Source organism: Mustela nivalis (genome assembly GCF_964662115.1).
Source record: "Mustela nivalis genome assembly, chromosome: 18".
Taxonomy (NCBI): Eukaryota; Metazoa; Chordata; class Mammalia; order Carnivora; family Mustelidae; genus Mustela; species Mustela nivalis.
The window spans coordinates 51,983,219-52,055,307 of record NC_139037.1 but is presented as its reverse complement, the minus strand read 5'-3'; the positions used below and the strand labels follow the sequence as shown (position 1 = coordinate 52,055,307).

General features: G+C 42.4%; 1 protein-coding gene and 1 pseudogene across 10 annotated transcripts; one reads left to right on the top strand and one right to left on the bottom strand.

The window, feature by feature from the left end:
• Positions 1–24,067: 24,067 nt before the first annotated feature.
• LOC309852811 (nuclear transcription factor Y subunit beta-like) lies at positions 24,068–25,079 on the top strand (annotated as a pseudogene). Its single transcript has 3 exons — positions 24,068–24,411; positions 24,647–24,733; positions 24,939–25,079. The product of its transcript is annotated as a nuclear transcription factor Y subunit beta-like (transcript).
• Positions 25,080–33,217: 8,138 nt separating this feature from the next.
• LOC309852740 (uncharacterized protein) lies at positions 33,218–65,765 on the bottom strand. Of its 9 annotated transcripts, none has more exons than XM_082709935.1 (8): positions 65,558–65,765; positions 58,555–58,736; positions 57,682–57,740; positions 53,932–54,058; positions 53,614–53,754; positions 53,342–53,437; positions 45,386–45,447; positions 33,218–37,982 (listed from the first exon to the last, which is right to left on the bottom strand). In XM_082709935.1, the coding sequence occupies exons 5-8, from the start codon at positions 53,634–53,636 to the stop codon at positions 35,101–35,103; spliced, it is 3,063 nt and encodes a 1,020-aa protein (XP_082566061.1). In that variant the 5' UTR covers positions 53,637–53,754; positions 53,932–54,058; positions 57,682–57,740; positions 58,555–58,736; positions 65,558–65,765; the 3' UTR covers positions 33,218–35,100. The 9 variants fall into 9 exon arrangements, with proteins under 9 accessions (XP_082566061.1, XP_082566056.1, XP_082566059.1 ...); XM_082709930.1 differs by lacking the exon at positions 53,614–53,754 and adding an exon at positions 50,544–50,625; XM_082709933.1 differs by lacking the exon at positions 53,614–53,754.
• Positions 65,766–72,089: the final 6,324 nt, after the last annotated feature.

Sequence of the window (72,089 nt, the reverse complement as noted above, 5' to 3'; positions counted from 1 at the left end):
CTAGCTAATGAACATGTCCATCACCTCAAAGTGTTAGAAATTTTTCATTTTTGATGCTTTAATTTTTGTAAGAACATCTAAGATATACTCCCTTAGCAAATTTCAAATATTAAAAGACACAGAATTGTCTGTAGTTACCATGCTGTAGCTCAGATCCCAGAACTTACTCAACTGCATAAGTGAAATTTTGTACTATTTGACCAGCACCTCCCACTTCGCCATCAGCTACCTCTTGGCATCACATTTCTACTCTGCTTTTAGGAGTTCAGTTTCATTAGATTTAAGATATAATTGAGATAATACAGTATTTGCCATTTTGTGTGTCTTATTCCACTTAGTGTAATATCCTCCATGCTCACCCCCACTGTCCAAATGGAAGGATGTCCTTCTTCTAAGCTGAGTTTTGTATAGATAGATACAGAGATCAATATTATATTATTTTTATATGTATCTTGAATGTATATATTTGATATGTATATATGTCTACATTTTATATATTTGATATGTATATTTGATATGTATTTTTATATATATCATAAATAATATATTTATATGATATTTATATTTATATACATATACAGTTTTCTTTAGTCACTACTCCTAGAAACCAGGGAGACTACTCTTCCTATTTGTTAGAATAACTAAAATTGAGAAAAAAAAATAGAAATTTGTAGCACCAGGGATGCCGAGGTGGCTCAGGTGGTTAAGTGTCTGCCTTCAGCTCAGGTTATGATCCCAAGTCCCACACTGGGGTTCCCTGCTCAGTAGAGAGCCTGTTTCTCCTTTTGCCCACCATTCCCCCTGCTTGAGCTCTCTTTTTCTGACAAATGAGTAAAAATAAAATCTTTATAAAAAAAAAAAAGAAATTTACACTATTGTGGAGGAATTAAAATAATCATATATTGGGGGCGCCTGGGTGGCTCAGTGGGTTAAAGCCTCTGCCTTCGGCTCAGGTAATGGTCCCAGGGTCCTGGGATCAAGCCCCGCATCGGGCTCTCTGCTCAGCGGGGAGCCTGCTTCCTCCTCTCTCTCTGCCTGCCTCTCTGCCTGCTTGTGATCTCTGTCTGTCAAATAAATAAATAAAATGTTTAAAAAAATAATCATATATTGATGAAGAGAGTATACATGGTACATAAAAACTCATTTATGTGTAAAATATTTTCTTTCATCTTAAAAACATGTAAATGCACAATGAAAACTCCCTGAACTTTTCTTCCTTTCTGTATTTTTACATTCATCCATATTTCACTCATACAGAATACAAACATTTCTTGTAATCGACAGGAAAAAAGATAAGGCAGATAGGTGGGGGCCAGTATCTACATCTTCATGGTTATTACAATACACCTAGTGCCCAGCTTGCAGGATTATATGGGGGTGAAATCGCATCATACATGGGCAGTTGCCAACATGTCCCACCATAACCCTTGTGAACACAAAATCAGTGCTCAGTCAACATTGAAGTAATCAATGTGTACACATTGTTTTCCAAATAGAGACTTGCTCAGACATTAGTGTATTCATTGGTCTTCTTTCTGTAAACTTCAAAGTGCTGTGAAAGCACGTGGTCCTTCAGGGTGGTGATGGTAGTCTTTGCTGGGACCAACAGTAAACTCACAACAGTGAAAAGTAAATAGTAAATTCTTTCCTGGGAACTTACCAGGAAATGTTTGTGTTGACATAAGATGGTGGCGGGGGGCTCAGGTGTGCTGTCCTTGCATTCTCCAGTGTAGCCACTAAACGTGATTCCCCAGGGGCAGCATCAGCACTAAGGAGGAACTTGTGAAAGGTGCCAATTCTGGGATCCCATTCCAAACCTGCAGAATCGCCATCTTTTTCTGTGGAACCTGGAACACCAGGTGATTTTTTTAAAAAGATTTTATGTATTTATTTGACAGATCACGAGTAGGCAGAGAGGCAGGCAGAGTGAGAGAGGAGGAAGCAGGCTCCCCGCTGAGCAGAGAGCCCAATGTGGGGCTCGATCCCAGGACCCTGAGATCATGACCTGAGCGGAAGGCAGAGGCTTTAACCACTGAGCCACCCAGGCGCTCCTACCAGGTGATTTCGATGCCCATCGAAATATGATAGCTCATCATTGCTTATCAGCCTGTGTTTACGGTAAAGATCCCACGGTGCGTTTTAAAGAACCGCCATCACCTGTGCGCTCTGCTAGAGTCTGTCTATGAGTCAAGGGGAGCGCATCAGTGCCGCTTTAACTACTTGTTCCAGGTGATTTTTCAGGGAGACGAGGATTTGAAGGTATATCTGTGAGAGCTGAGCTGGCTTTCTGGTGAAGAGAAGGTAACAGTCTGTTCCCTCTGCAGTTGAAAGGGGCAGGTCAGGGCAGCCCAGGCTCCCTGTGCTGTGGCAGGATTTGTGGCTGCCTGTGGGAAACGAGGACATCTGAAACCGGGAAGGAGAAGCACACTTGTAAGTGTCCACTTAGCAGCTCCTTTTTTCTGAATCCTTCCTCTGACAAAGGAGAGGTGGCCTTTTGTGCAGTTTGAGATCCTTCTGCCTCTGAGCTGATGATAGTGGGTGAAGAGGCTGTACCAAGAACTTAAAAGGCTTAAAGGTGAGATTTCTCTGTATCATCTCACCCCGAGAAAGAAACCTGCAACAGAAGGGAGAGGAAGAAATGGCTGCTTCTCAGGTAAATCTTGTTTTGACTTAGCTCAGGGCACTGTTCTCATTTTTTACTGAAATGTCATGTATTTAGAATTTATACACATTTACTTCTCTAGCTCTGGTGGAACTGTCTGCCAAATGTATTTTCCACTACTGTTTGTTGTTTCAATGATAGTCGAAGTCAGCCCTTTAGGATATTTCTCTCTTTCATCCCTGGGCTGTCTCTCCATTCTCTCCAACAAGGTTTTCTATGCAGCATGAATTCCTACCATGAACTCATGATCTGGAACTATTGAAAATACTCACTTTGTGACAAACTAATATGGGGATGAGTTAAAATCCAAGATTCTTACTGGAGGTGGTTCAGATTTCAGGACCCCAGTGTAAGAGGAGAATACATACCATTGAGGTCCTGTCTGGATGTGACCCGACTCTATGGAACCTAGATGAACATAAACAAGCCCCATGGTTATTAGGCCCAGAACAAGCCAAAGTTCGGGGACAGCCTTGCTGTCTAGCTTGCTTCAAAGAAAGACTTACTGGGGCACCTGGGTGGCTCAGTGGATTAAGCTTCTGCCTTTGGCTCAGGTCATGATCCCAGAGTCCTGGGATCAAGCCCCACATTGGGCTCTCTGCTCAGCGGGGAGCCCGCTTCCCCTTCTCTCTCTCTGCCTGCCTCTCTGCCTACTTGTGATCTCTCTCTGTGTCAAATAAATAAACAAAATCTTAAAAAAAAAACAACTTTGAAATACATTCAAGATTATAGGACGTGAGAGCAATCTGTCTTAATTTCATAAAAATATTTTCACAATTGGAATTATTATATATATATATATATATATATATATATATATATAGTAAACAGTATCACAGCAGTGGTAATTCTTTCTACATGCTTCATGCCATCGATACCAGTTTGTCTTGTTACATCTGATGTTCAATTTGTTGACTTGATTCAGGGTTTCTCTGCTGGATGCCCCCAGACAATGAAAGCTCTAACCTTTGTTTACTGGAGATCCTGGCCTTTGCAAATTAAAGTTCTAAATGAGTCATGGACCTGTAAGTCTCCATTTTATTCTGTACAATGTCACAACTGTTCTCTCCTTTATTGCTTTTCTTTTTAATTTTCAGCAAAAGGAAATAAGTATAATTACTCTATGTTTACATGTTAAAAATCTGTGGTGTAACTTACCACAAATTAAAAATGATTTTTTTTTTATTAACATGTAATGTATTATTTGCTTCAGGGGTACAGGTCTGTGAATCAGTCCTACACAATTCAGAGCACTCACCATAGCACAAACCTCCCAATATCCACCACCCAGCCACCCTATTCCTCCCCCCGCCCTGGTCCCCAGCAACCCTTAGTTTGTTTCCTGAGACTGGGTCTCTAATGGTTTGTCTTCCTCTCCAGTCCCATCTTTCCCTCCCTACCCCTCACAGCACACCCCCCCAATTCCTCATATCTGAGAGATCATATGATAATTGGCTTTCTCTGATTGACTTATTTCACTTAGCATATTGAAATATGCTAGGTCCATCCACAACATTGTAAATGGCAAGATTTCTGGTTTTTTAATGGCTGCATATCATTCCATTATACACCCCCCCACACACACCCCCCACATCTTCTTTATTCATTCATATGTCAATGGACAGCTCAGCTCCTTCCACAGTTTGGCTATTGTGGACATTGCTGCCATAAACATTTGGGTACACATGCTCCTTCGGATCACTACATTTGATTCTTTAGGGTAAATACCTAGTAGTGCGATTGCTGGTGAGCCATTGAGTGTCAAAGAGGAAAGAGAATCCAACCGAGGTTACATTCTGGAATCTGGTTGTAGGGTAGCTCTATTTTCAACTTTTTGAGGAACCTCTGTACTCTTTTCTAGAGTGGCAGCACCAGCTTGCATTCCCACCAACAGTGGAGGAGGGTTCTCCTTTCTCCACATCCTCACTAAATATCCACCTTATTTCAGACAAAATTACCTTTTTTTCCTTCAAAAAAATGTATTCTCATTCCTTTTATCTTTCTTACATATCTCCTACTTTTCTACATACAGAGTATCTTCCCTTATTTCCATCAGTTTTAGTTATACTTAGCAACTTTTGCATTCCTAGAAACCTTAGTCTCCAGTGACAACTAAGTAGTAACCAACTGTCAACTGTCACACCAGAATTCTTTAGATAGCAAATCTGTGAATCGGTTAAGCATGAAGCATGTTTACCCACAGACTCAAATATCCTCCGCTTTTTTCAGTAAGTAAACAAAAGCACAAACCTATGTCCAGTCCTCAAGGCTTTAGCACTTTATCCTATTTGAAAAGACCAAGATGTCCAATGAATTCAATCCCATTTATCATTTAAGCAAAAGTTTGAAGTTTAAGGTTACCAAAAACTTTGATGAAAGCTATCTTCACAATTTTGTATGAAAACTTTGAGACAAGACAAGATTAATCATTACATCTGTTTATTGCTAACAAACTGCAACAGAGATAAAATGGCTTATCTGACCTTCAGCAAACCTCCACAGAATAAAAGTTTCATGTTTACTGCTGATAACTTAGAAGATAGGTCTATCTTAATTAAACCAACAAACTTAGTTTAGTTTTAGGGTTTGGGTTTTTTTTTTTGTTGTTGTTGTTGTTGTTTTAAACTTAAGTACTGAACTGTGTTCCACCTGGATCTATCCCATTTTCAATGTTTATCTGAGACCAGTGGGGAAATCTGGAGTGGGAGGTATTAAGTCTAGGGGTGCTCTTTTGGCTCCTTGACAAGGAGGGTAGAAGCCAATGGTGCAGAAGGCACTGAGGATGGTTATTCAGAAGTTCTTCAGGTCTCACCCCAGCTGGTACAGAAACTGGAAGAAGGGCAGGGGGAGACAGAAGAGGCAAAGTGCTGACAGAAGACAGAGAAAGGGTCCCTGGTTATAGAGGTCATCAAATCCAACAGAGGAGCCGTCACCATGTTTTCGCACAAACCAGGGGGAATAGGCAGTCCATGTCAGGCCAGAGAAGACAGCGAATTTCCCCCAAAACAAAGGGAGAGCCAAGCCAGCACTGTTTCCTTAGTGTTGAGTATAACATCTGACTCTGCTTGACCAAGGAAGCTGAACAGTAAATCTAGGCAGTCTCAGAGGCTAGCTGATGGTACTGCCCACAACAGAGAATGTCCATTAGTCCTGACAAATCTCAATATCACCTCTGGCCCCACCTAAACCACAGAGCTAGCAGCATAGTTTTGGAAAACACATGGGGGACCCCAGTGTCAATGAACATATATGTGGCAGTCTGTAATCTTAGAATATGAAATTACATCCAAGATGATTGTGGGGGACCTGGGCAGCTCAGTGGTTAGTATCTGCCTTTGGGTCAGGTCATGATCCTATGGTCCTGGGATCGAGCCCTGCATTGGGCTCTCTGCTCAGTAGGGAGTCTGTTTCTCCTTCTCCCTTTGTTCCTAGCCCCCACTTTGCTGGTGCTTGCTCTAATAAATGAAACAAAATCTTAAAAAAAAAAAATGACAAATGTTTTAAACCAGAAGTTGCCATGTCTCTGGGAGATCTCTAGAAGAAAGGACAGAATAGTTGGCTACCTTCAGATGACGGAGAATAAAACCTCTTAAACTTGCCTTCATTCCATTTCAGTTAAGAAAGAGGTACACATACAAGAGAAATTCTGCAGACGTCAGATGACATACTGGACCTGACAGATCATTCCACTAATGAAATGCACACAGGTATTTGTTTTCCAAGGTTCAATATTCACATTCAAATAGAGAGGACTCAGCATGAAACATGACTTGTGGACTATCTTTTCCTGAAAAATAAAATCCAAAATAGTCACTAGTATCTGGCACATTCCTCTACATAAAATGTACAATGGATGTCCCACAATTACTAATGCTTTATCTACTATAATGTATTTAATGTTCTTTTGATTCTATGTGTTAATACTAATACTATTGTCCTTTTATGGACAGAAAGGATTTAATGAGGGTTAGTGAGCCTCTCGATATTGGTAGAGTCAGTGTTTAAATATGGAACTTCTAAAAATCAACATGGGGAACCCAGGTCAAATGCTCTTCCAGAATGTGACTTCTCAGAAAGAGAATGGATTCTCTTTCCTCTTTGACACTCAATGGCTCACCCAGAAGTCTTCACACAGAACTTCCATGAACTGAGACTTCAAACTGAAAATTCCAGGCTACATGACACACATGTAGCCCGAGTGGCTTTCTGGCTGACTACTGAGAACCAGAGACAGAAGTCAGGTGTCTGAGGTAAACACACAGGAAATTCCCAGGAATGAGTTCACTTTCACACCTGGAGAAGCAAGACTATACACCTGTGTATCTGACAACATTTTGTATAGCTACTACCTTGCCTGAAGAACAAAACTATAAATATATCCCCAGACATTAGTTCTCAACATCTTCCCTAGACAGGCACTAGAGATTATGTAAGAAAGGCAAGCTGGGGGAGAGGGGTTGTACCCCAGGACTACTGACATGGGAATGTGGGTATAGGCACAACAATCCAAGATTTACAGATCCTCCAGGTGATTCTGACTCAGGCTAAATTCAACAACCTCTGTAGGAACTAAGTCACAGGTCAATCCTGAGTTATCCACAAAGAAGTCCCTCTTAGAAGCCCTCTATGCTTGTGGGCATTTTACCATTGTGACACACAAATACGACATTCACAACACACATTTTCTTTATTCATAAGTACATCTGACTCTAACAAAGTCTGTCTTGGCTTCCTCCTCTTCCATCTCTCTCTTCTCTCTATGCTCCTTGAGCTTGCTGAGATCACCCCAAATAGTTCACATTCCTGAATGAAAGCAATCCAAATTTATGTTAATTAGAACAGGGGTGCATGGGTGGCTCTATTGGTTAAGCAATCACTCGGTTTCAGCTAAGGTCATCATCTCGGGGTTCTGGGGTCAAGCCCCAAATCGGGCTCTCAGCTCAGCCAGTAGTATGCTTCAGGATTCTCTTTGTACCTACTCACTTGCTCTGCTCTAAAATAAATAAACCTTTGGGGTACCTGGGTGGCTCAGTGGGTTAAAGCCTCTGGTCCCGACTCAGATCATGATCCCAGGGTGCTGGGATCGAGCCCCGCATCGGGCTCTCTGCTCAGTGGGGAGGGGAGCCTTCTTCCCCCTTCCTCTCTCCGTCTGCCTTTCTGCCTACTTGTGATCTCTGTCAAATAAATAAATAAAAATAAATAAATAAATCTTTATTTAAAAAAAAAAAAAGTGTGGCTCCTGTGTGCTCTGTTGGTTCACCATCCAACTCTAAGTTTCAACTGAAGTCAGGATCCAAGGGTTGTGAATATAATCACAACGCCTGGGGGTGGACAATACCGGAGAGCAGAAATGGAAAAATCAGGATACCCAAGTGTATCTAACATATTTTATAAGATTTGAGTGTCTACCTACTCACTGTATACATAACTGAAAACATAACATTATCTTTTCTCTATGTACACATCAACCTTTTCATTATATAGCTGACCACAAAACAAAGGTACTAAAAAATGAATTATCGTCAATTGATGCAACGTTAAATATGACTGTAATATGCTAACCAAGTCCTCTTTTCTCCCAGGTCGGGAGGAGTAGAGGGACAGCACAGGCTGTGAAACAACCTAGGGACAGCTAGCCCATAAACTGGGTAGGCTGTTTAAAACAGAAATGGTCCCTATGGTGTCAGGTGACCTGCTTCTCAATCAATGCCTTGCACATAGCTCAGAGCACTGGACTAGACTCATCATGGGGCTGAGTGGAAGTTCCTGCCAACCTCAGGTCAGCTTCCTTGGAAGGTCACCCATCTATACTCGAAGAGATTGGTTTGGGGTTATATTCCTGGGATACCAATGCTTTGTGGAACTACAACACACACCATGTTGGTTCTAACTAGTTGCACCCAGAAGCCTTTCTTCATCTTCTGCATCTACTCAGTTATGTGATATCTTCAAACTATGCACACAATATTTAAATCCTCCAATATCCTCCCCCACACACATCACTCTGTGAATCGGAGCCTGGAAAAGTAGAGTTATCTCTGTCATCCAACAGCAACTGGTCCTCAGGAGCACCAGGGAATTCTCAATCATGAGAAAAACACCTGACTTCCCAGAAAAACACCACAATTCCCAAGAACACATCTCTGTCACATGTGCTCATCATGAGTAGATTCCTAAAGCCCTGCAGTGACCAAAGAACTTCCTCACATTTCAAGAGTTCTCCATATTTGATTTTCATAGGATTTAACTTCCTTCAAGCTGTGTCATCATGTTTTATCGTTCCTCCCAACTCTCAAAGTGCTAGTACCTAAATTAATCCTGTTCCCATTGGTGGCATTTTCCTATGCTTCCAATGAAGTGGTGACAACACTGTATTTAAATCTCAGTTATGGCCTCAAATGATCCTGTTACCAACCTTTTACCATTGAAGTGGAAAATTCCAAGCTATTCCTAAGGACTGCAAGGGCCTGCAAGGTTTAGATGGGAGGGGGAGAGCAGTGACAGTGGGCTTTCCAGAACACAGGAATGAAGATCAGTTTTGATACCTCCATCATTGGAATGGAGAAGAAGAGACAAAAGATGTGAGAGGATTCAGAAGGAAAACAAGTAAAATTTGGCCACCTGGGTGGTTCAGTGGGTTAAGCCTCTGCCTTTGACTCAGGTCATGATCTCAGGTTCCTGGGAGTGAGCCCTGCATTGGGCTCTCTGCTCAGTGGGGAGCCTCTCTCTCTGTGCCTACCTCTCTGCCTACTTGTGATCTCACTCTCTGTCAAATCAATAAATAAAATCTTAAAAAAAAAAAAAAAGGAAACAAGTAAAACTTATCTTTCTAGATTCAGAGTCAATAGTGTAGCATTGGACAGGCCACTCTCCAATGAAGACTTCATGCCAGTGGATTCAGCTTAGACATGTTTCATCTCTTACCTTAAGAGGCATCATCACTACTAATAGAGGACTGATTCTTTCCTGAGGTATAATATCTACTCAGCAACAGAATATACATTCTTCTTGAGTACACATGGGACATTCTCCAGAACAGTTCACATACTGGGTCAAAAATGGGTCTTGAATGGTACAGAAATATGGGATTATTCCCTGCATTTTTCAGGCCACATTGCTTTATTTTTAATTTTTTTTAGATTTTATTTATTTGACAGAGATCACAAGTAGGCAGAGAGGCAGAGAGAGAGAGAGGGGGGAAAGCACTGAGCAGAGAGCCCCATGAGGGTCTCAATCCCAGGACCCTGAGTCATGACCTGAGCCGAAGGCAGTGGCTTTAACCCACTGAGCCACCCAGGTGCTCCAGGCCACACTGCTTTAAAATTGAACTCAATGATGAGAAAATTTGGAAGGAAAACGAATAAATGGAGGTTAAAGAAAATCCTACTAAAAAATGAATGGGTTAACCAGGAAATTAAAGAAGAATTTTAAAAAATACATAGAAAAAAATAAAAATGAAAGCAAGACTGTTTAGGACATGTGGGATGCACCAAGGGCAGCCCTAAGAGGGAAGTATAGAGCAATAGAGGCCTTTCTCAAGAAAAAGACAAATCTCAAATACGTAATCTAACCTTCCATCTAACGGAACTGGAAAAACAACAATGACCAGCAAATAAAGCCTAAATCCAGCAGAAGAAGAGAAATAATAAAGATCTGAGCACAAATCAATGAAATAGAAATAAAAAAAACAGACCCACAGTAGAACAGATCAACAAATCTAAGAACTGTATCTTTGAAGGAATTATTGTCTGATAAACTTGATAAACCCCTAGGAGACTTACGAGAAAGAGCAGAGGACCCAAATAAAATCATGAATGAAAAATGAGAGATCATAACCTACACTGAAGAAATAGCAACAATTATAAAATAATATTGAGAGTAATAATATACCAACAAATTAAGAAATCTAGAAGAAAAATGGATATATTCCTCAAAAACTCTACCTACCAAAACTGAAGCAGGAAGAAATAGAAACCCAGATAGACCCATAACCAGCAAAGAAGTTGAAGCAGTAGTCAACAATCTCCCAACAAAAAAGAGTCCAGGGCTTGTTGGCTTCACAGTGGAATTCTATCAAACAATTCAAGGAGAAGCAATACCCATTCTTCTGAAAATGTTTTAAAAAGTAGATGTGTGCTTCTCCACCTGACTCTGCATTCCACTCTGTCTGCCTGTGCTCGCTCTCGCTCGCTCTCTCTGACAAATAAATAAAATCTTTAAAAAATAAATAAATAAATAAAAATTTAAAAAGGGACGCCTGGGTGGCTCAGTTGGTTAAGCAGCTGCCTTCGGCTCGGGTCATGATCCCAGTGTCCCTTGCTCCGCAGGGAGCCTGCTTCTCCGCCTGACTCTGCCTTCCACTCTGTCTGCCTGTGCTCGCTCTCGCTCGCTCTCTCTGACAAATAAATAAAATCTTAAAAAAATAAATAAATAAATAAAAAGTAGATGTGGAAGGAAAACTTATGAACTCATTCTATGACATTACCCTAATTCCAAAACCAGAAAAAGACCCCACTGAAAAGGAGAATTACAAATCAATATCCCTGATGAACCTGGATGCCAAAACTCTCACCAAGGGCGCCTGGGTGGCTCAGTGGGTTAAGCCTCTGCCTTTGACCCAGGTCATGATCTCAGGGTCCTGGGACTGAGTCCCACATCAGGCTTTCTGCTCGGCAGGGAGTCTGCTTTTTCCTCTCTCTCTCTGCCTGCCTCTCTTCCTACTTGTGATCTCTGTCAAATAAATAAATAATCTTAAAAAAAAAAAAAAAAAAAAAACCTACCATCAAGATGCTAACAATACGATCCAAAATATGTTAAAAGGATTATTCCTGGTGCACCCGGGTGGCTCAGTGGATTAAGACTCTGACTTTGGCTCAGGTCGTGATCTCAGGGTCCTGGGATCGAGCCCCACGTCAGGCTCTCTGCTTAGGGGGTGGCCTGCTTTCCCCCTCCATCTGCCTGCCTCTCTGCCTACTTGTGATCTCTTCCTCTCTGTCAAATAAATAAATAAAATCTTAAAAAAAAAAAAAAGAATTATTCATTAGGACCAAGTAGGATTTATTCTGGGTTGTAAGGGTGGTTCAACATCCACAAATCAATCAATGTGATTCATCACATAAATAAAAGGACAAGAACCATATGATCCTCTCAATTGGTAAAGAAAAAGTATGTGACAAAAACAGCATCTTTTCTTGACAGAATGCTCTCTGCAGTGTAGGGATAAAAGGAACATACCTCGACATCATAAAGGACATATATGAAAAACTCACAGCTAATATCATTCTCAATGTGGGAAAAATTGGGAGTCTTTCCTCTAGGGTCAGGAACATGGCAGGGATGTCCACTCTCCTCACTGATGTTCAGCATAGTCCTAGAAGTCCTAAACTCTGCAATCACACAATAAAAAATAAAACATATCCCAATCAGCAAAGTAATTAAACTCTCACTCTTCACAGACAACATGATATTCTATGTAAAAACCCCAAAAGACTCCACTCATAACTTGCTAGAAGTGGGACACCTGGGTGGCTTAGTTGTTAAACATCTGCCTTTGGCTCAGGTCATGATCCTGGTGTCCTGGGATAGAGCCCCACATCAGGCTCCCTGCTCAGCAGGAAGCCTGCTTCTCCCCTTCGCACTCCCCCACTTGTGTTCCCTGTCTTGCTGTGTCTCTCTGTCAAATAAATAAAATATTTATTAAAAAAAATGCTAGAAATGATATAGTATTCAGCAAAGTTGCTAGATATAAAATCAATGCACATAAATCAGTCGCACTGCTATACACTGACAATAAGGCAAAAGAAAGAGAAATCAAGGAATCCATTTCATTTATAATTGCACCCAAAACTGTAAGATACCTGGGAATAAACCTAAAAGAGGGAAAAACTAAACCTAAAAGAGGGAAAGGATCTGTACTCTTAAAAACTAAAGAAAACTTAGGAAAGAAATTGAGGACACACACACTAAAATATCTATGCTACACAAAGCAGTCTGCACATTCAATGCAATCCCTATCAAAATATCATCAGCATTTCTCACCGAATTGGAACAAACAATCCTAACATTTCTATGGAAGCAAATAGGCCCCAAATATCCTAAGTAATAATGAAAAGGACATACAATTCTGGAAGCATCAAAATTCCTAACTTCAAATTGTATCACAAAGCTGTAACATCAAGACAGTAATGGTACTGGCACAAAAACAGACACATAGATCAAACAGAATAGAGAGCCCAGAAATGGTCCCTGAACTCTATGGTCAATGTATCTTCAACAAAGCAGTAAACAGTATCTAGTGGAAATCGGACAATCCCCTAAAAAAATGGCATTGGGAAAGTTGTACAGACACATGTAGAAGAATGAAACAGGGCCATTTTCTTACAGCATACAGAAAGATAAACTCAAAATGGATCAAATCTCTAAACATGAGACAAAAGCCCATCAAAATCCTAGAGGAGAACACAGACAGCAACCTCTGTGACCTTGGCCGCAACAACTTCTTGCTAGACATGTCTCCAAAAGCAAAGGAAACCAAAGCAAAAATGTTAGGATTTCAGCAAGATAAAAAAACTTTTGCACAATAAAGGAAACAGTCAACAAAACCAAAATACCAGATGACAATCAACAGATAAATGGATAAAGATGTGGTGTTTGTGTGTACACACACACGCGCGCGCACGTCTACATGTATACATATATGTATATATACACATGTATGCATGTATATATTTGTATATGTGAATATTTAATGAACTATATTATATCATATGTACATACACATATATTATATACATATACATATACATATACACACATCAGGGAGACAAAGTTTGTGACGCTTGCCCACGATGGTGACTCACCCTCCCAGACAACACTCCATGGCAACACTGTGAGAACACTCTCACCTTCCTCAGGAGAGAAACAAATGAGTGACCTGTGCGTTCCGTGCTCTCACTACTTTGCTGCTGCCTGTGGACATGTTTCAGTCCTGCCTGACACGGAAGGAGCAGGGAATGACAGCACCTTCTAGATGCACTGTGGTGGCTGCCCGGCCAAAGGGTGAGCATTTGTTCAACCAATGGAGAGACTACGGAGATGAAGCAAGAGAGGAAGATATCACAGACTCTGAAAAGGTAACTACATTTTGAGAACTGAGAAATCACACATTTTCAGACACGGCAAATGCCTAGAACATGTAAGAGCAGTCCCCAAACTGCTATTATTTGTGTTCATCTGTACAAAGCAAGTCCATAATCCTGGGCCCAGAAGCTGTTTTTTAAAATTCCCAAATGTCAACAGAAATAATAAGGCATTCAAAGTACCAGAAAAATGTGTTCTAACCAGATGAATGAAACAAATGTCCAATACTGGCTCTTAATTAATTAATAACTGCTTCTCTTCCTTTCCCTCTGCTTGTGTTCCCTTTCTCACTATCTCTGTCAAATAAATAAAATCTTTAAAAAGAGCGGGGCACCTGGGTGACTCAGTCATTAAGCATCTGCCTTCAGCTCAGGGTCCTGGGATCGAGTCCCACATCAGGCTCCCTACTCAGCGGGAAGCCTGCTTCTCCCTCTCCCACTTCCTGTTTGTGTTCCCTCTCTCTGTGTCTGTCAAATAAAATCTTTAAAAAATAATAAATTAATTAATAACTATTTATTGCCTGAAAAAGAATTCAAATAACCATGGTAAACCTGCTCATGGAGAAAGAAGAAAAATAGATGGGTAAGTAAATCTTATCAGGAAAACAATGCAGGACCAAAATGTAAATCCAAAGACACAGAAACTATAACAACCAACCAACCAGAAACTGGGATTTGAAGAGTACAATTCCTGAAGTGAAAAACACACCAGCGGCTCACCCACAGACTTGAGCAAGCAGAAGAAAGATTCAACTTCAAGATTTATTGTTTTGTTTTTTTTGTTTTGCAAAGACCCCTTGTTTTAAATTACCTGCTGAGAGGACCAAAGAAAAATGTGGAATAGGATAGTCTAGGCACTCACAGGACACCAGAAAGTGGTCCCATGGCTACATTAAGGGGCCCCCAAAAGGAAAGGAGAGGGAAAGGGGGCAGAGGGCTTACATGAAGTTCTAAGGGCTTGTGCTTCTCATGTATGTGGAAAGAACAAATTCAGCAAGCTCAGGAAATTCAAAGTGGGATAAATGTCAACACAGGGACACCTTGTAATTAGCCTATGAAAAAAATCAAAGGTGAAAAGGGAATTTTGAGACAATATGAAAAAAGCAATTCTTCTTATACAAGAGAGCTCCTATAAGTAGTGGGATTCTCAGTAGACCTGGTAGGAAGAACTGTATGGGACAGTGTATTCAAGCACTGAAAGATCAAAATATCCACCAAGAATACTCTATCGGGAAAAATTATTTTCCATGAAGGTAGAAATGAAGACTTTCCCACATAGAAACCCCTGTATGTTTACCAGTAGTCCTGTCCTACAAGAAATACTAAAGGAAGTACTTCTAGTTGTAATAAAAGGATTCTAAACAGAAACTAAAACCACAAGACAACATAAAGCTCTCAACTAAATATAAATATTTCCAAGATTATAGAAACCCACAGTGTTGTAATAAGGTAGCACAGGTTGCTTTCATTTCTACCTCAAAATATTTTTAAAAAGCACAAGACATAATAAATATAGGTAATAAAGCACACAACATAAAAGATAGGATTTGTGATATTAGAAACAAGGTGTGTGCAGGAATGGAGATAAGCAGAATAATTTTGGATGCAGTTGAGACTATCAGTTTAGTTATTTTTTTTTTAAAGATTTTATTTATTTGACAGAGATCACAAGTAGGCAGGGAGGCAGGCAGAGAGAGGAAGGGAAGCAGGCTCCCCGTGGAGCAGAAAGCCCCATGCTGGGCTCAATCCCAGGACCCTGGGATCATGACCTAAGCTGAAGGCAGAGGCTTTAACCCACTGAGGCAGCCAGGTGCCCCAGGAAGTGTTTCAAAATTACTTTTCAAAAGTGTCTCTCATGAAAGGAGGATAAAAATCCACCAGTAAATAGATGATGAAATTATTTCTATTATGACAACTCAGGTAGGCATGATGCAGTATACACGGACCACTAACCAGTGAAAGAAATACACAAGATGAGTCACAGACAGATACATAATATTCTTGGCAAAAGGCATAAAGTGGGTTCATATTTGAGTAAATGCACATTGCCTTCAAATCTAGACTTAGAAATTGTTATCCTATATCAAGATACACAGTTAAGGGTGCCTGGGTGGCTCAGTGGGTTAAGCCGCTGCCTTTGGCTCAGGTCATGATCTCAGGGTCGTGGGATGGAGTCCCGCATCGGGCTCTCTGCTCGGCGGGGAGCCTGCTTCCTCCTCTCTCTCTCTCTCTGCCTGCCTCTCTGCCTGCTTGTGATCTCTCTCTGTCAAATAAATAAATAAAATCTTAAAAAAAAAAAAAAAAAGATACACAGTTAATAAGGAAACAAGAAGTAACTAAAGTTGTGGAGAGTCCCAGACAAAAGGAAGTACATGATTATGGAATTGCAAAGCCAGAGTAAGCCCAAATTAACCCAAATTTCTCCATTAAAAACATGAATTATTTATTAAGAAAACTACTAAATAAATAGAATTTTAAGCTGTGTATGCAAGAAAAACAAGCATTGAATTACTGACAGGCCTTCACTGACAAATTAATTAATTAAAATTCACACACACAAAAAAGTCTAATGATAATTTTACAAATAAGTGCTTAAAAGACTTGAAAAAAAATGTATCATGTTATTAATATATTCTTCCTTTCATCTGAATGTAAGATATAACTCATTCCTTGGAACCAAGCAAATTAAAATCCTTTTATTTCTATTTTTAAAAATACTTTATTTTTCTTGACAGAGCCCATGAGTGGCTGGGGGGGTGGTGCAGAGGCAGTGGGAGAAGTAGACTCCCCACTGAGCAGGAATCTGACCTGGGGCTCAATCTCAGAAATCTTAGATCATGCCAGGAGGTGAAGGCAAATGCTCAATTAGCTGAGTCACACAGACACCTTAATCTGTTCATTTATAAATAAACACCACCAATATGTAAAATATCCTGACAACTTCATAAAACATAAATATTTGGGATGAAATTCAGATACATTCTGAGAAAAGTAGATGAAAAGTACATGTTTAATTTTTAGTGAAGTAAAAAATTTATGAACAAAATTTTTTCCTTAAATATGGGGATTTTACTCATTACCTTGCTTCTTATAACTGACATGGCTACATACTATGAGAACTTTTGATCAAAAAAATAATGAGGATGCTTATATATAACTATTTAAAGATTTTTTTTAAAGATTTTTATTTATTTTTATTTATTTGATAGAGATCACAAGTAGATGGAGAGGCAGGCAGAGAGAGAGAGAGAGGGAAGCAGGCCCCCTGCTGAGCAGAGAGCCCGATGCGGGACTCGATTCCAGGACCCCGAGATCATGACCTGAGCCGAAGGCAGTGGCTTAACCCACTGAGCCACCCAGGCACCCATATATAACTATTTAGAAAATGAAAACGCACAGGAAAAAGTCACAGGAGCTTTATACAAGACAGAATTATGAACTGATGCAATTTTAAATAAGGTAGCAACTGAGACTTTATTAAAAGCTACAAATCCAAATGTTCTGACTCCACTGTGGCATTCATTTAGGTAGGAATTCTATGTTATTTCAACACTGAGGAATGAAACAGAGTGGAAATTTCTATATTAGTTAATATTAAAAAAAATAACTTTTTAAAAAAAGACCTTATTTATTTATTTGACAGAGAGAGAGAGATAGTGAGAGAAGGAACACAAGCAGGGGTAGTGGGAGAGGGAGAAGCAAGTCTCCCATGGAGGAGCAGGGAGCCTGATGCTGGGCTTGATCCCAGGACTCTGGGATCATGACCTGAGCCAAAGGTAGACACCCAATCACTGAGCCACCCAGCGCCCCCCAAAAATACTTGTGAAGGGAAAGGAAGCATTAGATTTTCTCATTTCAGGGAGGTGCTTTGTTATCTGACAAAATTACTGAGTCTCAGTTTTGTAGATTTCAGATTATAGCCTCCATAACATTGGAAAGCAAAAACCATTTCTGGTTTATGCATGTGGTATCTGTCTCCACTGTTCCCGGATTTCTGCACTAAACTCCAATATGTCAACCATGACCCGACACATTTCTTAGAGGAGGAAAAACACAACTTGCAAAGGGCTAAACATAGAGTTCCTCAGAAATAGGGAGATTTCTGCAGGCCCTCAAGGCAATGGAAAAACTCTCAGATTATGGAGGCCCTCCCTGTGAATGTGATGGACCATGACTGAAGGAGAATCCTTAGAGAATGAGAGACCAAGAATGTTGGATGGCATCTGCCCCTCCATAAGAAAGAGAGAAATAACACCACACTACTAAACTAATTTCTATTCAGACAGCTACTCAAACCACAGTTTAAGGTCTATCATCTTCCTTTGCATTTGGACCTCCCCTCTGTCACCCGCCTCATTCATTCCCACCTACCTGGATGGAGGGATACAGTATCCTTTCTCATCACATCCCTAGGCTCCCTCTTTGGTTCCAAAAAGGAGACCAAGTCTGGTTTTGACACAGTGAGACCTATTTATTAGAAAAAAAAAAGGAAAGGTGGGGCACCTGGGTGGCTCAGTGGGTTAAGCCACTGCCTTTGGCTCAGGTCAGGATCCTGGTGTCCCAGATGGAGTCCTGCATCAGGAATCCCTGCTCAGTGGGGAGCCTGCTTCTCCTTCTGACCTTCCCCACCCCCTTGCACTTTCTCTCTTAAAGAAAGAAAGAAATGAAAGGAAAGGAGTACTGCAGGAGATTCTAACTTTCCATTATGACTGTGCTCAGGAGAGAAGAGAGGACACTGCAAAATCAAGAACATGTTTTCCCAAATGCTGCTGAAAAACAGCCCCTTTACAACATGAAGGAGGGATTTCCAAAGTTCACATCCTGACCCTCACTTCCAAGAATGAAATACCATAATAAAGAGTAGAAATTGAAGTAGAAATGTGAGAAGTACCCATTTTATGCCCCTCAGTATTTAGAACTGACACTCATCTACAGAAGTGATGATGTTCCCTTAAGGGAGGGAAGGTAAATCTGAAAAGAACACATCATGAAGTTGCTTCTCTACATGTACAAACCTGTACTTACTTCCCTTTCTGCCCAGATCTGAAATCCAGTGTTCAAAGAGGAATCTCCAAAGAGACAGTCTTCACAGGAAGGAACAAAACCCTGAGTGGGGGGCGCCTGGGTGGCTCGGTGGGTTAAGCCTCTGCCTTTGGCTCAGGTCATAATCTCAGGGTCCTGGGATCAAGTCCTTCATTGGGATCTCTGTTTGGCAGGGGGCCTGCTTTCTTCTCCCTCTCTCTGCCTGCCTATCTGCCTACTTGTGATCTCTCTTTGTCAAATAAATAAAATCTTTAAACAAAAAACAAAAAACCCTGAGTGGGGTGTGGGAAATCTGGAAGGAGTCTTCCTCACCCAAGAATAGGAAGTGTCCATAGTTCTCCAACATCACATCCCTGTACAGTTGCCGCTATGTGTGGGTCAGGAATCCCACTCCTCCTGAGAGAATTCTATAGCCACATCCCTGAATGTGAGCTGTCCCTGAGCTGTCCCTGCAATAAATACCAGTCACCAATTGGCCATTGGAAGAGTTCATAATGTACCCAAGATGATACAGGGAGTTAGTTCCCTTTATCTCATTATAGTTTAAAATCTCCCCCCAAGCAGGAGCACAAACTCATTTAGGTAAAATGCAAAGCATGTAGAGAAGTGCTTTCTTGGGGCACTTGTGCCCCCTTGTGGCCAGCTCTACGGAAGATGACAAGGATCCACTTTCTAAATATTTACCCTAACCCCAAATAAAAAGAAATCATTTTCCCTTGCTCTGTAAATCTCTACTTTGGAAGTTATTTACTGTTACCTCCTTATTGGCTGCAAATTGCAGGGCTTTTTTGGTGTGACAACCCCTACCAAGTACACTTTCTGTGACTCACCAATCAGCGAACTCATGTTAGTTCAATTATACCAGGACAACTAGTTCTGGCTGAGGTGAATTTTCTACTTTACACAGGAAGATAATTTTTAACACAGTAATATGCTCTAATGGATTCTCTAACCTCGAGGTAAGAGGATGGCTAGGATCCACAAGACCATTATTAACACTCTGTTTCTCCAAGATAACTTGTCAAATGAAGGCATCAACACAGACATACACATTTTTTACTACTGTGTTTACATCATATAGAAAGTTGTGTCTGTTTCTTAGGTGGAATCTCTTAGTGGGTTAAACTTCAAAACCGTGCATTAGAGATGTTGTGAAAATGCATATTCTGTTCAAGAGTACTGGGGTGGGATCAGAGTCTGTGTTTCTTTCTTTCTTTCCTTTTTTTTTTTTTTTAAAGATTTTATTTATATATTTGAGAGAGAGAGTGAGAGAGTATGAGAGGGGAGAAGGTCAGTGGGAGAAGATGACTCCCCGTGGAGCCGTGAGCTCAATGTGGACTTGATACTGGGTTTCCAGGATAATGACCTGACCCTAAGGCTGAGCCACCCAGGTGCCTAGAGTCAACCTTTCTAACAAGGCAGTACCTTATGGGCAAAGGGATAAAGTTTTAAAGAAGAAAGGGGTAGAACTCTAAGACAAGAAGTCTTGGAGGATTTGGAACAGGTAAAAAATGCTTTTAATTATTTTTTAAAATCTTTTTTTTTTTTGTTTGAGAGAGAACACAAGAGATGACTTGAGGAAGGCAGGGTTTACAGAGGGAGAGAGATAAGCAGACTCCCCCCTGAGCAGGGAGCCCAATGCAGGGCTCCAGCCCAGGATCCTGGGACCATGACCGAAGCTGGAGGCAGATGCTTAATTGACTGAGCCACAGAAGTGCTCCCTGAATGGGTTTTATACCCATTATAGATGTTACTGGAAGAGCAAGAAAGCCAACAATCCTTTCTCACCATTTCCTAGTTACCCAAGACCATCTAACAGTAATTCATAAATTAAATTAATGAATAATAAATTAATTATAATAAATAACAATTATAATATAATTATATATTATTATAATTATATAATTTATATATAATTATATGATTTGTATAATTATATAAATATAATTATATCTTTATGATCAATAAAATCATAATTAATAATTCATTATAATATAGTCCTATCTTTATAATTAATAAATTAATTATAACAAAAATAATAAATTAATTATAATAAATTAATAAATAACGAATTAATAAATTCTTCTTCTATTTTGGGGGGAATATTTTGTCAGACATCCAGTAACATGGAAGTGATTGGGTTTTCACCCAGGTTGTCTGACCTTTATAGAGTCTATCTAAAATGACATGCAGATCAATATACAGAGAGGACCTTAAAGCACTGTTCACAGCAGGTGTCAAACTGGAGAAGAATGAGGGAAACAAGAAGGGGTCTAAATAAAATTGATCTACTTTTTATTTGTTTGAGAGAGAGAGAATGAGAGAGACAGCACAAAAGGGGGCAGGGTCAGAGGGAGAAGCAGTTGCCCCCAAAAGCAGGGAGCCATATTTAGGACTTGATCCTTGGACTCCAGGATCATGACCTGGGCTGAAGGCATTTATTTAACTGACCCACCCAGGCACCCAATTGATCTACCTATTTACTTTTCATGCACACATCCATACTTTGTAAAAACAGATTTTATTTATTTATTTGACAGAGGAAGACAGAGCAAGAGAGGGAGCACAAGTAGGGGCAGTGGGAGAGGGAGAAGCAAGCTTCCTGCTGAGCAGGGAGCCAGGGGTGGGGCTCAATCCCAGGACCCTGGGATCATGACCTGAGCTGAAGGCAGAGGCTTTAACCCACTAAACCACCCAGGTACCCCTTTCTTAGCTATTTTAATCCATGATTCCTCAACATGGTATTTCATTAAAAAGTTTTGTTTCAATGATCATTTGTGATCTATTATATTTCAGGATTTTAAGACCCTCAAAAAGTTAATTATGGGGATACCTGGGTGGCTCAATGCGTTGAGCCTCTGCTTTTGGCTCAGGTCATGATCTCAAGGTCCTGAGATAGGACCCCACATCCAGCTCTCTGCTCAGCAGGGACCCTGCTTCCCCCCACCTCTCTCTGCCTGCCTCTCTGCCTACTTGGGATCTCTGTCTGTCAAATAAATAAATAAATCTTTTAAAAAATGTTAATTATGTGATTTTTCTCTCTTTCTGAAAACACAAAGAGCTAAACAGAAATGTATGTCCAGGGGTGCCTGGGTGGCTCGTGGGTTAAGCCTCTGCCTTCCACTCAAGTCATGATCTCAGGGTTGTGGGATTGAGCCTCACATCAGGCTCTGCTCAGCAGGGAGCCTGCTTCTCCCTCTCTCTTTGCCTGCCTTTCTGCCTACTTGTGATCTCTCTCTCTCTCTCTCTGTCAAATAAATAAATCTTAAAAAAACAAAAACAAAAACAAACTTGTTATTAAAAAAAAAGAAGAAGAAGAAGTGTATGTCCATGACATTAGTGTGGAGAAAAGAAAAACCAATGGGACAGAGGGCTGGCTGCCTAAGAACCTCCACCCCCAGAAGTCAAATATATCAACTACACAAAGGTGAGAGCTCTCCCTGTTCAGTGCAAACAGGGATGTGGGACAGTAGCCACTGGTCAAGAAAGAATTCTTGAGATTTTTTTGATGTGAAATGTTGGGGTTCAGGAGTGAACGATGAAGAAATAATTGAGATGTCTTTGGTGCAAAAAAGTGGTATTATTAAATATGGCAACAGGACCTGTGGGTAGAAAGAGCTATACTGGGTTTGTGAGCAGTGACTGATGATGAACGTTCAGTGGGGGAGGGGGTTGAGGGAACAACAGAAGTCTCTAATGAATTTGGAAGCAAGGTTTCCAGGACCTTGAAAGTGGTATCATGATGAGGTCACATATGACTATCTTGTAAAACCTTAGTCATGGACCCTTCAGATATCTATCAGTGGGCTCTATGCTTGGGGGATGACTGCCAACATATATTCAGGGGGTAGACATAAAGACAGTTTTCAAAGGGATCATCCTATGTTAAAGAGGACTTACAGGATCCTAGAGGTCTGGCTAATGACAAGCTAAGGTTACTTTTTACCTCCAACAAAACAACATTGCCACCATTGTGAACTCCTTGAGGAATGTCACACTGTGCTTGTCTCAAGAGTTTAGCACTGGGCTGCAAGTAAAAGGAAATTTAATTTTATCTGCACTTCTTTGATTTTTTTCTTTTCCTCAGAGAATACAAGAAAGGTGCATCTGGGTGGCTCAGTTAACTGTCCGCCTTCAAGTCAAATTGTGATCCCAGGGTTCTGGGATTGAGCCCCGGATCTGACTCTGAGGTCACCCTCCACCACTGCTCATTTGCTATCTTTATCAAATAATAAATGTCATCTTTTTAAGTTATGTTATTATTATTGACAGAGGGAGAGACAGCAAGAGAGGGAACACAAGCAGTGGGAGAGGGAGAGGCAGAAGCACAGTCCCCACTGTCCAGAGCCAGATGCAGGGCTCCATCCCAGGACTGTGGGATCCTGACCTGAGCCCATGGCAGATGCTTAACCCAGAGAGCCACCAAGATGCCCCAGCAAATATAATCTTTAGAAAAGAAAGAAAGAAAGAAAGAAAGAAAGAAAGAAATCTATCTCCTGCCTATCCCAACGCTGCCATGGCCAGTGCCATTGGCCTTCCTCCAATGCCTGCCTCCCTCCCACCCCCGCCCTGGGCTGGGGCAAGAATGGGGGCAGGCTGCTCTGGCTGCAGGCAGCTTTGTGCTGCTGGAGGCAGGGTAAGGCTTCCTCTTGCTCAGAGGAGCTCCTGGCCCAAGGCTGAGGAGGGAGCTCCAGAGGGCACCGTCAGACCTCCTCTCAATGGCACCCCAGCCGGCTCCATTTTGTGCGGTGAGCTCGGTGGGAGACACTGGCCTGGACCCCATTCCCGACCCTGGGCCCTTAGCAAGGCTGGTGCACAGAGTCAGGGTGGGGGTGGGGGGCTCCCAACAGCTAGCAGGGGCATGGCAGGGCTGGGTATCTTTGCCCCAGTGCCCTGGGCGGGTAGATGCCCAACAGGTGTTGGGCGCTAGCCTGGCCTGGGTCAAGGAGTAGGGTGATGCGTGCCATGGTTGGCCTGACAGTCAGCCCACGGGGGCGGAGGGGCTAGGGTCAGCCTGCAAACCTGCCTGGGTAGGAACGGAGGTGCCCGGGAGGGAGGAGTGGATTTGGTCTCCCCGCAGTCTGGCTTACATGTAAAAAATGCAGCCTTCTGGCGGCTTGTGGTCCCTGGACTTGCGTCAAAGGCTGAAGTTGGGCAAAGATCAGACCCCTTTTTAGAAAGGTGTTTCTGAACACCACTGACAATACGCTTCTCACAGTATTTCATGACAACCAATGGCGACAGTGCTACGACAGATGCTTCTCTACTAGGCACAGCTGCACACTACATGGGAGGAAGCCACTATGTGATTCAGCCTCATGATGACACTGAGCACAGCGTGAATGATCTGAAGACACAAATGGTTCAAAAGACAGTTTCAGAGAATGCGAGATCTATCTTCCAACTGCAAATGTAGCAAGGATAATGAAAAATGTCATACCTCAAACAGGAAGGATTGTAAAATGCCAAGGACTGTGTTCAAGAATGAGTAAGTGAGCTCATCAGCTTTGTAACATCTGAAGCAAATGAAAGATGCCATCAAGAGAAATGGAGGACAGGGATGCCTGGGTGGCTCAGTTGGTTAAGCAGCTGCCTTCGGCTCAGGTCATGATCCCAGTGTCCTGGGATCGAGTCCCACATCGGGCTCCTTGCTTGGCAGGGAGCCTGCTTCTCCCTCTGCCTCTGCCTGCCACTCTGTCTGCCTGTGCTTGCTCTCGCTTCTCTCTCTATGACAAATAAATAAAATAAAAAATCTTTAAAAAAAAAAAAAAAAAAAAAAAAAAAAAAAAAAAGAGAAATGGAGGACAATCAAGGGAGAAGAAATTCTCTTTGCCATGCTGACCTCAGGCTGTGATGGTTCTGTTGAACTTCTAAAATTATCCTTTTAGGGGCGCCTGGGTGGCTCAGTGGGTTAAAGCCTCTGCCTTCGGCTCAGGTCATGATCCCAGGATCCTGGGATCGAGTCCCATATCGGGCTCTCAGCTCGGCGGGGAGCCTGCTTCCTCTTCTCTCTCTGCCTGACTCTGCCTACTTGTGATCTCTGTCAAATAAATAAATAAAATCTTTAAAAAAAATAAATAAAATTATCCTTTCAGAAATTCAGAGAGGCTATGAAAGGAGAGAAAGGAGTTGGTGGAAGACTCAGAGCTACAGATGGACTAAGTGAAGAACTTACAGAGGATCAACAAAATGTTACGTTTATACAATGTCATATTTCTGGTGTTCAATGAATTCAGTTTTCAGGGTCTGAAGAAATGGTGGCATGCGGTGGAGAGAAGCTTAAGTCTGTAGGATTCTGGAAACAGACATTGGATGAAGTGACTAGGGAAAGAGCGCTCTTTGTACATTAAATAGCTGTAATGTAGCTTCCTAATGCTTGACTGAGGGCTTAATTCTGACTTGGGATGCTTTTTGATGAATGATTTAAGAAATATTTGGATTTTAAAGGTATTAAAACATTTTTGTTTCACATGAGTTTGTTGCTCTGTAGGACTCCTATATACATTATACATTGCAATTTACTACTGTCAGAGATTTGTAGAAAGTTTCTTATTTTCATGTTAAATCATGTTACTTTTATAATTCAAGTCAACAGCTGGGTTAATTCATGGTATTTGCTGTTTTGATAAAATATAAGGGTGGAGTTCAAAGAAGGAAAGACTCCAAGCAAAAGAAACTCAGGAGAAAGAAGTTTTCATCTGAAATGTGATGGTTTCTGCATATCACTCTGTACACCTAAGGTCTGTACAAATGTAAGACAGGAAATATGAACACTATAGGGGAGGAATCTGGCAAAGAGCAACAAGCCAATAAAAGCAGTTAACATTAGGTGTATGCCAACAAATTGATCTCAGTGCCCAAGGCCCACCAAAGGACACGTTATCACTGGTGTTTTCTTGTGGTCTGAGAACAGTAATGTAGACTAGAAATCTAATTATGAAAATAGTGGATATAAATGATGTTAAATCACCTATAGTTTCTATTGAGGCTGCTTTTAGGGAAGCGGACTTGATCAAAGGAATGGAGAAAGGGCCCCTAGCACCCCTATGGTTGAATACAGACACGCCCATCAGGGTACCCACCTCAAAGTAACCATGGGCCCTGAGCAACCACCGGGCTACTGAAAACCGGGTACAGTGACCAGAAAAGGGAAAATTGGATAAGCTCCCATAACCCCCACCTTCCCCATTTAAACCCTGTGTTTAAAGGCTCCTTACAGACAGCCTCTCCTCTGCTGTCCTGCCTGCTGCTCTCTTGCAGTGTATTCAATAAACTTCTAATACCTTTGTTCTGCCTCAGGTGAATTCTTCTCAGTGCCTACTTGACTGGCTTCCACCCAATCATTGACCCACATTCGGGGTCCCCATCTGACTCTCAGAGATACCACATTTAGACACCACGTGCTGTAATACCTACTGTATTTTTTTAATGTCTATTTTTATTAAAAGATTTATATTTTAGAAGGAGGAGGGGAGGGCCAGAATTAGAGGGAGAGAATCTCAAGGAGACTCCCCACTGAGCAGGGAACCAGGATTCTAGGATCTGGAGATCATGACCTGAACTGAAATCAACAGTCCAGTGCAAAACTGACTGAGCCACCCAGGCAAACCTCTAGTGTATTCTACATAGAACATCTTTTTTACATTCTTTGTTAAAAAAATATTTAATTTATTTTTTGGTCAGAGAGAGAGAGAGAGAGAGAGAGCGAGCATGTGCACACAAGCCGGCAGAGTGGCAGGCAGAGGTGGAGAGAGAAGCAGGCTCCTGCTGAGCTAGGAGCCCAATGGGGGACTCAATCCCAAGACCCTGGGATCATGACCTGAGCTGAAGGCAGCTGCTTAATGGATTGATCCACCCAGGCTTCCCAACTTTTTCACATTCTAAAGGGGAAGACTCAACAATCCCCTCCCCCCACTTTTTTTTTTTTTTTAAAGATTTTATTTATTTATTTATTTATTTGACAGAGAGAAATCACAAGTAGATGGAGAGGCAGACAGAGAGAGACAGAGGGAAGCAGGCTCCCCGCTGAGCAGAGAGCCCGATGCGGGACTCCATCCCAGCACCCTGAGATCATGACCTGAGCCGAAGGCAGCAGCTTAAACCACTGAGCCACCCAGGCGCCCCCATCCCCCCACTTCTTTAATCTGAGAACTTCCACGTTATTCTGGACCTTATATCCATCATTTTACTTGTGCATTTTCTTACTCCTGGGCTACACAGACCTGGTAAAACATCCAGACAGGCCCTAAATGAGAAATGTTTTCCCTCCCTGATAAACCAGGACCAGACCTCATCAGCAACGGGAATCTTAGACGCCACACACCTTCCCCTCTGAATATGCCACCAAGGGAATATTTTCAATACTTGCAGGTCTTTAATTCAAAGTGACAACTGCTGATGGCCTACTGCAGCCAGGTTGGAAAGAAGGCAGAGAAGGGAGGTAGGGGAGGTAGGGGTTATCTGGGATATAGGGGAGTAGTGTTCTAAAGACCTAGCCTATGGTGTCACTTCAGAAAATGAATACTACATTCAAGAACACATGCACCAGAAACATCAGGACTAGAGCAACCAACATTTGCAATTTCTAAATGCAAGAAATTTCAGGAGAAAAACATGACTAGACTTCTGACTTGGGATGCTAGGCATACCTGAGAACTGGCCGGCCATTTCTTCTTTCACTTCATCCTGTAGATTTTTTTTTCTCATAAAGTTTTTGTAGAGAAGTCACAGCTCTATCAGGAAAAAAATGCCCCTCAACCCACCAATACAAACTCTTCATCTGTAAACTACTCTCCTGAAGACAAGACCCTGAAATGCAGATAGACCCAACATCCTAGTGCTTTGTGTCAGAGCTATTCAGAAACTTGGAGTTCCTACTTGAACACCAGGCCCTGAATTTTCCTTCTCTAATTCCAGGGGGGCTCCGCTCCCAAAATGCCCAGAGAGACAGAGAGCGCATAGGCACCATATGCTGCATGGACCTGACCCTCCCAGACTCACGTAGCAGAAACTATGTTGCCTCTCCATGAGCCAAAGCCTGCTCTCACTCTCATAAAATAACCTGAAGCCCTCGTGCTTACCCCTGGCCTCACTGAGAATCACCTGGAGCCCTTAATTAATGCAACAGGATTGTTTCCACCCAAACTGACCAACAGAATCTGAGGGGGAGACTAACAGAGAAGATCCTTTTTGAAACTCCACACGTGATCCTATTGGGAAGTAAAGGGGAGGTGACCAGGCCAAGCACATTAACCAAGGCTGTGGTGGTGACAGATGAAGATCCAGGCCTTCACTGGAGTTTCTGGAGACACATTCTCCTCCTTTCTGCTACACAGAGACACCTTACAGGTGGAGCTTCTCCTTACAAATGCAAAAGTCTTCCAAAAGTAAACACAGGATTTCAGAGCCTTTCCTTTATCTGACTTTTATTTAAAATAACCAGCCTAAAATAATGCTTATGCCAGATACATTTTAGGGTGACAAATTGTTCCCCTTCAGTCGGTAAATGTTTCTTTTCATAAGTAACTGCCACACATTCTGAAGTGAATGTCCTTTTGACTCTCCCATCAGCGATATGAGAATTCTAATTCCTCAACATTCTCACTGAAAATTGGTGTTATCCTTTTTCTTTTAGCCATACCAGGAAATACTGAATGGTGTCTCACTGTAAAAGATGAAGTGGTCTTTCTATAGTGGTCCTGGTGACTGAAACGGGAAACCACATAATAGAATCAAGTGGAACAAAAATCATGTGGCTGGGGGAGCCTGGGTGGCTCAGTGGGTTAAGCCTCTGCCTTCGGCTCAGGTCATGATCTCAAGGTCCTGGGATCAAGCCCCGAATTGGGCTCTCTGCTCAGCGGGGAGCCTGCTTCCCCCTCTCTCTGCCTGCCTACTTGTCATCTCTGTCAAATAAATAAATAAAATCTTAAAAAAAAAATCACATGGCTGCATTCATGCTTCAGGGAGACTCCATTTCAAAGATTAAGGGGGACATACACCTGGTGAGTACTGGGGGAGGTACAGAACTGTGGAATCGTTAAATTCAACACCTGAAACCGAAAACATGTTATGTTAACTAATTGGAATCAAAATAAATTATTTAAAAAGAAGGAAAACCGGAGTGGCTAAGTTGGATAGGCAGCTGACTCTTGATGGGGCTGAGGTCAAGATCTCAGGGTTAGATGGAACCCCGGGATTGGCTCTGTCCCCAGGGTGGAGGGTACTTAAAATTCTCTCCTTTGCCCCCAACACCACCCCCACCACCCCCAACACCACCAGTAACAAGTGTAGTCTCTCTCATAAGAATTTTTTTCTAGAGTGCTGTAAAGTGTGTAAACCTGGTGATTCATAGACCTGTACCCCTGGGGATAAAAATATATGTTTATAAAAAATAAAAAATTAGGGGCGCCTGGGTGGCTCAGTGGGTTAAGCCACTACCTTCGGCTCAGGTCATGATCTCAGGGTCCTGGGATCGAGTCCCGCATCGGGCTCTCTGCTCAGCGGGGAGCCTGCTTCCTTCTCTCTCTCTCTGCCTGCCTCTCTGCCTACTTGTGATCTCTGCCTGTCAAATAAATGGATAAATAAATAAATAAAATCTTAAAAAAAAAAAATTAAAAATTAAAAAAAAAGAATTTTTTTCTAAAGATTTATTTATTTGACAGAGAGAGACAAAGCGAGAGATGTAACACAAGTAGAGGGAGTGGGAGAGGAAAAAGCAGTCTTCCCACAGAGCAGGGAGCCCAATGCAGCGCTTGATCCCAGGACCCTGGGATCATGACCTGAGCTGAAGGCAGACAACAACTGAGCCACTCAGGCACCCCATCTCATAAGAATTTTTAAAAAGCAATTGTTCTATGTTAAGAGTACAAAATAAATCCTAGAATTAAGTTGTCATAAACCAAAAAGAAAAAAAATTAAAAAGTTACTGTACAGGGACTGTGTATATCAAAAAGTTAGCATTAACAACACTAGGGGCACCTGGGTGGCTCAGTGGGTTAAGCAGCTGCTTTCGGCTCAGGTTATGATCCCAGCGTCCCAGGATCGAGCCCCACATCAGGCTCCTTACTCAGCAGGGAGCCCTGCTTCTCCCTCTGCCTCTGCCTGCCATTCTGTCTGCCTATGCTTGCTCTCTCTCCCTCTCTCTCTGATAAATAAATAAATAATTTTAAAAAATCACTAGGAATTCAGTTATGAATCTACTAAAAGGAAGGTACTTTTCTTTTGTAATACTGCATGGCCACAACACACTTTAGAGTTAGAAGAAGCACAAATTGCAAGTCTGTGGCACAGATAAAACTCTTTTGAAATTTAAAATTCTTTTTTTAAAGATTTTATTCATTTATTTGACAGAGAGAGAGATCACAAGTAGACAGAGAGGCAGGCAGGGTTGGGGGGGAAAGCGGGCTCCCCGCTGAGCAGAGAGCCTGATGCAGGGCTTAATCCCAGGACCCTGAGTTCACGACCTGAGCTGAAGGCAGAGGCCTAACCCACTGAGCCACCCAGGCACCCCTAAAATTTTAAATCCTTCACAATGTAACCCATTGAAATGATGCATTCTTACAGTAAGATTCTGAATGAATCCAAACACAAAAACGACATTAGTTCCTCTCAGTAGACAGAGTCAGCTTCAGCATCCAACAGCCATCCCACAGGGATTTCCATTCAGGACACCAATAATTTAGGTGTTCCATCAGGGGAAGTGTAGAAGAATCAGCCACTTAACATACTAAGCACTTTGAATTTAGGCAGACTAACTACAGAGAAAACCATAACATGAAATATAGTAAGATCACTCTAATTAGCATATTCATTCAGAGCTAAAACATATAATGGCATAAAAATTAAGAACAGTCACCAAAACTTTCTGAATTTGGGAAGAATGAGGAAGGGAGAACAATAAGTATTTCTATTTGTGGGCAAAGGTGTATTTTGGGCTACAGCTACAAGTCAGACAATATAAAACAAAAAAATCTCTTAAATGTGCAAAACACAAAATATGTTTAAGATTATTCCTTATATTCCACTTTGTTAACATATGAAGTAATATTTGATTAAGGTGTACAACAGTGATTATACAATTCCATATAACATTCTATGCCTATCACAGGGGCAGTCCTTAATCCCCATCATTTACTTAATGCATCCACTAAACCATGTCCACTCTGGCAACCATCAGGTTGTTTTCCAAAGTTAAGAATCTGTTTCTTGGTGTGCCTGGGTGGCTCAGTCATTGAGTATCTGTTTTCAGCTCAGGTCCCGATCCTAAGGTTCCAGCATCAAGCCTCAAATCCTGCTCCATGGTCAAGAGAGAGCCTACTTCTCCCTCTCCCACTCCCACTCATTTCGTTGCCTCTCTCAATGTCTCTCTGTAAAAACAATAAAATCATTTTTTAAAAAGTTTATTTCATGCATTGCCTCTCCCTTTCTCTTTTCTTTCCGATTGCTCACTTGTTTTGTTTTCTGAATTCCAAACATGAGTGAAATGATACAATACTTGTCTTTCTTTGAATTATTTCACTTGGAAGAATACACTCTAGCTCTATCCATCTTGTGGCAAATGTCAAGATTTCATCACTTTTAGGGTTATAAATATGTCTTTTGATTTCTATCTTTCTTTTTTATTCATTGAGGGGTCAATAAACGCTTGGGTTGGACTGTTTCAAGCAGATATACTCACTGCTTCTCACTGCTGAACTGCTTCACCAACAAATCCATGCCATGCAAAGACCCACAATACAGAACTACACTTATTATGGTGTTGAGAAAAGGGAGGAAAGTCCCGCACAGCAGTGAAGCAGCTTCCCTGAAGATCACCCAATCACACTGGATCTGACCTTGACTGGGGTGATCTCCCTGGGAAATGAGGGCTTGGGAGTAACCACAGCACATGTCTTGCAGATCCTGCCTATTCCACTGTCCAGAAGGATTCTTCATCTCAAACATCTATTCTACCATGTGACATCTTAAAGCTGTCCACATGATTGCATCATCCAATACCCTCCTCCATCCCTTGTCACGGATCTAGGCAAGGAAAGTAGTGTAATCACTGACATCCAGCAGCATTAGTCCTCAGGAAGACAGAGGAGATCAATCAAATCATCAGGATAAAGCAGGACTTCTCTACTCCTGAGAAACCCACATTAGCCAATTCTTTCCCCCATTATATGTATTCATCAGATGACACCAGCAAGAGCTCCTTGTGCCTTTGCAGTGACTAAAGGGAGTCACCTCCAGGTCCCTCCCCACATTGGAAAGAGTTCCTCACATTTCATTTTAATAGGTCTTGTCTTTCTCTTGAAGGATGGTACCTTCCTCAAATTTTACTTAGATTCACATCCCACATCCCCGTGCTAAATGTCCTAATAACCATCAGCTTTCCACCTGTCTAATCTCAATGAAGCATTTTCTGAGGACACTCTCTCCATAGCACAGGCAAAAAGGAATGGTTGTGGTGCCTATGTAGCTGGAAAGAAGAATGAGGAAATTCAACTGGAGATCTGGAGATAACTAGGTCGTAAACAAGTAGAAGTTGTTTTTCTACATCTAGGGAGTCCCTTGGGAAACTAGGGACACTTCTCCTCCTCTACATGCTAATTCTTCATCTTGAATATTTTCTGTCTCTTCCCTGGGCTACCACGTCACTCCTATTGGGATAGATTTCTCTTTCTTATGGGGTATCTATGACACACATAACATGGTCATATGCGCATGTACACCTCACAGACACATCAAAATACCACTCAGTTTAGGACATGGGGCACATGACTTCATTTGGGTCCATGGTGCAGTGCTAGAGAGTCCAAAGTCTAAGTCCAGAATATGCCATTCCAACTGAAACAGATTTAGGGAAGCTCTGGGGGAGGGGAAGTCTTCTCTAAGGGACATGGTAAGGAAAGCATTGGGAGAAAGAGAGATGGTGGCTCACAAGAACAGAGTGCAGATGTCTTATGAGACATTCCACTAACTTGACACCCTGCAGTGTGGTGACTGGGGACTGCACTCTTGAGAATGGCTCCTATCAGTGCAAGGACCTTCAAAAATGTTGGCTACACAAATCGATGCCAAGTAGCAGTAACACAAAGTATGTGAGCTAAAACACCAACAATACCTCTATGTTACATACCTTGGTAATACACCCATGGTTAATATCACTGTATTCACAAAGAGGAGAAAATCACAGCATAGACTAGGGGAAAAATAATCACTTATCCCTTAAACCTTCAGACAACTTAAACCTTCAGAGAAAATGGATTCCTAGGTATATTGTTTTACTCCAGTATCATATAGGTGATTGATTCAATTAGATCCCTACAAACTTCAATGAGATAAATGAACACTAGACGTAGGATAACACATCATTCATGACACACCCATATCCAGATGTTAAAACACACTAGGTTTTATTAATGAAAATGTATCAAGTTCACACAAACACTAAGTTATACATTTCAAATCCACTCTATTGTCACCATTCGAAATACAGAACACATGTACAAAAGCATTCGAGTGTTTTCAGAAGGATATGGAGTACCTGTTTCCAAAAACTTCAGGACAGAGGTACATTCCTCAGAAATGTGTATGTTCAATGGTAGGGCATTGTAAAGAAGAGTTAGCTACCCTCCTGCAGTCATCTGTCAGGGTTTCCTCATTTAACCACATCAAGTCATACTATCTAACGATTGCACTTAGGGATTGGTAGTTTATTGACCAGTTACCTCTTTTTCCTTAAAGAACAATCAGGAAAACCTCTTATTTCTAATATTGAGAAAGTTATTTAGTTTCAATGCGTGCAGAAGTGTGTGCTCCGAACACCTCTTCCATGGAATCTTACATCAATGTTATAACCATAAGCACCATCTCCACTGAGATATACTTCATATGTTTTATATCATACAGTCATCTTCCATGGAAAATTAGGTACACATGGGTCCCACTTAATGGGGCAGGACATCTAATTTGATGTAGCAACAATCAACCACGTGGTCTTACACACCTACAAGGAAAGGAAGAATTTTCTGGAGTGATTTCAGAGGAAATACATTCATACATTAGTCACAAATCTCAAATAGGGTTAATGTAAAAAACTAAAAAATACTGAAATCCTTATATATATGAAAAAATCAATCCGCTAAATCTGTTGCAACAGAATACCACATACATTTTCTAAGTGTGTAAGTTTGATTTTTCCTTATAATCACTATTTTCATAGAGAGTAATGTTTGAATAGAGTAAATAATGTTTGATTTATGTAACATTCATTGGCATCAGGTGTTCAATTCAATAGTTTTCTAAACACTGCTAATTTTCTACTGACTTCTCTTAATGCACCCCCTGGTGTGTGCTCCAATGTACTAAAATGAAAATCTTTCCACATTCATGATGTTCCAAGGGTTCGAATATACTATGCATTTTAAGATACTGAGTAAGCACTGAATTCCAGTTACAAGCTTGGCCAGATTCTTTACATTTCACACTTTCACTCCTGTATGAAAACAACCATGTTAAGAAAGTTGGGAGTCCCACTGAGAGGTCAGATACATTCTTAGTATTTTAACACTTACTCTCCTTTTTAAAATCTCTCATATGGAGTGAGGAGGGAGCAGTCCTTAGCACTCTCTCACATTCATTACATCTATAATTTTCTCTGCAGGGTGAGTTCTGTGATGTGCAGTAAGGGTTGTGTGCCTGCTAGGAGTTTGGCCACATCATTCATCCAATATGAATTCTCTGTTTAGAAGGTGTGCATGCTGGACAAGGGCCTTGCCACCCTGGTTATATTTGGGAGGTTATGGTCCAATATGAATTCTCTCATAGGCATGAATGGGTGAGCACTCCTTAACCGATTTTTCTCACGTTCTTTTTTTCTTTTTTCTTAAAGATTTTATTTACTTATTTGACAGAGAGATGGAGAGAGAGCACACATAGTGAGGAGGGTCAGGCAGGGGGAGAGAGAGAAGCACGCTGCCTGCTGAGCAGGGAGCCTGATGCAGAGCTCAATCCCGGGACTCTGGGATCATAACCTGAGCCCAAGGGAGTGCCCTAACTGACTGAGCCACACAGGCATCCCTCTTATTACATTCTGTACACTGGTAAGCTTTCTATCTAATATGGATATTATGATGTTTAACGAGGACAGAGTGCCTGCAAAGGCCTAACACCATTCTTGACGTTGGTAAGATTTCTCTCCAGGATGAACCCTGTGATGCTGAGTCAGGGCTAAGCGGTCCTTAAAGGCCTTGCCACATTCATGACTTGTTGTTAAGTTTTCTCTCCAGTATGAGTTCTGTGATGTCGAATAAGGCCTGAGTTCCGGTTAAAGCTCTTGCCACATTCACGACATCGGTAAGGTTTCTCTCCAGTATGAATTCTGTGATGTCGTATAAGGGTTGAGCTGTGGATAAAGGACTTGCCACATTCTTGACATCGGTAAGGTTTCTCTCCAGTATGAATTCTGTAATGTTGAGTAAGGCTTGAGCTGTGGCTAAAGGCCTTGCCGCATTCTTGACATTGGTAAGGTTTCTCTCCAGTATGAATTCTGTGATGTCGAGTAAGGTCTGAGCTGTGGTTAAAGGTCTTGCCACATTCTTGACATTGGTAAGATTTCTTTCCATTAGGAATTCCCTGATTTTGAGTAAGCCTTGAGCACCAGTTAACGGCCTTGCCACATTCTTGGTATTTATAGTGTTTCATTCTGGTATGGGTTCTGCTATGTTGACTGAGGTGTGAGTGCACGTTAAAGGCTTTGCCACATTCCGGACATTGGTAAGGTTTCTCTCCAGTATGAATTCTATGATGTCGAGTAAGGTGTGAAAGGCAGTTAAAGGCCTTGCCGCATTCTTGACATTGGTAAGGTTTCTCTCCAGAATGAATTCTTTGATGTTGAATAAGTCTTGAGCTCTGGTTAAAGCTCCTGCCACATTTCTGACATTGGTAACATTTCTCTCCAGTATGAACACTGTAATGTTCAACCAGAGTTGAGTTGTCCTTTAAGGTCTTGCCACGTTCTTGACATTGGTAAGGTTTTTCTCCACTATGAATTCTGTAATGTTCAGTAAGACTTGACCTCCAGATAAAGGCCTTGCCACATTCGTGACATTTGTAAGGTTTCTCTCCACTATGAATTCTGTGATGTCGAAAAAGGTCTGAGTTCCGGTTAAAGCTCTTGCCACATTTGTGACATTGGTAAGGTTTCTCTCCTGTATGAGTTCTGTGATGTTGAATAAGGGCTGAGCTCCGGTTAAAGCTCTTGCCACATTTGTGACATTGGTAAGGTTTTTCTCCACTATGAATTCTGTGATGTCGAATAAGGATTGAGCTGTGGTTAAAGGCCTTGCCACATTCTTGACATTGGTATGGTTTCTCTCCAGTATGAATTCTGTGATGTTGAGTAAGGGTTGACCTGTCATAAAAGGCCTTGCCACATTCCTGACATTGGTAAGGTTTCTCTTTAGTATGAATTCTATAATGTTCAGTAAGACTTGACCTCCAAATAAAGGCCTTGCCACATTCTTGACATTGGTAAGGTTTCTCTCGAGTATGAATTCTGTGATGTTGCATAAGTTGTGAAGGGAAGGCATAGGCCTTGCCACATTCTTGACATTGGTAAGGTTTCTCTCCAGTGTGAATTCTGTGATGTTGAGTAAGGGTTGACCTGTCATAAAAGGCCTTGCCACATTCTTGACTTTCATAAGTTTTCTTGGCATTATGAATTCCCTGATGTTCAGTAAGCCCTGAGCTCAAATTAAAGGACTTGCCACATTCTTGGTATTTATAGGGTTTCTCTATACTATGAATTATGCAATGTCGAGTGAGATGAGAGTTCATATTAAAGGCCTTCCCACATTCTTGACATTGGTAAGGTTTCTCTCCAGTATGAATTCTGTGATGCTGAGTAAGGTGTGAAGGGTGTTTAAAGGCCTTGCCACATTCTTGACACTGGTAAGGTTTTTTTACACAATGAATTTTGTGATGGTGAGTAAGTTCTGAGAATGATTTAAAGGCTTTGGCACATTCATTACCATTGTAATTTTTCCCTGCAATATGAATTCGTTTATCTCTATTAAGACTTGAGTGACCATTAAAAGCCTTGCCACATTCTTGACATTTGTAAGGTTTCTCTCCAGAACAGATCTGCAAATGACCATTTAGTGATGAACAATCCTTAAAGGTTTGACCACCTTCTTCACATTTGTATACTTTTCCTCCAGTATGCATTCGCTGATGTTGAGATAGTGTTGAGTGGCAGTCAAAGGATTTACCATATTCCTTAAAGATGTAAGTTTCCTCTCCCTGAGGGATTATCTCATTGATGTTTAGGCTTGGTGGCTGAGTAAACATGGTCCCTGGTTTACTAGATGTGAATGGGCTTTTTCCCTCATGAATTCTCTGATGATCACCAACACTGGAAGACTGGTTACAAGCTTTCCCACATTCATTATCTTTATGAAGACAGTCTCCTGAAGGGAGTATACTGAGGTTAGAGCTTGGATGAAAGCCTTCCCCACATTTATCACATTCATTCTCTGCAAACCTAGCCCTGACACATCGGTGAACACTGGAGCCCTGGTTCAATGTTTTCTGAGATACAGTGCATTGAGCAAATCTGTCTCCAGTGAAAAGCCTCTGGTCATTCTGGAGGGTCGACTCCTCAGTGAAGCCCCTCTCAAATGTATCCCACTGAACACTTTGTTCTTCATTTCTAAATCTCTGATTTAAGGTCAGACCAGTCCTATCTTCCAAATGGCTCAAATCATTATTCTCAGCATGGACTAGGTTACTCTTCAGATGTTCCAAATGGTCTGTCCACAAATAGCTATGTTTGAATATCTGATTGGAGCTTGTGCTGACAGAAACACACTGCTCTGCAGAAACAGCTGACTTAAAAGGGAAGGTTTTCCGCAGTGGTTTATATCCTTCACCATTTGGGGCAACGACATTCTCATTAAGGGCAATTGCCTTGGCTTGGGGATATCGCCCAGAATTTCTTTGATGCCCTTCTCTCTCCCCATCATTGTCCCAGTCTATGTGTAAGTGTAAAATCTCAACAGCACTATGTTTGTATCTGGGAATTGATCCATTCTGGAAAGAACCTTCTATGCTCCGCTGTAGCAGGAAACTCTGGGTGTCATGTGAAGATACAGCTGAAAGATACCAAACAAGAGTAAAACCATTGCACTTACTACATTCAGAAGAATATACTGATGAGGTCTAATACAGAAGCATCAAGTCAATCAGACAAAGTCAGAAAGATGGCTGAGAAGGAGTCATCAGGACCTCATTTCTCCATGGAAACACACCATGGCACACAACATACTCAGCAGAGTCTAATAGAGAATTCTGCGGTATGGTCATGGTGTAGCACAAATCACTTTCTTGTATCTCTAACAATCAGGAAAAGGGTCACATGAGCTCAAAATTAGCATAATAATAGAGTATATAGAAAGAGAAGACTGAACTGAACCAAATAGGATATAGTAAAAATAGGAACATATCAAGCACAGGAAGAGTTGTTTGGCAGAAAAGATCAATGACGCTGACAGCCCATGAACTAAATTAAGAATAACACAAAAAAGACAAACTAAAATGACAGGGGAAGAAGTGAAAGCAGACACAATGTAACTGACTGTAGGAATAAAAGTAATTATAAGAGGCAACAATGGATAATCAGTGCCCATAAATTGTTAATAAAAGACAAGTATACATTTCAAAAAAGGTATAACCAATTTAGACTCCATCACTCTGAAAAGTAGAAAAAAATTCTCAGCTGATCTGCAAACATGAAGCCAAATGAAAGGGGAATAAAATTAAAAAGCTGAACAAACAAAAACTGGTGGAAATTAAGTTCACTGGAAATTGAGTTCACAGGGTATTCAAACAGACACCAAAGGAGAAAGGACTGCAAATATCCTCAAACATTTCCAAGGAGTGATGACCAGAGAAAGTAACAGAACACTCTCTCTGTGGCACCAGCATTCCCAGGTCATGCAATCCAAAGACACTACAAAGAACAAAGTTTGCAAAACTCTACCTGTGATGCATATTCACTCAAAGTCCACAATAAAATAGAGGAAATGGAATCAAAAGCACATTTTCCCTTTTTACAAGATGATCAAGTGGGAAATGGACCTGGAATTAAGGGCACTCCAACATACAGAAAACCATAAATTCAAGACTCCACATTGACAGAATGAAGGGCAAAAATGACATGATCATATTAAGGGAGACAGAATACAAATATCGTCATACCAGACAACATGTCATGATAAACATACTCACAGGAGAGACAGAAAGAAACCCCACAACCTAATGAATGCCACAAATGCATGAAAAGCTGAAACCTATTCAGTAGGGACAGTCTGCAAGCTTCTCCTCTATCATCAGCAGGTAGGTAATGAAGGGAGCCCACCACTGCCTTTGAGCATAGTACTGGATTCTCTATTCAGAACAATTATGCAACCAAAACTAGAGTAAAGGAATCTAAACTGAAAAACAAACAATAAAACTCATTGTTCACATGGGACATGATTTCTGAAATCCCTAAAGATCATCATTTTAATTTTTTTTACTGTTTTTGGTCATTGTTTGTATTGTTTATTTCTGCCAGTTTTTCCCTACTAGACTTCCCATTTCCCAAGTTTTTCATGTTATACAATACAGAATTAAGAAAAATGTTGGAATAAACAACTTAATTTCCACCAGAAGAACTAAAAAAGGAAGAGACTAGGATGAAACTTAGTAGAGGGATGATATAAAGAAAAGTGTGAAATAAATACAGTAGAAGATAAGCATTAATGGAACACAGAAAGTAATGCCCATTTCAATCAATAAAACAAAATTGGCAATGCTTTAACTCCACAAACCATTACATAACAACAAATGGAGAAATTTGTGTTTTTAATATTTATTTATTTGACAGGCAGAGATCACTAATGGCAGAGAGAAAGAGATAAGCAGGCTCCCCACTGAGCAGAGAGCCTGATACAGGGCTTGATCCCAGGAACCTGGCATCATGACCTGAGCTGAAGGCAGTGCTTTAACCCACTGAGCTTCCCAGTGTGCCCAACTAGGGAAATTTATTAAAAACAAAAACAAAAACAAAACAGAGAATTCCTAAAATTGTACAAGTTATTAAGACTGATTTCCTAACCATGAACCAAAGAAATGGGACATCTCCTGAGATCAGTAAGAATGATGAAAATTGAACTTGGAATCAATACTCTAGCAGCACAGACAGAAAAGCCCAAGACCAAGGAATTTTACTACAACTGATGGGGTCAATGAGTTCCCTAAATGCAATCCTGTGTTGCATGATTCTTCTCCCTCTCTTGTTGAGATTCAGTATTACTTCATTTGCCTTTTATATGACAAAGTCATTTTTTTTGCTTCTTCCAGCCTGCCCTCTAGATCAAACCTATTTCTACTCTCACTTACTGCATCATTCATCTATGTTTGATTTTTAAAAAGACTTATATATTTGAGGGGGGCACTCACAAGATTCCAGGTGGGAGCTACAGAGAGAGGGAATCACATGAAGCATCACACTGAATTCACAGTGTGACTTGAGCCTACATCCCAGGAGCCTGAGATCAAGATCTGAGCAGAAATCAAGAGTTGGTACTTACCCAAGTGAGCCACCAAGCACCCAATTATTTTTTAACTCTTATCTCTATGGTAAAGTTCTCACTATTGTTTTCTCAACTCCTTGAGTATCCTTATGATTATGACCTTAAATTCTCCATCAAGCTCCTTACTACTCCATCAGGACTGTGGCCCTGCAGAACTCTCTGCTCAGGAGATGTGAGGTGGGCAGGGGCTGACCTTGCTGAGACCGAGGAAAGCCTCGCTGAGAAGGGCAGTTCCCTCAGTTCACAGTGGGTGGGGACTGGTGCAAGCAAGGCAGACAGCCAGTGTCTTACTGAGTGGGACTCAGTCTTTATGCTACAGGACAGGAGAGGGCTCCCATGTTTTGGAAGCCACATGTCACTGAATGTTTCCTCTCAGGAATGTGCTCCTAGACTACTGAATACTCTCCCTACTGTGTGCCCCAGGTGTTCTTCAGATGACTGTTTCCACGCTCGGTGCCCCCAGGTTGTTTGCCAACCTTCTGTCTGGGAGCACCCCAGTGCCCTCCTGGTTCTCTCCCATCCAAAGCTGCTGACCATTAAACCTCCAGACTTTAAGATGTGCTGGTTCCAAGAACTCATGAAATTCAGCCCTTCTCCCTCTCCAAGCCAATGGTTTTGGGGAACCCAAAAATGTATCCCCGGAGTGCTCCTCTGTCATGATACCTACTGCACAGCTGGGCTCCCTTCCCGCCACAATGCTATACTCCTCTCCTCCCTAAACCATGTCTCCACACAATCTGCCATCTTCCACGTGGCCTCTTCTGCCTCTTACTTGGAGAGTTTGTCCTGTCACTCCTCAGCCCAATGTCTGGGGCATTCAGGAGGACCTGACAGTTACCTAGTGGTGCTCATGACAAGACACATGAGTCTAGGATCCTCCTATTCCACTGCCCTTGCTTCTCCTGGGAATCCTTATTGTTTTAATCCTGTTAAAACTCATATGGATTTTATAAAGCTGGTACGCAAATCAACACATAAAAATTAGTTTTGTTTCTACACAACAAAGAACAACTCCCAAACAGAGATATCATACATTTAGAGCAAACCCCCTCCCCCCCCAACAAAATGCTTCCAATTTAACATAATGGTAGAGGTCAAACCAGAAACGATGAAAAGTGTAATATACTGTGCTGGATTCAAAGAATGAATAACGATGGAACACATCCATGTTCTTTCACTGGAATAACTGAAACACAATAAATCTTGATGTGACCTACAGAAAATGCAATCTCTACAAAACGCCAATGTCATTTTTGCACAAAGATCAAAATTCATCCTAACATTATGTGATGTCATGGGATAACCCATACCCAAAATAATCTGGGAAGTGAAGAGCATATATCCTGACTTATAGCATACAAAGCACAGATATCAAACTAATGTCCTATAGACATGACATCAGGAGTAGAATAATGGAAGAGTCTGGCTGAGCTAGATGTGCACGTCTCCAGTGTTAATGTGTATGACAATGAACTGGAGAGACTATTAAAATTCATATTCTGATTTTTTAAAAAGATTTTATTTATTTATTTGACAGAGATCACAAGTAGGCAGAGAGGCAGGCAGAGAGAGGCAGAAGCAGGCTCCCTGCTGAGCAGACAGCCTGATGCGGAGCTCGATCCCAGGACCCTGGAATCATGACCTGAGCCAAAGGCAGAGGCCTTAACCCACTGAGCCACCCAGGCACCCCCATATTCTGATTTGGATGTTTGGGTGAGGTCTGAGTTTCTACTTTTCACAAATATGCCACTGATGTCTTACATTGACAATGCATGCTTCCCACAGAACTCCACAACTGAATCACAATGAAGAGTTTCAAAGGTTCCTAAAAGGCGGGAAGAGCATAGAGGTGAGCATGGAGACCTTCCCTTCCCTTCCCTCTTCATTCAAGCCAACTCTACCCCTGTAAAATTTTCTCTGGACCTCCTCTTATTTTTGTTTCTTCAATTCACCACACCACTGTATTCACAGAAATAGCTCCCTCTTTCATGAGAAATGCAGGTGCAATCTACTTCTGGCTGCAACCCTGGATTTTGTAGCTTGGACCCCCCTGCGTCCATGGCCTTTATGAATTTCAGATTTCCCCTGCATTTTTTCCTAATACTCATGGCTTCAGGCTACAGGATCACTTCTTTCCACCTAGGCTTCCTCCTGAAAACTGACTTTGGTGGGGGGCCTGAGTGGCTCAGTGGGTTAAGCCTCTCCCTTCGGCTCAGGTAAGCTCTCAGGGTCCTGGGATCAAGTCCCACATCTGGCTCTCTGCTCGGTGGGGGACCTACTTCTCCCTCTCTTTCTACTTGTGATCTCTCTCTCTGTCTAATAAATAAATAAATCTTAAAAAAAAAAAAAAAGAAACTGACTTTGGTGAAAATGAGCACTTTATAAAAGTTGGTTACACTTTCTGGTCTTCTCCAAAGAATACACTTACACAGAAAAGCCATCCTGAAAACTGTGGCCATTACTACACACTCTTAAATGGGGAGAGATGAGAGAGACCACACTCAAGGAAACAGACTTAAGAAGCTCTCACAGAAGTACTGTGAAGTATGTAAGCCTAGTGATTCACAGACCTGTACCTCTGGGGCTAATAACACATGATATGTTAAATTTTATTTTTTTAAAGATAATATGGTTCATATATACAATGGGATATTATGCCTCTATCAGAAAGAATGAAAACCCAACTTTTATCAACATGGACAGGACTGGAGATGATTATACTGAGTGAAGTAAGTCAAGCAGAGAGAGTCAAGTATCATATGGTTTCACTTACTTGTGGGGCATAAGGAATAATACGGAGGACATTGGCAGATGGAGAGAAGTGAGCTGGTGGGAATCGGAGTGGGAGGTGAACCATGAGAGCTGGCAGACTCTAAGAAACAAGCTGAGGGTTTTGGAGGGTAGTGAGGTGGGGGTTTGGGAGAGCCTGGTGGTGGGTATTAAGGAAGACACATATTTTATGGAGCACTGGGTGTGGTGCATAAACAATGCATCTTGGAACACTGAAAAAAACAAAACCAAGTTTAAAAAAAGGAAAAAAAAAAAAAAGCTCTCACAGAAATGACTGTTTTTCCATGTACCCTCGTGGCTGCTCAGCCTATGAGGACCACAGGCTCTTCTTGGTCTTCCGGCTCACTTCTTCACACTGCTGGGTACATGCTTCTCATTCCCTGTCCCCTCCCTTCTATATTAAGGAAATTTTATCTCTACTGTTGTACAGATCAATTTGCTTTCCTAGGACTTTATCCTCATATGAATATATAGGAGTAGCTTCCTTGGAAGAGTAGGGTTAGTTTTCTCTACCTGCAAATCTTTTTTTTTTTTTTAAGATTTTTAAATTTATTTGACACAGAGAGAGAGAGGGAGAGGCAGACAGAGAGGGAGGGGGAAGCAGGCTCCCCGCTGAGCAAAGAGCCCAATGTGGGGCTCAATCTCAGGACCCTGATATCATGACCTGATCTGAAGGCAGAGGCTTAACCCAGTCAACCACCCAGACACCCTACCTGCAACTTCTTAAGACACTAGTTTAATCTACATAGGCATATACCTCTCGGTATCCATCTTGATTTCTTTTCTATTAATGTATAATGGACAATGTTCCATTAGTTCAGGTGTAGAACATGGGGATTCGACAACTCTGTAGGTTCTACTATGCTCACCACAAGTAACTACCATCTGGCACCATAATATGCTATGAAAATACCATTGGAGGAGTTCCCTGTATTCTTTTCACCCATGGAAGCCTCTAGTTCCCATTCCCACTTCCTCATGATGCCCATCATCCTTCTCCATTCCACACTGGTAACATTCAGGCTATACATTGTATTTGTGTGTCTCTTTATGCTTTTTTCATTGTGTCTTGGATTTACGATAATGAGGTTTGACCCAGAAGTAATTATGTGATGTGAACTAAGTCAGAGATTCAAAGACAAATACCATACATATTCACTTATATGTACAATCAAAACAACAATGTAAATGAACAAACAAGAAACAGACCTATGAACATCTATTTTGTTTTGAATAAAGTCCATGGATAATCTCAATAAATATAAAACTTCCAAGATGACACACATTCCATATTGTAACCCATTGGTATGTAACAGTGTTCCAATATGGGCAGAAGACAAGAGGTTCCCAGGTCAAAGTCCAAGTGTCTTATGGCTCATGACATAGCAAACATCATAAACATCTTCATCACACTAATAACACTGGCCAGCTGCTCACCCCCAACTCATACAGGGATGCACTGCACATGTGGTTGGTTTATGTTGGACACTCTGAGCATAGCAAACCCCAGTATCTTCAAGGAACACCTAGCGTGTATGTCCAATCTTCAGCTATGAAAAGAAACATCTGTTTTCCAATACAATAAACTCATCTGTCCACTACCCACAATCAAGATGCCATCACTATACTACCAAATATGAGTGGAATGACAATTATAACTAAAATATCAGTCAAGGAAACACCTGTGCAGATCATGAGGTCACCACATGACTTCAAGGAATAGTGATAATACTATATAAGTCACATCTGTGATTCGATGCAGGTATCCACAACAGTAACCAATACATTTTCCTTCATGATCTTTTGCTGCTCATCTGGGAGTGATATACAGTTACATGCAGGGTAGGTCACAAAGTCAATGTACCTGGAAGGTTTGACTTTAAGATTTTCCAACCATCGGCCATAGGGCCAATTGCAAAGCTCTGGAAGATACCTAAGATGCACATGGTACCACCAAAGACACATCCCTGGCTACTCTGTAAACCTAAAAATGAAGTGTGCATCCAACATCATGGCAGAAATCTTTCATCCAAAAGCTGTCAGTGTGGGTGCGACTCCATTACAGACAATGGACAATGAGTTGCCTATGCTCACCTGTTTGGCAATAAAAGTTGTAGAACTTATCCTACCTCCAGTGAAGTAAAGAGAGACAATGGTGCATCGATCAGGTTGCCAGGATTGCAGGGACAGCCTGCAAGACAAAGATTATGGCATTTGCCCAGCTCCTCGAGGCATGTCTGCTGTGGGAATAGAGGAATAATCATTCATCTGAGCACACAGGCCCATGGAAGATCGATGACACCACAACTGACATTGGGTGTGTGGGCCTGGGAGACTGAAAAACACTGCTAGAGGAGGAAGACAGAAAGATAAGTCAACGGAGAAGTCAGCATCTAAGATCTTGGCCATGTGAATCCATATCAAGACACAACTTGTGTAGGGAAGCCTGGGTGGCTCAGTCAGTTAAGCCTCTGCCTAAAAACTGGATCCTGATGCAGGGTCCTGGGATAGAGCCCTGCCTGGGGCTCCCTGCTCAGTGGGGAGTCTGCTTGTCTCTCTGTCTCTGGACCTCCCCTGACTTTGTGTTCATTCTCTCTCTCTCACACAAATAAGTAAGTAAAGTCTGTAGAAAAACTGATCTGTGTAAGGAAATGAAAAGAAAACATAGTTCAGGGGCGCCTGGGTGGCTCAGTGGGTTAAAGCCTCTGTCTTCAGCTCAGCTCATGATCTCAGGGTCCTGGGATAAAGCCCTGAATTGGGCTCCCTACTCACTTGGGGAGCCTGCTTCCCCTTCTCTCTCTGCCTGCCTCTCTGCCTATATGTGATCTCTGTCAAATAAATAAATAAAATCTTTTTAAAAAAAGGAAAAAGAAAAGAAAACATGGTTCAACTTTTTCAGAGGACATTTCATTTTGTTAGCCATGTAGGGAGAAAAAATTAGGAAACCCCAGACACTAAGGAAACCACAGAGCACATCAGTTTATACTACATTTCTGACTGATAAATATAAGGACTCAATCTCTGGGGTATGGTATAAGAAAAAATTGCTAAGAGGAAGAAAAGAACAACAACAACAACACACCAACCATGAATGGTGAAATGAAGAAAAAGATTGCAAAAAGAATTAAAAACATCTCTGTATCACAAGCTCAAGAGAGAGAAATAGAGGACACATTCTCATGATACATGGAGAACTACAAAGACTGAAGAAAAAGGTATAACAGAAAAAAATGAGGACAAGAACTCACTAGACACTTTGAAAAAGAGATTGGCCAACAGTTAGTGCCCACCTTTGTAGTAATAGAGAGAAGCACCACCAGCAACAAAGCAGATAAAAGTAGGACATGGTATGATCATGTATGAACCAGGAGCCAAACATCAAAATCACATAAGCTGCCAATATGGGGACAACGCAGAAACTGAAATTTTTCTTTTAGCTATAAATAAAAAACTGGATGATCAAATTTAAAGAGACGGAAGAAGAAACAACCCATGTGGTGATAAGCAATCAAATAAGCAGCATGGCAACAGACACATCTCACAGAATAATCGTTAACACGAAAGGCATTTGTCTCGGTTAGGGTTATGTTTCAATATCAAAAAAATCATGATTTAAACATACTACCTCTTGGATATCAAGCATGTATATGTGCAAATTCATACACACATATAAAAAAAAACCCACAAATACATGTATACAGGGAAACAACTGTTTTTACCCCAGGAGAGAGAAGACTGCTCCTCACAGAGTGAGGACCTCATGAAGATAGTGAAAAAGTAGTTCCACCTTCGCTCAACAAACAATTGTTCACATGAGACACCAATGCATGATTCTCAATACAAAAGCATAGGCTGATGCATCCCGGGACCCCAGAGACCAAGAAGGACACCTCTAGAAGGGTAACAGGAGCAATTTCACGTGGATCCCAGTGTGCCTTCCCCGGGCCAGCACAGTGTGCCACTAAGAGGGACCTGAAGGAACTACAATGGCTCCACAAAGAAAATGACAGCACAGAGTGGACATCCAGCATTCCCCAAAGGGCAAACCACTCTCTGGGTGGCCCAGTGAGAGCTCACCTCACGGGGATCCCTGGGGGAATCTGTGGTGCTGGACCACTGGGGATCCTATAGAACGGAGAAGGTGGGCAGCGCTTACAGCAACCAGTGCTCAGATCGTAGAGTTGCCGGACAAGAGAGTGCTCCAACTTGTTGTGGCAATGAATCAGAGATCCATGGGAATCTGCCCACTTGCAGAGAGGAGATGAACCTACCTGGCTAAGGAGATTTGTCAGCAGCTGTGACTGACTTGGGTGTCCAGCCAACGCTTTAAACTAGAACATTCTCTGTTCTCTGTCTGGTAGCTATGCAAGTTCTAAGTTACTTCCCATGGCTGAACCTAGCCTCCAATCCTGCTCCGCTAGAAGCCTGAACAGAGACCCTAGACAACCTCAGAGCCTCTCTAACAGGCCTCTGGGGAGAAAACCAAGCCAGCAGCAGGGACCAAGCATTGAGCATAACCTCTTACTCTGCATGAGCAGGGAGCCTCCTCAGTGAACCTGGGCAGCCTCTTAGCCCAGCCTATGGTCCTGCCCAGCAACAGAGAATGGCCTTCGGTCCCGCCACATGTTCAGCATCACCTCTGGCCCTGGCTGATCACAGAGTTGCCAGCATAGGTTTTGGAGGCACTCAGGAGTCCAAATATGTCGATGGACAGATGTCTAGCCCTCTGTGCTCATAGAGAATAAGTGTATATTCAAAATGATCGCACATGTTTTACAGTAGAAGTTGCTGAGGTCCGTGGGATACCTCTAGAAGGAATGCCAAACAGTTGGCTACATTCAGATGACTGCGAATAAAACCACAATTTCAAAGGATTCCAATGAAAATTGGCATCAGACAGATACTCTCACGTTTCAAATGCACACAGGGTATTTTTTTTTTAAACAGGGTTCAATATTCATTTTCAGAGATGATTCACCATGAAACATGACTTGTGGGCTACTTTTTATCATTAAAAAGAAAATCCAAATATTCACTAGCATCTGACATGTTCCTCTGCATACTGCATACAATGTATGTCCCACAGTTACTGAATCTGCTCTTAATGTATTCAATGCTCTAGATTCTATGGTTTAGAGCTAACACTATTTTCCTTGTACTGAAATAAATTATTTATTTTTTCATTTATTTATTTTGAAAGAAATGATGTAGATAAAGGAAGGTATAGTGAGCCCCTATTGGTAGAGCAGGGTTTGAATCTGGCTGCCCTACATAGGAACATGAGGCATACGGACAAAGGAGAAAGAGGCCCTTCTAGAAGGTGACCCAGGTTTGGATTCTCTTTCCTCCTGGACACTCAATGGTTCACGCAGCTGTCCTCACACAGAACAGCTTCCATGAAAGGACACTTTAAAGTCAACATTCCAGCCCACACCACACATATATAGCCTGAGTGGTTTCCAGGTTGACTACTCAGAAGTAGACACAAAGGTCAGGCATCCAAGGAACAATACAGGAAAGGCCCAACACACAGGAGTCCACATTCACACCTGGAGACCCAAGACTACACACCTGAGTATCTCACTACATTACCCACAGACTACTACCTTCCCTGAAGAACCCAACAATGAATGTGTTGCCAGATACAGGTTCTCAAGGTCTAGTCCCCAGACAGCCACCTGAGACTAGGTAAGAAAGGAAAGGTGGGGGGCTGCACCCCAGAGCTACTGACATGGTAGTGTAAGGTTAGCCATAGGGATCCAAGACTTATAAGTGCTCCCGGTGATTCTGACCCAGGCCAATCTGCACAACCTCTGCAGGAACTAAGTCACAGGTCAATCTGAGTTATCCCCACAGAAGTCCCTCTCAGGGGCGCCTGGGTGGCTCAGTGGGTTAAGCCCCTGCCTTTGGCTCAGGTCATGATCTCAGGGTGCTGGGATCAGGCCCCGCATCAAGTTCTCAGCTCAGCAGGGAGCCTGCTTCCTCCTGTCCCGCGCTCTCTCTCTCTCTCTCTCTCTCTCTCCCCCTGCCACTCTGCCTACTTGTAATCTCTGTCAGTCAAAAAAAAAAAAAAAAAAAAAAAAAAGAAGTCCCTCTCAGAAACCCCCTGTGCTTGTGATCACATTAGTGTTGGGGACACACACACACACACACACACACACACACAGGATTCCTTTTCCTTCTGAAGATACAGGTACCCACACATATGTATGTACACGTGCTTCTTCCTAGTTAGTTCTCTGACCCCAAAATCTGTCTTTAGCTTAATATAACACATTGCATTCTGTGCATATCAAAACCCTAAAACTCTGCTTGTGTTCTCTATGCTCACAGAACAACTGGAGAAACATACAGGATAAAATTTTATTGAGAGTCCCTGAGAATTCTCTGACTAGGCCATATCATTATATTTTTAGTGACTTTGTTCAATTAGCACTTGTTAGGTAGAAACCCTGGGCATTAGTTCAGTACAACAAAAAGAAACTAATATTTACAAAAACCATTCATGACAATTCTTACCAAAATCTTAGCAATAAAAAAGAAATTTTTTATGTACTGAAATAGAAAAATACACTCAAAACCATTCTGTGAGGTCAGCATACCCTGATACCAAAGTAGTATAAACAAAAGATAAAAGGCTGGTTTATCTCATGAATTTTCTGCTACTCTGGCTTTCTTTGGACATCCATCTACATGTACTAATAGAGTCAAAAGAAAAAACGAATCACACTGAAAATAACTGTCCCTCTCTAGAGATCCATCTGCCCCTGAATCCTTTCAGGTCTACTAACAAATACAGTCGACCACTGAATAACATGCTTTTCATAAGTAACAGTCCACTTACAACAGACAAGTTTATCTTAATAAATCTAGTGCACCACAGTAAATGTCTTTGCACTATGACTGCCTTAATATTTTATTTCCTCAAATTAATTCCTTTTTAAAAAATTTTTTTTAAAAGATTTTATTTATTTATTTGACAGAGAGAGCTCACAAGTAGACAGAGAGGCAGGCAGAGAGAGAGAAGAAAGAAGCAGACTCCCTGCTGAGCAGAGAGCCTGATGTGGGGCTTGATCCTAGGACCCTGGGATCATGACCTGAGACAAAAGCAGAGGCTTTAACCCACTGAGCCACCCAGGTGCCCCTCAAATTACTTCCTTATAAAACTATGGTATATACAGCAGACCACATACAAAGAATGGGAAGACTGATGACATGTTGCAATTAAACCATCAAACACCACAGATGAAAAGAGACTTTTGAAACAGCAAGGCAAATGCACTTCACCTTGTGCAAGAGCTCCTAGAAGAGCAGTAGTGGGATCCCAGCAGTCCCAACAAGAATGGGGCCAGCATAATGCACTCCGGTACTGAAAGATCAAAAAATACCACCAACAATACTTTACCCGGCAAAACTCTTTTCCGCAGACATAGAAATGAAGACATTCCCAAGTAAAGACCCCTCTACATTTACCAGTAGATCTATCCTACAAGAACTATTGAAGAAACATTCTCTAGATGAAATAAAAGGATTCTACCCAGAACCTGCAACCACACAAGAACACAAAGCTCTCCACTGAGCAGAAATATGTAGACAATTACACAAACCTGTAGTGTTGTAATGAGATACCAGTCACGTTTATTTCTGCTACAGAGCTTTGTTTTTGTTTTTGTTTGTTTAATACTTTGTTAAAGTATTAATACTTTGTTAAAGTATTAAAATCACAAATGTAGGTCATAAAGTATACAACATAAAAGAATTTGTAGTATCAAAGTGGGGGGGGTGCAGGGGTAGAGACAGGAAGAAGAATTCTTTATGGTATTGGTACTGAGTTTTAAACTGTTTTATAACAATGTTGTTTTAAGGAATCTCTAAGGTAATCACAAGGAAAATGCTCCCAGAAGACACAAAAGGCAATGAGAAAGGTACGAAGGCATATCATGGGTATTCATCTTACAATTACAGATAAAATCTATCTTTCATATTTCGTACCAAAACATGATACAGAAATATAAAATGTTTGAAAATTACTTTGAATTCAAAACAGTCTTTCTCTCATGCAGAGAGAATAAAAATTCACCCACAAAAACATGGTGAAATGAATTCTATGTTAATGACAACTCACCTAGAAACAGTACAACATTCACTGACCACTCACCAAGGAGAGAAAAAGTAGGGGCACACAGTATGTATGTGTGACATACAAACAAAGACAAAGACACACAAAATTCACTGGCAAAAAACATAAACAGCATTTTTTTGAGTTATGCTCACATGGTCTTAAAATATACTGAGCTGAAAATTCCCTTCCTATAACAACACACACAGGTAAGACCGAATCCACACTTAACAAATATGGTGGAATAAGCCAGACAGAAGAAACACTTTATTAGGAAATTACCAAATTAGAGTAAGACAAAACTCAACCCAAGAAATTCTAAATAAAACACTGATGTATGACAGAAAAGGAATACTTCCATATAACCATAATTTAAAACTGTGTCCACGTGCCCATGAATAACAAGCATTTGATTGGCATGTATTCACGAACTATAACATCGTAAAGAATTCTCATTAGGGCGCCTGGGTGGCTCAGTTGGTTAAGCTGCTGCCTTCCGCTCAGGTCATGATCTCAGGGTCCTGGGATCGAGGCCCGCATGGGGCTCTCTGCTCAGCAGGGAGCCTGCTTCCCTCCCTCTCTCTCTGCCTGCCTCTCTGTCTACTTGTGATCTCTCTCTGTCAAGTAAATAAATAAAATCTTTAAAAGAAAAAAAAAGAATTCTCATTAAAATCAATTATAAAAAGCTGTAAATAAAAATTTTATAAACACTTAAAAAAGCTTCAAAGAAATGTACTACGTTATTAATATATTTCCCCTCCTGCACAGAATGTAATCCTATAATCCATTCTGTAAGACAGAGGAAACAACCTCTTCATTTTTCAGTATATAAACACCATGGAAGTTGAAAAATATGCTGAGAGACACCTATATAAAATTAATATTTGGGGTTAAATTCTGATACATTCTGAGGAAAGTAGAAGAAAAAGCTCATGATTAATTTCCCAGAAATAACATTGCATTATTGAAAAAAAGGATTTCCCAAACATGGGGATTCAGGGGTACCTGTGGGGCTCAATTAGTTAAGCAGTTTCCTTCAGTTCAGGTCATGAGCTTAGGGTTCTGGATCCAGGACTCCCTGTTCAGCAGGGACGTTGCTTCTCCCTCTCCTTTTGCCCTTTCCCTACTCATTTTTTCTCTCTGTCTGTCAAACAAATAAAATTTTTAAACAAAATATATGGGAATCTTACTAATTGTCTAACTCACTACTTAAAAAGCACATGTGCATGTTGTATCAGGATATTTGATGTACAAAATATAGAGCTAAATCACATATAGAACTAATCAGAAAGTGAAAACACACATGACAAAGTCACGAGAAGTTCACAGAAGACAGAATCATGATGCAATTATTAACAAATGAGATAATAAATTAAACTTTCTTAAAGGCTACAAGTCCAAGCACTAAATGTGCTAGTTCCCCAGTAGTATTTGTTACGTAGGAATTCTAGGAAACAAAGAGAGACATTGCACTATTTGACTACTGAGGAACAGAACTCAGAGTGGAAATTTCTATAGGTTAAAAAAAAAAAAAGGAAATAAGAAAAAAGAACACTTGAAGGGAAAAAAAGCAGTATATTTTCTCATTTTAGAGCAGTGCTATGTTATCTGATGACGTTACTAAATCTCAGTTTTGTTTAAGACTAGTATTAAAGCCTCTAACATTAGAAAGTCAAGGCAGAGAACATTAGAAATCTGTCTCCAGTGGTCTGGAAATTTCTGCACCAAACCCCACTGTGCATGCATCAACCCTGACCTACTTGTCTCATGATGAACCAGAATTTGCAAAGGCTTTAGCCTAGTGGAAGAGCAGATACCCCTCTGAGAGAGACAGAGACATAAAACTGGGCATGTCTCCAACTGACATTCCTTCAAGGAGAGCTACTCAAACCACAGCTTAAGGTCTACCTCCCTCCTTAAGACTTGGACGTCCACTCTGTCACCTGCCTCACCCATTCCCACCCACCTGGATGGACAGCTACAGTCTCCTTTCTCTTCACATTCCCGAGCTTCTTCTCTTGCTCCAAAAGCATGATCAGGTCTGGCTTTGACAGAAGGAGACCTGTTTATGAGGAAAAAGGAAAATGACTATTGCTGCTGATTCTAACTTCCCATGAGTCTTGTGTTCAGTAGAGTAGAGATGATATTAGACAATTCTAGAAAATGGTTTCCCAAAAGCTGTTGCCCAACAGTCCATTTAGAACACATTGGAGGCATTTCCAATGTTCATATCCTGACCTCCACTTCCAAGTAGCAGACATGATAAGAAGGGTAAATTTCAGTCTCAGATGTGAGCATCACCATTCTATGACCCAATGTTGAGAACTGCCACTCCTCTTCACAAGCCATGATGTTACCTTGAGGAAGGAGAAGCTGACGCTGAAAAGGAAACATCATGAAGATTTCTCTCTCCATCCACAAACCCCTACTTTTTTCCCTTTCTGCCTTGATCTGTTATCCAGTCATCCCAAGAGAAATCTCCCAAGAGGCAGTCTTCACAGGAAGCAACAAAACACGGTGTGGGGCTTTGGAAACCTGAAAGGAAGTCTTCCTCACCCAAGAAATGGAGGTGTCCATAGTTCTCTAACATCACGTCCCTGTACAGTTGCTGCTGAGTGTGGGTCAGGCATCCCCACTCCTCCTCGGAGAATTCTATGGCCACATCCCTGAAGGTCAGCAGTTCCTGTAACAAATACCACAGTCACCAAGTGACCAGTGACAAACTGTGCCCCTAAGATGGTCCATAAGATGAAGAGAAAGTTAGTGTCACCAGCTAGAACCAGACCTGACCTTTTCATCTCTGTGATATGAGTGTGGGAAGAAAGCAAACCTAAGGGTCAGGGAGCTGCCTGGTTGAGACCTTTCACTCCCAGAAGTCAACTCTATCCACTACACAGAGGTGACAGCCCTCCTTGTCCAGTGCAAAGTGTTGGGATGTGGGAGAGGAACCAATGGTCAAGAAATTCTAAGACAAACCATAAGTGACTCATAATCTCACAAAACAAACTGAGGGTTGCTGGGGGGAAGGGGGTTGGGAGAAGGGGGGTGGGGTTATGGACAATGGGGAGGGTATGTGCTTTGGTGAGTGCTGTGAAGTGTGTAAACCTGGCGATTCACAGACCTGTATCCCTGGGGATAAAAATATATGTTTATAAAAAATTAAAAAAAAAAAGAAATTCTAGACATGTTTCTGATGTGAAATATTGGGGTTCTGGAGTGAATGATGAAGGAATTGTTGAGATGTCATGGTACAAACACTGTGGTCCTAACACAAGGGGAGAGGAAAGTTGTGAGCAGTGACTGGTTCTAAGCGTTCAGGTGGAGAGGGGGTGAGGGACAGCAGGAGGCTCTAAGGAATTTGGAAGCAAGTTTTCAGGACCCTCAGGGCCTCCCAGCTGATGTTTTGATGAGGCCACTCACTGTTTAGTAACACTTTAGTCAGGAGACCCTCCAGGTATTTATCAGAGAGCCACAAGCTTGAAGGATCATGGCCAAGCTACATTTAGGGAATAGAGTTCAAGGAAGTTTCCAAAGAAATTTTCATCTGTTAAAACGGAATTACAAGATCCTGGAGGTCTGGCTAGTGTCAAGCTAAGGCTGCTTTTTGCATCCAACAAAACATTAACCTTGAGGCAGTTATGAGTTCCCAAGGAATGTTCTACTCTGCCTTTCTTAGGTATTTATCAAGAGACTGGAAGCTGAAGGAAATTGAATTTTATCCACATCTCTTTTGACTTTGTTCTCCTCCTCAGAAACTATAAGCAAGGGGGAACCAGATAGTTCGTTCAGTTGGTTAAGGGTCTGCCTTCTGCTCAGGTCATGATCCCAGACTCCTGGGAAGGAATCCTCGGTTTGGCTCCCCACTCAGTGGGGATCTGCTTCTTTCTTTCCCTGTCCTCACTCATGTGCTCTGTCTCACAACTGAGAAAATGTGTAAAAGAAAGAAAGAAAGAACAAACCTACAAGCAAGCGAAATGAAAAGAAAGAAGTTGACACCTGAAATGCGATAGTTCCTGCATACTCCTCAGTATCCCATGTTCCTTACAAATGACAGGAGGGAAAATAGGATCATTTCAGGGGAGGATCCGGCAGACAGCACCAAGCCAATAAAAGAAGTTCCCATCAGCTGAATGGAAACAAACGTTATCAGTGCCTAATGCACATCAAAGGACACATCATCACTGGAGTTTCCACTGGACTGAAAACAGGAATTCAGAATATAAATCTGATTTTTGAAATACAGTAGATATACCTAAACAATTGAATCACTGTAAGATTTGTAGAGGCTGCTTTTACGCAAGCAGGCTTGAGCAAAGGAGTGGAGGAAGGGCCCCAGTGTCCCCTTGGCTGAGTCCAGACAGGCCCAGCAGGGGACCCACCGCAAAACTACCAAGACCCTAAGGAACCAATGGGCTTCTGACAACCAGGTACAGTGAGCAGAAAGGAACAAGTTCCTGGTTCCCCAGAACTCCTCACCTTCCTTCCCCCTTTAAGGAACAACACCCCCAAGCCCCTTGCAGACAGGCTCTCCTGTGCCCTCCTCCTTCTCATCTCTTCAGTCTTCAGGAAACTCCCACCACCTTTGTCCTGCCTCAGGGGAATTCTGGCAGCGCTGCGGGACAGGCTTCCATCCGATCATAGACCCATGTCTGGGGCACCAAGCGACTGACAGAGACACTACACTGAGATAGCATAGCGTCCCTGTGCTAGTAATACCTAGCTTACTCCTTTCTTTTAATTTTTAAGATTTATTTTTATTTTTGTCTTCTTTAAAGATTCTATTTATAGGGGCACCTGGGTGGCTCAGTCAGTGGGCATCAGCCTTCTGCTCAGGCCAAGACACAAGGTCCTGAGAATGCCTCCTAAATTGAGGCCCAGGGGTGTGTTTTTACTCAGTGGGGAGCCTTCTACCTCTGACCATAACACAGCCTATTTGTGTTCTCACTCTTTTTCTTACAAATAAATAAAATTTTTTACAAAGATTGTATTTATTTCAAAGAGAGCAAGTGAGAGAGCACAAGCAGGCAGAACAGAAGTAGAGGGAGAAGCAGGATCTCTGTCCACCTGGGAGCCTGATGTGGGGCTGGACCCCAGGACCCTGAGATCATGACCTAAGCTGGAGGCAGAGGCTTAACCCACTGAGGCATCCAGGTGGGCACAATAAATAAAATTTTGAAAAACACCCACAAAACTATAGTTTTTATTTCAAAAGGAGCAAGAGAGAGACCACAAACAGGCGTAAGCAGAGGGAGAGGAAGAAGCAGGATCCCTGCCCACCTGGGAACCTGATGTGGGTCTGGAACTCAAGTCCCCAGGATCAGGACCTGACGTTGAGGTAGAAATCAGACTCTTAACCAACTGAACCACCTTAGGTCCCCAAGACTGATTTATATTTTAGAGGAGATGGAGAAGGGCAGGAGAGGGAGAAAGAGAATGTCAAGGGGACTCATCTCTGGGCACAGAGCCTGAAGTGGAGATACCAGACCAGACCAGGACCCTGAGATCCTGACCTGAGTGGCAATCAACAGTCCAACCTTAGTTGACTGAGCCCCCAGGCACCTTCCTCTAGTGCATTTCTTTAAAAAAGATTTTATTTATTTATTGGACAGAGAGAGAGATCACAAGCAGGCAGAGAGGCAGGCAGAGAGAGGAGGAAGCAGGCTCCCCGCTGAGCAGAGAGCCGATGCAGGGCTCGATCCCAGCACCCTGGGATCATGACCTGAGCTGAAGGCAGAGGCTTAACCCACTGAGCCACCCAGGTGCCCCTCATCTAGTGCATTTTAAGTAGAATATCTCTTTCAAGTGCTAAAGATGGAGATACACACACCCATTTTTAGAATAAAAACTTTCCAAGTTTTTCTGGACTCATAGCCACCGAGCTTATGTCCACATTTCCTTACTCCCAGGCTGCACACAGCTGATCGAGAATCCCGAGAGCCCGAATGAGAAATGATTTCCCCCACTGACATCCCAGGACCAGACCTCATCAGCCACAGGAATCTCGGACTCGACACCTTCCCCTCTGGATCTGCCACCAATGGAATATTGTCACTCCTAGTGGGACTTTAATTCAAAGCGACAATGACTGATGCCCTATCAAAGTCAGGTTGGGGACAAGACAGAAGGCTCTGGGACATAGAGAAGCATTCTAAAGACCTGTGAGTTATCACTTCTGACCAGATCTTAAAAACAGGTGAACACAGAAGCAAGAAGCACCCGGAGTCAAGGCATCCACATCTGCAGCTTCTAAACGCGAGGGTCTGCGGAGAAACAGAAGACACGGCTCTGCGAGGACACCAGGCTCACCTGAGAACCAGCCATTTCTGCTTTTGCCTCCACCTCTAGATTTCGTCCTCAAGAGGGATCTGTGGGAAATCACAGCTGCATCAGGAGAAAATGCCCTGAAATCCAGCAACAGAGCTCCTTGTCCTCACACTGCTCGCCCACGGGCAGGACTCGGAGATGCAGAAAAGGCCCAACTTCCCAGTCCTCTGTGTCCGGAGCAGCTCAGAAACTGTGAGCTCCCATGAGGACACCCATCCCTGCATTTTCCTCACCTGCTTTGTGGGGAGGGAGGGGTCTCCTGCCACCGCCACTCACAGCTTCAGCGTCAGCATAGGAACTGCAGGCTGCAGGGCCCCTACCCTCCCAGACTCACGGAGCAGAGACTCTGCCACCTCTCCAGGACCAAAGCTGAAAAACTACTCTCAGAAAACCACCAAATCCCTCAGGCTCCCCCCCCCCCCACTGAGAATCACCTGAGCACTTAATTAACAAAACAGTGTTGTTTTAGGCCAAACCAACTGACAGAGAAGATCCTTTCTGAAACTCCACAGGTGACCTTGCTGGGAAGGAACTGAGGAGGTGACCAGTCCAAGCAGGGGAACCAAGGCTGGGGCTGGGAGCAGAGATTGAGCCCTGCCTTCTTCACCATCAGAGTTTCTGAAGACTGGTTCCTTCTCTCTCTTTCTGCTACAGAGGGAGACCACTGAGAGACTGAACTTTCCTGTATAAATGCAAATGTCTCTTTCAAAGTAAACACAGGATTTCAGTTTTTCCTTTATCTTATTTTGCTTCAAAATAACCGATCAAAAATAATGTTCAGTCCAAGGAGACATATTTTTGGGTAACAAAATATTCTCCTTCAGTAGGTAAGTGTTTCTGTACATAAGTACCTACCACACAGTCTTCCACACTGCATGTTCTTTTTACCCTCGGATCAGCGATATGAGAATTCTAATTCTCAGCATTCTCGGGAAAATTGAATGTTATCCTTTTTCTTTATTTTAGCCATTCCAGAAAACACGGAGTGGTTTCTCACTGTAAAGTTTGCAGTCTTCTTAAAACAGCTGTCTTGGTGACTGAAATGAAAACCAATTGAAAAGTATCAGGATGAACAAAGAAAAAAGCAATTAATGCTTCAGTGAGACTCCTTTTCTAAAAAAGGAACCTTTCCCTTCTTTACAGACCTCTTCTCCTCACTTCTCAGCCCTTTCTTTCAGGAATCTGGTTCTAAGAATATAAGTGAGTTTTGGTGTGTGAGGTGCAGAGCTGATGACCAAGAAAAAATTCTTTAGACATTTTTGGTGCAAAATGGTGGATTATTGAGGCACAGGGACAGGATCCTAGGCAGAAAGAGCTGCTGCCCTGGGACTGTGAGGAGTGGTTCATTATATACTCGCCAGTTGGGAGGGGGTCAGGGATGGTGTAAGTCTCTAAGGAGTTTTGGAAGCCAGGTTTCCAGAACAGTGAGGAGCTAGGTATTATTGGGGAAAAGGTTATTCATTATTGGTAATAAAACCTTTGACGTGAGACCCTTTAGATGTATGTCAGTGGGCCGTATGCTTGGGAATGATTGTCAACACATATCTTGGAGCGTTTAGAGATAACGTTTACAAGCAATAGTTACAGTAGACTTCCAGGATCCTGGTTGGGGGTAGGGGTCTGTCAGGCTAGGATTGCCGTTTGCCGTTAGCAAAGCCTGAACGTGGAGTTTGTTGAGTCCCTAGAGGAGAGTCACTCTGACGGTATGAAGGGCTTGTCAGTGGATAAGGAAATTGAGTAATTTTTCTTCTGCCTCTGCTTCCCACATCAGTGAGACTCCATTTCCAAATACGTAACCTTTTCCTTCTCCACAGACCTCTTCTCCTCACTTCTCAGCCCTTTGATTCAGGAACCTGGTTCCACCCCGATGACATGATGAACAGGGCTGGCAGCACAGACACAATTCCTCTGGAAATGGGACATAATCCCAGATTTCCCTACAAACCCCTAGCCCTTTCCCCAGGTGGGCTCCAAGTTTGAAGGCCCCACCTGCTGAGGCCTCCATGGCTGGCAAAGCAATGAAGCTCTGGCTGCCCTTGATCCCCAGCTGTCTGCATGTTCTGTTCTGGGTGTGAAGCATGGAGGTCAGTTCACACAACAGAATGAATGTGAGGAGAGGAAAATTTGTTTTTCCTGCGCTGTTCTCAATTCTTCGGCTGGTCTAAGACTTAAAATGATGTAAGAGTAGAGAAAACAATTTCAGTAGAGAAAACGATTAAGTTCTTAATTATGGAAACAAGAAAGACATGAGACGCAAAGACAGGTGTTTGAAGCTTCTGTGTCACGGTGACTTAAGAAGGAGGTAGGATTTCGAATTTCCAAAGAGGGGATTATATTCAGAGAAAGGAAAGATGAAATATTTATCAATATTTATCAATGTTTGTCCTCCAGGTAGACAACTCATTATTTTTTTTTCAATTTTATTTTTTTTCCCAATGTTCCAACATTGTTTATGCACCACACCCAGTGCTCCATGCAGTATGTACCCTCCTTAATACCCCCCACCAGGCTCACCCAACCCCCCACCCCATCCCCTCCATAACCTTCAGTTTCTTTCTCAAAGACAATAGTCTCTCATGCTTCATCTTCCCCTCTAAGTTGCCCCAATTCAATTCTCCTCTCCTTCTCCTAATGTCCTCCCTGTTATTCCTTATGCTCCAAGTAAATGAAACCATACGATAACTGACTCTCTCCGCTTGACTTAATTTCACTCAGCATTCTCTCCTCCAGTCCCATCCATGTTGATAGAAAAGCTGGGTATTCATCCTTTCTGATGAAGGCATAATATTCTATTGTATATATGGACCATATCTTCCTTATCCATTCATCTGTTGAAGGGCATCTTGGCTCTTTGCACACTTTCATGACTGTGGCCATTACTGCTATGGACACTGGGGTACAGATGGCCCTTCTTTTTACTACATCTGTATCTTTGGAGTAAATACCCAGGAGTGCAATTGCAGGATCATAGGGTAGCTCTATTTTTAATTTCTCAAGGAATCTCCAGACTGTTTTCTAACGTAGTTGCACCAACTTTCATTCCCACCAACAGTGTAAAAAGGCCCCCCTTTCTCCACATCCTCTCCAACACTTGGTGTTTCCTGTCTTGTTAATTTTGGGCATTCTAACTGGTGTAAGGTGGTATCTTAATGTGGTTTTGATTTGAATCTCCCTGTTGGCTAATGATGTTGAACCTTTTTTCATGTGTCTGTTATAGGTAGGCAACTGTTTGTGATATAAACTGTTCATCTCTGGTATCTATGCAGGAAAGAACATTAGGGCTTGATACCCATGGCAAGGAAAGCATTCTTGAGATGTCAATGGTGCAAAAGGTGATTTTATGAAAGCATGGGGACAGGACCCAGGGGAAGAAAGACCACACTCTGTCATGAGGCGTGGCCCATTATATACTTTCAAGCTGGATGGGGTTTGGGATAGCACAAGAATCTAAGGAATTTTGGAAGCAAGGTATCCAGGACCTTGAGGGGCCTATCGGTTCTTGGGAAAAGGTCATTAATTGCCAACCAAAAATCTTTAGTCAGGGAACCCTTCTGATGTCTACCAGCTGGCCATCTGCTTGGAGGATGATTACCAATAGGTAGCTAGGGGGTTTGAGAGAAAGGGGAAGTTTCCAAAGGAAATGTTTTATGTTAAAGTAGACTTTCAGGATCCTGGTGGGGGTTGGGGAGTTAAGGTCAGGACTGTCTTTTCCCGTTAGCAACCTATTAACATCATGGCAGTTGAGTCCTTGGAGAAATGTCACTCTGCCTGTTTCAAGGATATGTCAATGACCTGTAGGTATAAGGATATTAGTAGTTTTTCTTCTGCCTTTGTTTCCCACATCATGATCAGTTCTCTTCCTAATAAAGGTCCTCCATCTAATTGATTCTTGAATACACACACACATATAACTCGGCATCATAGCAGAAGATAATAATGCCATTTGTATTAGAGGACAAACCTTGAAGACAGATTTCTAACTTTTTTTTTTTTTTTAAGATTTTATTTATCTATTTGACAGAGTTCACAAGTAGGCAGAGAGGCAGTCAGGGAGAGGAAGGGAAGCAGACTCCCTGCTGGGCAGAGAGCCAGATGCTGAGCTGAATCCCAGGTCCCTGGGGTCATGACCTGGGCCAAAGGTGCAGGCTTAACCCACTGAGCCAACCAGGCACCCCTCAAAATAACAGATTTAAGCAAAACATATTTGAGTACAATTAACCCATCAGCAAGATAATTGGTAGTAAAATCATGCCAAATACAACATTTAAAATTACATCTCAGCAAGAAAGTTTCAGCAAACACTATGATCAGCAGTCAACATTGAGAGCATTTTCGTGAAAGTGAGTCTGGGACTAGGGGCCCAGTCCGGGTTCTTCCCGTTCACTACACACAGGATGCCTGAGCGGGGACCCAGAGAAACAGGTAAAGGTGGAAACAAGACAAGGACAGTAGAAGGCTAGAACTGTTATTATTCATGGGCGACGTGATTACATACCTGAAACAGCAGAGTTTGTATTTCGAGTGTTAGACTAACAAGAGAATTGAGAATGTCAGTGAGGGAGAACTTCCCCTATCCTGTGTTCCCTCTCACTGGCCTTAAGAATCAAATTGACACGAAACAGGTGTACATCCGTGGAACTCAGACATGCAAGTCCAAAGACAACTAGGCACCACGAAGCTTACTTGAGCTAAGGAGAGGGGCAGGGAAGAAGACTCCTTGGCAAGGTGAAAGAGAAGCTTGGAAAAACAAGATTGTTCCATCAGGCAGATGAGGGGCCTCGGTTAACACCTGTCTTCCTGCAGCAGGCTGATCTTTCTGATGTGTGTTAGGCAGTTACATGGGAAGCAGAGGGCCCTTCCTGCATCTGCTGGGTTTTTATTACTTTTAGCTCAGAACAACTTTTATGTGCCACTTTTGGGGGCAGCCTGCTTTGTGTCCCTACAAGAACACAGAGCAAATCCTTAACACAGTGACATCAGTCTTTCTGCTTTACTAGCAGTAATTAAAAAATAATGCAAACAAAAATCGAACGGGTTGCATTTCCCATCAGCAAATACACTGTGACTCTTTCTTATGAAGCATTTCCAGATTTGCACAATGGAGAACGTAACATTAAACATATCAGATGGTCTGGTTAAATTAGTTTTTGACTTAATGTAAGAGATCATCAATATCCTTAGTATTATGAGTTGAACTGTGCTTTTTCTCAGAGAAGATATTGTTAAGTCCTAACCCACACCCCCTTTGCCCCTGGCTTCCTCAGTGTGATCTTACTGGAAGTGGGGTCATCGCTGATATAATGAGTTAAGATGAGGTTATCCTGCGGTAGAACAGGGCTCTAATTCAATATGACAGGTGTCCCTATATAAAGACATGCATCTTGTGAAGATGAAGGACTGGAGTGATGCACCACAAGCCAGGGAAAGTCAAACACTGCCCACCAAGACCAGAAGCTAGAGGAGGGGATGCCTGGGTGGCTCAGTTGGTTAAGCTGCTGCCTTTAGCTCAGGTCCTGATCCCAGGGTCATGGGATTGAGTCCCCAATCGGGCTCATTGCTTGGCAGGGTGCCTGCTTCTCTCGCTGCCTCTGCCTGCCTCTCTGCCTGCTTGTGTGTACTCTCTCTCTCTGGCATATAAATAAAATCTTAAAAAAAAAAAAAAAGCTAGAAGAACCAAGGAAAGATTTTTTTTCCCGACAGGCTTCAGAGGGAACAGGGCCTTGCAGACACCTTCCACACTCAGGACTAGGAATCAATACATTTGTTTTTATTTTATTTTGGCTTCTCTTTCTTTCTTTCTTTCTTTTTTTTTAACATTTCTGTTTTAGGCCACCCTATTTGTGGTATTTTTTTTTTTTTTTAAGATTTTATTTATTTGCGAGAGAGAGAGAGAGAATGCACACAAGCAGGCTCTCTACTGAGCAGGAGCCTCTTGTGGGACTTGATCCCAGGACCCTGAGATCATGACCTGAGCTGAAGGCAGATGCTTAACAACTGGGCCACCCAGGCATCCCTATTTGTGGTACTTTGTTAAAGCAGCACTAGGACTCCTGTATGTTAAGCAAGTGCACAATGAAATAGTGTAAAATTATTTACCAGATACTAAGAGTCTTTTCAATATATAATTATTATAAAACCCTTGAGAACTCATCTGTGATACAATTTAAAGGAAAAACACTGGATATTTAAAAAAAAAAATTGGAATCAAATTTAAATGAAACTTGAGGATACAAAGACAGGAAAAACAAAACAAAACAAAATAAACCCATAACCAAAAAACCAAAAAACCAAAAAAAAAAAAAAAACCCTCAAAAAACAAAACCCCCCAAAACCCTTGTATGGGGAATACTCTTTCCAGTGGGGCACTGGGGCCATACACATGCCACTAAAAGAGGACTTTGGGTGCCTCCATTTTGACCTCAATCTTTCTGGTTGGGTTCTTTCCAGTTCAAGTCTCAGCTCACATGGAAGATCCTGAGAGCAAATCATCCTGAGGGAAAATGAATCCACCCCCTCAAGGAAAGAATGGCCCTGAGCCAGCCAGTCCCCACCAATGATTGACTCACAGACGCCATCACTTAGACTTCCACTGCCTACCTGCACTACTACTCATCCACCCACCTTTGCCCTACATTTTCCTTAGAAACTTGGCAGTATTTTCAATAGTTTGGAGAACAGTCTTTGAGAGGCTACTCTGATGTCTTCCCACTGTCCGCCTCCCTGAAGCAAATCCTTTTTTTCTTTCACCACCACTGGTTTCTCTGCCTTTGAGTTTTGTCAGCGGGAATGGCAGAACCTGGCTTGTTTAGGATCCCAAAAGATGCGGATCCCAGCCCTCCGCTGTGATGTGGGAAATCGAGGCAGAAGATAACTTATTAAATGCTCTTACTGACTACAGCCCAATGGTAAGTCCTTCAAACAGGCAGTGACATTCCTCTAGGAACTCAGCTGCCTTGATGTTCATACTTTGATAAGGGCAAAAGGCAATCCCAGCCCAACCCCCTGAATCCTGCACGTCTACTTTAACACATAAAAACTCCTTTAGAATTTTCCTGTAGCTCTAACCTAGTCCCCCCCACCCCCACCCCGCCAAGATATGTGTTAACAATCATCCTCCAAGCATATGACCCACTGATATACACTGGAAGAGTCTCATGACCAAGGTTTTATTAGATGGTAATAAATGACCTTACCCTAACAGCTAGCCCCCTCAAGATCCTGGAAACCTTGTTCCCGAAATTCCTTAGAGACTTACGCTATCCCTAACCCTCTCCCAACTTGAAAGTATACAATGGGCCACCGCTCATGACCCCAGTGCAAAGGTCCTGCCCAAAGGTCCTGTCCCGGTGCTGTAATAAAATCACCTTTTTGCACTAAGACGTCTCAAGAATTATTTCTTGGCCGTCACTTCAGGCCCTAACATCTTTCTTACATCAAGCTGCCGCTGCACAGCTGCCCCCGAGCCACAGCACGACTAGCACATCCCCCTCCTGGGATGAGCCTAGGGATGGAACAAACACGACTTGTCACGGGACACGAGCCTGTCACCTTCTGCAGGGGTAGCAACAGTGAGCAGAAGCCCAGGCGAAAGAGGCCCTTCGTGATGCTGTGGGGGTGGCGCCTCAAGACAGGGTGAGGTGCACAGAAGCCCCGGACCAGGGAGGACACCGGGCAGGGGGGCGGCCGCTGGCGGGACGGCGCCCCCGCGAGTGGCATCCGGCCACTAGTGGGGCTTTCATACGGCACCGGGTGCGTGAGGAAGGTGGGCCAAGGGTACCAAGCAGAGAAACGAAGAGGCAGGTGGTGTCCCCACGCCAGAGCTGGAGAGGGACCAGGGGTGGCCTCCTCAGGATTTTACCGGCAACGGAGGCGAGACCCAGCCCTCCGATCGTGTCGCAGCGACGTCCGGGCTCATGACTGGAGAACACAGGGGCCATTAGGATCCTACCACCCCCACACCCATGTACGGACCTTGGCCCACTGAGTGCCGCCGCGCTACAGCTTGAAGCGGAAACAAAGTGACCTTCTACAGGGAGACCGCCAGGGCTCCAGAACCGCTTCCGGGTCTGCCGGAAATACGCCATGGCGGTGCTGGGAGTGGAAAAGGGCGGGTCCGCGGCGGTCGCGGGGGCGGGGGCGGGGGCGGGGGCGGGGTCTACGAGTGAGCTGGGAGTGGGCTTCCGGTGCGCCCTGCCCTATCTGCCAGGCTGAACTTGGTCTTCTGGTTTGGGTTCGTTTGTGTTCCTCCGGCATCACGCGGAGCCCCTAGCAATCCCTCCTGATTATTCTACAGTAAACGTTTCCAACCGTTCAGGGTAAAAGCTTACTGTGCTGTGGACACTTAGGCCGGAAGCTGAGATGTTTTCCTCTTAGGAGGCCGGAAAGGTTTGAGTCTGAAGCTGCCTCTGCTAACAGGTGGAGACGAGAGGGGGCGCTGGGACCTCGGCGGGGATCTGTGCCGACTGTGGCTGCACCCCGGACCTGTACCTGCAGCCCAGACAGGGAGAATGGCTTATTTAGGTGATGGAAGACTGGAGCTGTCTGTCCAGGGTACACGAGCTGGAAGGGTCAGGCATACCGCACCTGTGCAGAACGTGCAGCTTTGTACCCACTTCCACCAGAACACAGCTTCCGTTCTTCACCCCCCCCCCCCCCCCCCCCGCAGGACGGCTGAGCAACCAGAGAATTCAGGTCCAGCAGCTTTCAAGGAACAAGGATGGGTGGGTGGGTGGACAGGAATTTGATGGTTTAGGTCACCATTCTATTGCTTTAAACCATGAAATAGGGGCAACTGGGTGGCTAAGTGGGTTGAGTGTGGGACTTCTATTTCAGCTCAGGTCGTGATCTCATGGGTCCTAAGATCGAGCCCCTCTTAGGGCTCGTTCCTCAGCGGGGAGTCTGCTTGATATTCTCTGCCTCTGTCCCTCCCTCAACACACACAGGCTCTCTCTAAAATAAGTGAAGAAATCTTTTTTAAAAAAACAGTTTAGGGATGTCTGGGTGGCTCAGATGGTTAAGCCATCTTCGGCTCAGGTTCTGATCCCAGACTCGGGCTCACTGCTGGTCAGGCAGCTTGCTTCTCTCTCTGCCTCTGCCTGCTTGTGCTCTCTCTCTCTCTTTCTCTGACAAATAAATAAATAAAAGAATTTTTAAAAAATCAATTTAAAAAAACCCTTGAAAATAGGTACTAGTTACTTTGTTCATCTATCTTCAGTGTGTTGATCTATATATTATATGCTGGAGGTGAGCCATAAATCCATGTCTCTTGAAATAGTTGGATTATATCTACTTTTTTTTCTGTTCGGTGAATTTTTTTTTGCCCTACTGTAATCCCACATTGATAGATGTTTTGTTACAGCACCCAAAGTCCAGGTTCCCATGGCTCAAAAGACCAATATCCAAGAGACAAGACATGAATTTCTGTTTTGTTTTGTTTTTAAAGTATGATCCACACCCAGCATGGGGGGCAGTGTGGGGCTTGAACTCAAGGCCCTGCTATCAGGACCTGAGCTATGATCAAGAGTTGGAGACTTACCTGGCTGAGCTACCCAGGTGCTCCCCAAGAGATGAGTAATGACTGGGAAGGAATTTGGGCTTGATTCAGGAGTCTGGCCACCTGGAGAGAAGGCAGACTCTGATGACACCAGCTACAGATGTTATCTCAGTGCTTAGAATTTGTACAAGGGGGTCTGATTCCTTATGCCCCAGGGGTTGTGCAAGGGTGTCAGGGGTCTGGTTCCTTAGTACCTAGAGATTACACAGTGGGTCTGGGTTTTTTTTTTTTTTTTTTTAAAGATTTTATTTATTTATTTGACAGAGAGAGATCACAAGCAGGCAGAGAGGCAGGCAGAGAGAGAGGAGGAAGCAGGCTCCCTGCTGAGCAGAGAGCCCGACTCGGGGCTCGATCCCAGGACCCTGGGATCATGACCTGAGCCGAAGGCAGCGGCTTAACCCACTGAGCCACCCAGGCGCCCCTGGGTCTGGGTTTTGTTTGGTGAAGCGCAGAGGTGCTCTGCTGTTTCTAGGAAAGAATGTATGACCTATAGATATTCAAAGATAAGATAATCAATCACAGAGGCTAAGAGTATTTGCTATAGTTTAAAGACTTCTAGATTGATTGGAGGGGCCAAGGCAGCTTCACTATGTGTGTGTTCAAGTGGAATAAAGAGTATTTCTTAGGCGCAACTGGCTGGCTCAGTGTGTAGAGCGTGCAACTCTTGGTTTCAGGGTCATGATTTTGAGCCCCACATTGGGTATAGAGCTTACTTAAAAAAACCAAAACACATCGTTTAACAAAAGTGTAAGAAGAAACAGTATTTAAATACAAATATTTTATTGTAGAGAACTATCATAAGCTATTTCAGCAAAGATAAAAACTAATGAGTCTGTGATTCATCCCAATCATCACAGGGAAACATGTGCCAAATAACACCAATCCTAGGATGCCAGCATTCCCCTGAAAGGAAACCAGGTTTTAAAATCTTTCACAAGTTTCAAATTTCTCACTTGTTTCAAAATATTTCATAAGATTTCCTGACAATCTGGTGAGATATTGCCATGTTGATTATCTTTAAAATGACCAGCTCTCAGGGTGCCTGGGTGGCTCAGTGGTTTAAAGCTTCTGCCTTCAGCTCAGGTCATGATCTTGGGGTCCTGGGATTGAGCTCCATATCGGGGTCTCTGCTCGGCAAGGAGCCTGCTTCCCCCCACATCTCTGCCTGCCTCTCTGTCTACTTGTAATCTTTCTCTGTCAAATAAATAAAATATTTTTTTTAAATGATCAACTCTCCTCAAACAATGAAAACATATGAAGAAGGTACAAAAGCATGAAAAGAGTTGGAACATATATTGCAAACTGATGGAGAAGTGGTCCCAAATTTTTTTTTTTTAAACATTTATTATGGGGCGCCTGGGTTGCTCAGTGGGTTAAGCTGCTGCCTTCAGCTCAGGTCATGATCTCAGGGTTCTGATCGAGTCTTGCATCAGCTTCTCTGCTCAGCGGGCAGCCTGCTTCCTCCCCGTCTCTGCCTGCCTTTCTGCCTACTTGTGATCTTTGTCAAATAAATAAAATTTAAAAAAATTATTATTGAAGTTCAGTGGACATACAATGTTATATTAATTTCAGGTGTACAGCATAGTGATTTGAAAATTCTATATGTTGCTCAGTGCTCACCATGATAAATTTACTCACCATACAATGTTAATTACAGTATTATTGGCTATGTTTCCCATATTGACTTATTTATTTTATAACTGGGAGTTTGTATGTGTTATTCCTCTTCACCTCTTTCACCCATCACCCCACCATTTCTCTCTGGCAAGCGCCCATTTGTTCTCTGCATTTAAGAGTTCTGTTTTTTTGTGTTTGTTTTGTTTTTTAGACTCCACATATAAATGAAATCCTATGGTGTTTGTGTTTCTCTGACTTACTTCACTTTGCATACTGCCTAGGTCTGAGTCTTTATTTTCATTTTAGCAGTCTCTGTATCCAACAAAGGGCTTGAACTCACATCCCCAAGATCAAGAGTTGCATGCTCCACTGAGCCAGACAGGTGCCCCAATCTTGATTTTTCTTAAAAAAAAAAAAAAGATTTTATTTATTTATTTGACAGAGAGAGATCACTAGTAGGCACAGAGGCAGGCAGAGAGAGGGGGGAAGCAGGCTCCCCACCCAGCAGAGAGGCAGATGTGAGGCTAGATCCCAGGACCCTGAGATCCTGACCTGAGCTGAAGGCAGAGGCTTTAACCCACTGAGCCATCCAGGTGCCCAATCTTGATTCTTAATAGCAAAAATCTTTCCCATCTGAGAACTGCTACCAAAGCCACATCCTAATACTTTGAAAACTTCAGTGTTCATAGATATAAGGTATAGTTGAATTTGACAAGTACTTATGCCTGTAGAGTTTTCAATATGGTCATCTAGGACAGTACATCTCAAAATCCCTGATGATAGCCACATGATACAATTCCATCAGAATCTCCGATATATTTTTTGAAACTCCCAGGTAATTCTAAAGGACTGCCCTGTCTGAGAAATCACATGTAGGGTGTCTTTTTTTTTTTTTTTTAAGATTTTATTTATTTTTTTGACAGAGAGATCACAAGTGGGCAGAGACGGGGGGGGGGCAGGATCCCTGCTGAGCAGAAAGCACAACCAGGGGCTTGATCCCAGGACCGTGGGATCATGACCTGAGTAGAAGGCAGATACTTAACCGACTGAACAACCCAGATGCCAGATGGTTGCAACTTTAATGTAATTTTTTTTACTTTGGAGTCAGTTTAGCAAAGAACATACAGAGAATTCCCATCTTCCACTCAGTCTGTTTCCCCTCTTGTTAACATCTTAGGTTACCATAGTACATTCTGGAAAACTAAGAAACCAACACTGACACCACATTAGAAATTGTAGACTTTATTCTTATTTCATCAGTTTTAACTGATGTCTTTAACAAATGTCTTTTTTCCTCCCTCTTCCAGGATCCAATCCAAAATACCACATTACATGTAGCCCACATGTGTCTCCCACCTCCTCTTCTCTCTGTCAGATTCTGTCAGATTCTCTGTCTCCTCAGTTTTTATGAACATGATAGGTGTGTGGAGGACTGGCCAGGTACTTTCTAGTACCTGGGTTTGTCTGATTCGATAGTGTTTATAGATTTTTTTCTCCCTTTTTAAAATTAACATATAATGTGTTATTTGTTTCAGGGGTACAGGTCTGTGATTTCTCAGTCTTACACAACTCATAGCACTCATTTTTGGACCTCCCCTTCAAATCACTATGTTCGTACCTTTGGGGTAAATAGCCAGTAGTGTGATTGCTGGGTGGTAGGGTAGATCTATTTGGAACTTTTTGAGGAACCTCCACACTGTTTTCCAGAGTGGCTGCACCACCTTGCATTCCCACCAACAGTGTAGGAGGGTTCCCCTTTCTCCACATTCTCTGCCAACACCTGTTGTTTCCTGATTTGTAAATTTTAGCCATTCTGACGAATGTGAGGTGGGATATCACTGTGGTTTTGATTAGTATTTCCCTGATGCCAAGTGGTTGAGCACTTTTTCATGTGTCTATTGGCTGTTTGGCTGTCTTCTTCTTCTTCTTCTTTTTTTTTTTTTTTAAGATTTTATTTATTCATTTTACAGAGAGAGATTACAAGTAGGCAGAGCAGCAGATAGACAGAGGGGGGGAAGCAGAGAGCCCGACATGGGCCTCAATCCCAGGACCCTGAGATCATGGCCTGAGTCAAAGGCAGAGGCCCAACCCACTGAGCCACCCAGGTGGCCTGGATGTCTTTTTTGCAGAAGTGTCTGTTCATGTCTTCTGCCCATTTATTTATTGGATATTTTGTCCTTTGGGTGTTAAGTTTGATAAGTTCTTAATAGATTTTGAAGACCCTATTTATTTATCAGAGAGAGAGAGGGAGAGAGAGAGAGCACAGGCAGACAGAATGGCAGGCAGAAGCAGAGGGAGAAGCAGGCTCACTGCTGAGCAAGGAGCCTGATGCGGGACTCGATCCCAGGATGCTGGGATCATGACCTGAGCTGAAGGCAGATGCTTAACCAACCGAGTCACCCAGGCATCCCTCTTAATGGATTTTGAATACTAGCCCTTTATCTGATAGTTAATTTGCAGGTATCTTCTCCCATTTTGTTCATTGTCTTTTGGTTTTGGTGACTGTTTCCTTTGTTAGGCAAAATATTTTTATTTTGATGAAGTCCCAGTAGATCATTTTTGCCCTTGCTTCCCTTGCTAGGAAGAAGTTGCTGCAGCTGAGGTCAAAGAGATTGCTGCCTGTGTTCTCCTCAAGGATTTTGATGGATTTAAGACATGTATATAGATTTTTATAAAAACATATCACATCTCATCTAATCACATCATATCACATCAGGGAATTCATGCAATTAGCCACTACTTATCATTGGCGATGTTAATCTCAATCACGTGGTTATCAAGAGTTGGTAGTGTTATCCAGTTTCTCCACTGTAAAATTGCTATCTGCCCATCCCTATTCTGTACTGACTGGAAGGGAGTCAGTAAGTTTAGCAGATCAATCAGTCTCCACCTCTTAGAAAGAGTGGTATCTGGGGTGCCTGGGTGGCAGTCAGTGAAGAGTTGGACTATAGATTTTGGCTCAGGTCTGATCTCAGGGTTGTATGATCGAGCCCTGTGTTGGGTTCTGTACCTGGCAAGGACTCTGCTTGAGTTTCTCTCTCTCCCTCTTCCCCTCCCCGCTCCTTTCTCTCTCTTTCTTTCTAAAATGGGTAGATAAATCTTTTCTTTTAAAAAAAACCATCTTTTTTTTTTTAAGACATCTTTAAAAAAATAAATAAATCATTTTTTTTAAAAGTCACCTGGGTGACTCAGTTGGTTAAGCATCTGCCTCTTGATATGG

What these genes read in the sequence shown, in the direction of transcription:
- LOC309852740 (XM_082709930.1), bottom strand. An exon ending in TGGACACCTCCATTTCTTGG is followed by an intron (nt 53,438 to 53,931) that starts GTGAGGAAGACT and finishes CCTCATAAACAG; the next exon opens with GTCTCCTTCTGTCAAAGCCA. An exon ending in GACTGTAGCTGTCCATCCAG is followed by an intron (nt 50,626 to 53,341) that starts GTGGGTGGGAAT and finishes TTGATCTTTCAG; the next exon opens with TACCGGAGTGCATTATGCTG.